Source organism: Cavia porcellus, unplaced genomic scaffold, assembly GCF_034190915.1.
Source record: "Cavia porcellus strain 051 isolate PalLab524CR breed Dunkin Hartley unplaced genomic scaffold, mCavPor4.1 scaffold_5, whole genome shotgun sequence".
In the NCBI taxonomy this organism is placed as follows: Eukaryota; Metazoa; Chordata; class Mammalia; order Rodentia; family Caviidae; genus Cavia; species Cavia porcellus.
In genome coordinates, this window is record NW_026947488.1 from 48,691,003 (window position 1) to 48,762,179 (window position 71,177).

The 71,177-nt window shown below is 48.1% G+C and overlaps 1 protein-coding gene and 2 long non-coding RNA genes across 8 annotated transcripts; 2 read left to right on the forward strand and 1 right to left on the reverse strand.

The window, feature by feature from the left end:
• Positions 1-20,686: 20,686 nt before the first annotated feature.
• On the forward strand, positions 20,687-25,880 carry LOC134476076 (uncharacterized). The gene is made up of 3 exons (XR_010047525.1): positions 20,687-20,777; positions 22,043-22,148; positions 25,797-25,880. It is a non-coding gene; the product is annotated as an uncharacterized LOC134476076 (long non-coding RNA).
• On the reverse strand, positions 23,282-60,207 carry Smox (spermine oxidase). Of its 6 annotated transcripts, XM_063248747.1 has the most exons (8): positions 51,118-51,375; positions 35,751-35,984; positions 32,082-32,308; positions 27,722-27,895; positions 26,820-27,579; positions 25,875-26,035; positions 24,182-24,271; positions 23,282-23,745 (listed from the first exon to the last, which is right to left on the reverse strand). In XM_063248747.1, exons 2-8 carry the CDS (start codon positions 35,956-35,958, stop codon positions 23,608-23,610), a joined length of 1,758 nt encoding a protein of 585 aa, XP_063104817.1. In that variant the 5' UTR covers positions 35,959-35,984; positions 51,118-51,375; the 3' UTR covers positions 23,282-23,607. The 6 variants fall into 6 exon arrangements, with proteins under 6 accessions (XP_063104817.1, XP_063104814.1, XP_063104812.1 ...); XM_063248744.1 differs by lacking the exons at positions 24,182-24,271; positions 51,118-51,375 and adding an exon at positions 60,037-60,207; XM_063248742.1 differs by lacking the exons at positions 24,182-24,271; positions 51,118-51,375 and adding an exon at positions 56,817-56,991.
• On the forward strand, positions 38,246-39,549 carry LOC101789225 (uncharacterized). The gene is made up of 3 exons (XR_001202799.3): positions 38,246-38,534; positions 39,009-39,135; positions 39,238-39,549. It is a non-coding gene; the product is annotated as an uncharacterized LOC101789225 (long non-coding RNA).
• Positions 60,208-71,177: the final 10,970 nt, after the last annotated feature.

A 71,177-nucleotide genomic window follows, 5' to 3' on the forward strand; every position in this document is an offset into this window, starting at 1 on the left:
TATTAACCATTAAAGAAATTAAAGCCATAGTCGAAGAGCTACTCCAAAATAAACTAAAATGAATGAGGCCCAGGCAGTTTTGTAAGTAAATTCTTTAACTCTTTGGGAAGCAGATAATTAATATTTGATATATAACTTTCCCAATCTATGAGAAAAAAGTTATAAAGTTGCCCAAGTTATTTTTATGGCTCAGAAGAAAAAAACTTAACAGCCTACTTATAAACATAGATGTAAAAACCTAAATAAATATTTGAAAAGGAATCCATCAACATTAAAACAATAATATATCATGACTGGTATGAGGGATTATGTTATTGTCAAAACATCTGGCATGTCCTGCTGGGCAGGAGCATATGCCTGCCTTTTCAACACCAGACTTAGTCACAGACTCATTTTGGCCAAGGCAATCTGAACGGAAGTACCACATGCCACTTTGAACAGAAGCATTCAGCTCTTCCATCACCTTCTTTTCCATGTTCCATCCACTTGGGTCCCAGAATTGAGAAAATCTGAAATCAATTCTCAGTGTTCATGTGACATGAGCAAGAAGTAATCTGTTATTAGGACTTAGCCTAAGTTGACTGATACAGTAAGTTAAAGGCCATCCTTAAAGTACAAGGAAATCAAAAGTAATATTACTAATGTAATTAACACATTGAAAGGCCAAAACAGAAAACCCTAATGATCTCACTATATGCAGAAAAATCATATCATAGTGTTTAATATTGATTCATAATAAAACACACATTAGATATAGACAGAAATTGCTTTAAACAAACCTATCAAAAACCCAGAGCAAACAGCACACTTATCAAAAGCCTCAGAAGTATTCTCATGCAAGTCAGAAAGAGAGCTGTGATCTTACGCCAATCTTTACACAACACTGTATACCATAGTTAATGCTATTAGTATATCAGTAAGGACAGCACAATAAGGAAAAGAAGCAATAAAGAAATGTGACTATTAAATTTTGTAGATAAGAACTTCTATCCAGAAAACTGACTGATAAATTACTCAAACTAAAAGCAAGTTTGTGATTTAGCTGAGTGTAAATCAATACCCAAAAACCAAAATTCTTCTGTTCCCCAGCGATGATCATTAGATGACGTTTCAAATTGAGACAGTCGAGGATTTAAAAACTGCTTTTGCTGAAAAGCACTGACTCTAGACTTGGACGTACAGATGCCCAGTGGGTAACTAAACACATCTCAACCTTCATTTTATATCTGCCTCTCTTATTACCCAAAACTTGAAGTCGGATTCCCACTTGGCTCTTTATATAGGCATCAATTACTTTAGATTTGTCTGTCTGAAAACTAAATATTTTAGTAGCCTAAATCTACCTACCCTGTCTCAATTCCCTTCAAGACTGAGGATACCAAGATAGGAGCGACAAAATTGTTCTCAAGATACCAGGGACATTCAACTAACAGCTGTCACGATGTCCTGTCCCAGACCCTGTGGACCCTGAAGCCTCCCGTCACTGCCCCAACCCTGCAGCCACTGTGGTTCCAGCTGAGCCTGCACAGACAGATCACCCATGATGCAATGCTCCTCTGAGCAAAAGTGATCCTTTCATGGGAAGCAGATTGTCTTCTCAAACAATAAGGACTTCTTGGAAACCACCTTCCCTGCAAAACCAGGACAGAGATAATGAGCAACAAGACCCCAGCCCACCACGGCAACTCCAGCTGACTTGAAAACTTGTTAACAGGTCAGCCTGACCTTCTGGACCTATGCTCTGTCTCCTTTATCTCCTCCTCATGCTGAAGTTCCTACTGCATCTTCTCTTCCTTCCCAATTTAAGCTTGTCCCTTCGAGTGTGTGCTCTTTGCCTCAGTGTTAGTTTCTACTATCACTGAAACAGGAGACCCCTTAAATATGGTATCAGGATCCACACAGAAAAGGCAGTTTACACGTCAAGTGACATTTGAGATGACTGCCAATGGTGAGGAATAAGCAGCAACCTAGATCCCTACCTCAGGGGTCACAGAAAATCTCAACAGATGCAGAAAATCTGCAGACCCACTATAAATCAGGGGTCCTGGGACGCCCCTGCTTGGTTTTGATAATTAGCTACAGTGGCTCACAGAACCCAGGGCTTATTATAAAGGGAACAGACAATAGCCAGATGAAGAGATGCATAAGGCAAGATATGGGTGTACACTGAGCGGGCCATGAGATATGGGTGTACACTGAGCGGCCATGAACCGTCCAGGTTCCCCGCCCCCAACACCTGCACACAGCCAGCAGCCCAGGTGACCAGATTCTCTTCAAGGGGGTTTCCGTTGCTTTGTTTCTGGGGATTGATGTTTTGTTTTGTTGTTTCCTTTTGGTTTCGCACTGTTAGAGATGGAACCTAGGGTCACTACCCCTAAGCTACACCGCCAGCTTTTTTTTTTAATTCCATTTTATTCTTGAGATGGGATCTTGTTACATCACTAAGTTACTGAGACAGGTTGTAAACTTGTGATCTTCCTGCTTCGGCCTCCCAATCCAGGCTACCAAGACTTTTAATACAGTTTAATCTCTAGCTGCCTGCCTTTCTTTGAGACTGGTGGGTAGGGCTGAAAATTTCAACCTTCTAATTTTCTGATCACTTGATCTTTCTGTTGACTGGTCCCATCCTGACAGTAGCTAGGGGTCTACCCTAAATCATCATATTAGCACAAAGCAGGTGTGATCAAAAGGGAATCATTATGAATAACAAAACTGGAAATTCTAAAGGTTTTATGAGCTCTGACAAAAGCCAGGCCAAAGACCAAATACAGTCAGTAGTCTCCTTTTACCTGAGATTTCACTTTCCATAGATTCAGTTACCCGGGGTCAACTGCAGTCCAAAAACATTAAAATTCCAGAAATAAATTATTACTGGTTTAAGTTGTGCCCTGTCATGAGTGCTAAAGGAAACTTCCCCTTGTCCTGCTTTGTCCTGTCTGGGACATAAAATCATCCTTTATCCAAGGTGGCCATGCTGCCTGCTCTCCCCGCCTGCTGGTCACTTAGTGGCAGCTCTCAGATTGACTCTGCCAGCAGCAGAACATGTATTCAAGCCATCCTTGTTTTAAGAATGGCCCCAAAGCCCACCATGCAAAGAAGGCATCAGGAATTAATTCTGGTACTCTGCAGCAACAAGGCAAACACATGGGAGAAAATAGTGTGTGCTTCTAGGAACTGAGGGAGAGCTGGGGATGTGGCTCAGTGGTAGAGCTCTGGCCTTGTATGCACAAGGTCCTGGGTTTGAGTCAAAAAAAAAATCACTTGTTACATAGGAAAAGGAGAGTCAAGAAAAATTAAGGAACTCTAAATAAATGATAAGCCTTAGTTAATAATCATTTACCACTGCTGGGCATGGTGGTGCCTTCAATCCCAGAACCTGGCAGGCTGAGACATGAGAACTGCCATGAGTTTGAGGTCAGCCTGGGCTACGTAGTAAGTTCTAGGCCAGCCTGAACTACACGGCAAGACCCTACCTCAAGTAATAATACAAATGACAATAGTAATAAAATGATGTGCCAATATTGGGTCATTAATTGAAATAAATGTATTATACTAAAGTAAGGTTTTAATAATGGGAAAAAATTAAGGGAGGAGAGATGCACTTGCTGCTTACTTGTTCTGTAAGTCTAAAACCATTCTAAGAAAATAGATTGAAATAGTAAGTACACAATCACAGTTTAAAACTTCAGTGCTGTCCCCTCTGGAGTTGATGAACTAGAGAGAAGGTCCTCAAGGGTGTAGAGATGAACACCATTAGCCAACAGTGTTGAATTAACATCTGCAAAATTCTCAACACAATGATTCCTTTCAAGCACTTACGGATCATATAGCAAAATCATATATGAAATTCTGGGTCAGAAAATAAACTTCAATAAATTTAATAAAACTAAAGTCCTATAGAGTATGTTCCCTAGCCACAGTAGAATCAAAATTGAAATCAATAACAGAAAGACAACAGGAAAATCTCCAAAACTATGGTAACTACAAGACATCCTTCAAAAAAAACCAACAAATCACAGAAAAAACTCAAGAAATTTTAAAAATTCAACTCAGTAGAAAATAAAATATGACTCATTAATATTTGTGGGATGCAGTGTAAGCAGTGCTGAGAGGGAAATGTATGCATATGATTCTTATCTTAGAAACATCTCAGATGACCTCTCATCTGTGAAATTAGAAAAAAAAAAGCAAAGTAAACCAAGCAAAAGCCAGGAAATACTAATAAAATAACTGAAGAGTAAAAATCAATGACAAGGAAAATAGTAGAGAAAAATCAGTGAAACCAAAATCTTTTTCCTCAGATAAGTGGATAAGAAAATGGAATATTATTCAGCCATAAAGAAGAAGAAAATCATATCATTTTCAAGAAAATGGGAACTGGAAACTATCAGGTTAAACAAAAAAGTTAAATATTGCAAGTTTTCTCTTGTATGAGGAGTCTAAAGTAAGGAAAGATGACAAGAGGTAGACTTTTGGAGATGAAGAGTGAGTCAGAGAGAGAGAAGGGAAGGGGCGAAGAAGGATGAAAATAAAATATTAGATGCATTAACAATATAACAAGCAAAATCACCTTATTCTACATTATTTATGTCTGCTACTTATTTTTAAAAGCTAGTTCTTTAAAGAGAATCAGTAAAATTGGCAATCCTCTAACAAAAGTAACAAATGAACAAAAAAAAGAAAGAAAAACCACAAATTACCAATGTCAATGAAATGAGATATTACTGCAGACTCTACAGATACTTTAAATTATAGGTTGAAGCCAAAGCCATAATTAAAAGAAAATGTGTAGCTTCCAGTCCACATGTTAGAGAAGAAAAGCTAAAATTAAAATGTCCAGCAGCCATCTCAAAAAAATAAAAAGAACAGCACATTAAGCCTAAAGAAATTAGAAAAAGGAAACAATAAAACAGAAGTTAATAAAATTGTAGCTTAGCATGGTGATATCTTCCTATAATTCCTAGATATCAAGAGGCTGATATCAAGATCACAAGTTCAAATCTAGCCTAGGCAACTTAATGAGATCCTAACTCAAAAAATTAAAACACAGCTTCAGATGTAACGTAATGCAAAGGCCCTGGGTTCACTCTCCAGTAGCATGCCAAAAAAACAAAAAACAAAAAAACCTAGTAAAATGAAAAAAATCCTTTTTAAAAACTATATAAATACCTTCTAAAAATGAAAACATGAATACTCTACAATGAATAAATTAAATCTGCAGTTTCAAACTTTCCAAGAAAGAACAGCTTTACCTATAAGTGCCATCAAAGATTTAAACACATGATCACACCAATCTTAAACTCTTCAAAAGACTAGAGAAGGAAGGAACCCTTCCAAATTCAATTTAGGAAGCCAGAAAACCCTTGATACTAAAAAAAAAAAAAACCTTACAAGAAAGGATGGGGAACGGACGGAAGTCCGGTAACCTGCCAGAGGGTACACTGGTTGATACAACCACCTAAGAAAGCTTGTAAGCATCATCCTTTGATGTTGAAATCACTGTGTGAGGCATTGATTGATCTCACTTCCAGGCATGGATCAATTGACAGCAAAATTGCAATACCCACAAACTAGAAATAACCCAAATGTGGAAATAAAATTCTTTCACAATAGCCTTTCCAAAAAAATGAAATACCTAGGAATCAATCTAACAAAGGAAGTGAAAGAGCTTTTACATTGAAAACTTCAGCACTCTAAAAAAGAGATCAAAAGATCAAAAAGTAAATCAGAAAATGGAAAGATATCACTTGTTCATGGGTAGGAAGAACCAATATAGTGAAAATGGCCATACTTCCAAAATTGGCATGCCCATTTACTACAATACCAATTGAAATTCCAATGTTATATTTCACAGAATTAAAGAAAATAAGCCAAATTTTCATTGGAAACCAGAAGATACCTAGAATATCCAAAGAAATTCTGGCAGTGAAGGCAAGGAATCACAATCCCTGACTTGAAATGATACTATAAAACTACTATGATTAAAAAAATAATAAAAAAGCATGATACTGATTTTTTAAAAACCAGACCTGGAATCAATGGGACAGATTGAAAGAGGCAAAAGCAAATCCAAATATACTCAGCCACCTTCTCTTTGACAAAGGAGCCAAACACCTTCCCTGGAAGGAAGCCTCTTTAATAAATGATGCTGGAAAAATTGGCTCTACACATGCCAAAGATTAAAACTAAACCCATATCTTTCACCATGCAATAAACTAAAATTGAAATGGATCAATGATCTAAATATTAAAACAGAAACATTAAATCTGCTGGAAGATAACATAGTGGAACTCTTGAAAACATTTCTGTAGGCAAGGAATTTATGAACAAGACCCAAAGAATCACCAAGAATCAACTAGGACCTCATCTTATTAAAAAGCTTTCACACAACAAGGGAAATCATCAACATGGCGAAAAGACAACCCACAGAATAAGAAAAAAATTGTCAGCTATACTCTAGACAAAGGACTAATATCTAGAATATATAAAGAACTCAAAAAAATCAACCTCCCCCACATTTAAAGATCCAATCTAAAAATGGGCATCAGAAATGAATAGAAACTTCTCAGATGAAGAAGTACAAACAGCAAATAAATATGTGAAAACATGTCCAACATCACTGGTCATTTGAGAGATGAAAATTAAAACAATGCTGAGATTCCATCCAGAAAAAATGGCTATTATCAAAAAGCCAATGAATACCAAATGCTGGTGGGCTGTGGGGAGAAAGGAACACTTCTCCAGTGTTGGTGGGAGTGTAGACCTTTACAACCACTGTGGAAATTGGTGTAAAGATTCCTCAAAAAACTAAAACAAGAGATCCCATTTGACCCAGCTATGGTATCTCACTGGAAAAATGAAAAGCATCATACCACAACTATATGTGCATACCCATATTTATAGAGGCAGCTTTTAATAACCAAATGTAAACAGCCAATGCCCATTGACAGATGAATGGATAAAGAAGAGATACGGTTTTATACAATGGAATATTATTCTTCCATAAGGAACCACAAGCTTGAGACATCTCAGCTAAATTATATCCCTTGAGGCCATAATCTTGAGTAAAGTAAAGAGGACACGTGTCCAATTATCACATTGTTTCTGAGCTGTGAAAAAAAATGTAAATAAGGACCAATACGTACAACAGGTATTGGAAAATGGGAAGAAAATGTTCAATTGAGAAGGGAGCAGGGGAGAGAGAGTGGAAAAGGAAAGAAGGGACAAGAAAAAAGAATAGAAGGAAAAATTGTAAACAACACTTTTGTGAATAAAGAGGGGAAGAAGGGAGAGGAATGGGGGGGAAACAAAATGCATCATATACAGATACTCCCCATGATGAGTGTCATCATGTCTATCTAAAATATACCGATACAATAAAAGTTAAAAATATGTATAAACTTGTATAAACTACACTAGGAGGAAGAGCGGAGGAGGAGGAGAGAGGGGGAGCAGGAGGAGGAGAGCTTGCCAATGAGCTCAGAAGAATACATTCCTTCCGATCCTGCTTAAAGAGCTGGAGGAGAGAGGCAGGCGTCAGGATCCCCTGGCTGGAGAGGTGAAAGGCCCTGTGGAGTTTTCCAGGCTGGAGCTGCTGCCGACACAGAACATGGCACAGCTGATTCAGACAGACCCTGCCACGGCCCTGGGTGTCTGTGGCTTTTAGAGCCCCTACCTAGGTGATTCCAGTGTACACCCAGCATGGGAACCATAACTCTAGCCAGTAGAGCAGACGGCACATCTGACTTCAGTGTGCAATCAAATCACCATTTGGGGCTTTTGTTAAACCGACAGGTTCTGTCTGAGCAAGTCTGGGGAGAGGCCTTGGATGCTGAATCCTGTCAAGTTCCCAAGTAAGCCCAAAGCTACTGAGCCATTGGCACACTTAGAAAAGCAAATCTCTGGACACACTAAAGAAATCCAAGTCCACCCAGCCCTGGAACACTTGCAGGATTGTTGGGAAGACCTAATGCCTGCAAAGTAACTTACAGACAGCAGCTTCCTGGAAGAAGAAGTGAGCTGGGAATTGTAGGGGCAAATCACCAGGAGGGTGGGGAAAGAGGTGATTAATCCCCATTCTCTGAAAAGCCTGAGATGTGGCCGAGTCTCCTCATCAGCCAGGCCATCTGCACAGGCTGACCCAGATGGACACTCAGATCACCTGCCGATCTTGTCGCTATACAGATTCTGACTCAGGTCAAGGAGGAACCTAAGACTCTGCATGTCTGATGAGTTTTGAGAGTCCTGGAGCTGCTGGTCTGCGGACCACACTCAAAAGACCAAGAAAGGGTACAGGCATTAAAGTAAAATGGTTCCCTGCAACACCACACAAATAATCCTACAAAAGATGGAAACAAAAAAGAAGAGAAAGCAGACTGTTCAGTGTGAACTCCAGTCCCAGCATCATCTGACCCACTATTTGCCAGTGGACGGCCGTGGAGGTCGAGGGTAGAAAATGGAAAGTCCACCCACTGAGATGTGGAGATGGAAATCTCAGCCCTCCCTGGAACATTCCAGGGTCTCAACTTCCTGAGCCTGGCAACTGAGGCCTGGTGCTGGCTGCCTGGTTCCTGTGGTGGCCCCAAACACACTTCAAAGATACTTTGCTCAGGAAAGTTAGTTTATTCGTTTAGTTTGTTGGGGATGGAGGGGTGTTTTTGCAGTGCTGGAACCTGAACCAGGGCCTCAGGCATGCTAAGCAGCGCTGTGCTACTGAGCTACCTCCCCATCTCTTCTAAGGATGTTTTTGCCCTGAACTCCCAAGGCTGAGCCTGCTCACACAGCATGGCATCTCCCAGGCATCCCCCACCAGGAATGCACTTACCTCTCCACCAGAAGACATGCAGCGTGTTCACAGTGTGTTTCTTTTAACGTATTGATCACGTTCATCACAGGGACTTTGCACCCATATGTGCATACATCCTAATTCTCCTCCCCCCCCCACCCCACTTACATAAGTTTGTTTCCATTTTTCCCTTTTCCATTTCTCCCCTCCCCACTTCCGTCTCCTTGTTCCCTTCCCATCTGAACATGTCCTTCCTACTCCTCAGTATCTATCCTCCACTCCACGCCTTAGTTACCCTTCGGTTTCCTCACACAAGGGAAACAGTGCAATATTTAAAATCGTGTGTCCAATTTATTTTACGTAAATTTATGGTCTCAAAGTGCACCCATTTTCCTACAAATACTTTGTTTATTTTTCTTTATGGCAGAATGGTACTCCACAAACCACATTTTCTTTATCCATTCATTTTTTGATGAACATCTGGCTGTTTCCAAGATTTAGCTATCATACACTGTGCTGCTGTAAACATGGGTGTGCATATATGACTGTGGTAGGATGCTTTTAACTCTTTCAGGAACATATCTAGAAGGGGAAGAGCTGGGTCAAATGGAACCTCTAGTTTTAGTTTTCTGCGGAATAGCCATACTGATTTCCACAGTGCTTTTACCCATTCGTGCTCCTACCAACAGTGAAGAAAGGAACCAGGTGTGGTGGTACATGCCTCTAATCCCAGAACTCCAGAGGCTGAGGCAGGAGGATCGCCATGAGTTTGAGCCCAGCCTGTGTTACAAAGTGAGTTCAAGACCACCCTGAACTGCAGAGTGAAATTCTATCTCAAAAAGGAAAAAGAAAAAAAAAGCCTATTATGGAAACCTGCTGTCAATCAACATGAATTAAATTTTTTTAAAAAACAGTGGAGTAGTGTCTTTTTCTCTGCAGATTTGCCAGCATTTGCTATTGATTGGTTTCTTGATGGTAGCCATTCTTTCTGAAGTAGATGGAATCTCAGTGTTAACTTAATTCGTGTTTCTCAAATGCCCAGTAATATTTTTTCATATTTATTTTTTGCTGTGTGTACTTCTTTATCTGAGAAGTGTCTATTCATATCTGATGCCTATTTTTGGATTGGGTCTTTAAATTTGTGGGGGGACCTGATGCCTTTGTCTGAGGAGCAGCTAGAAATTTTTTTCCCATTCTGTGGGTTTCTCTTCACCCTGTTGGTGGTTTCTTTTGCTGAGCTGTTGTTTTTAATAAGCAAGAACGTCAAACAAATCTAATGTCCATCATCAGAGCAGGTACAAAAACCAGAGCATATCAGGCAATGAACATTATCCAACAGTGACAATAACAATATCTTCACACAAACTAAGGCATTAAAAGTCTCAACAACGGTAATGGTTTGGATCTGAAAAATCTCCCTAAGGCCCATAAACTCGATCCTCAGCCTGTGGCTCCACTGGGATGTGGTAGAAATTTAAAGAGATGGAAACTGGGTGTGATGATCCACACCTATAATCCCAGCACTCCTGGAGGCTGAAGCAGGAGGATAACAAGCTCAAATCCCACCTGAGCAATTTAGTGAGACCCTGTCTCAGAACAAAAAATAAAATTAAAAAAGAGGTGGAGGTGGCCCTGGGTTCAATTTCCAGTTTAAAAAAAATATTCATAGACGGAGTCTTGTGGGAGAAAGTTAGGTCACTGGGAGTGTGCCCTCAAAGTAAAGCAGAGGGTGTATACTCAGCCCCTTCCTGTCTGTTTTCTTCCTAGCCACCACTAGGAGGCGCACTATACCACATCTCCTGCCATGATGAGCTGTCTCACCACAGCCCCAAATGCAATGGATCCACCAAACTATGGACTGAAACCTCTAACACGGTGGCCAAGATACCCTTTTTCACTTTGTAAGACAATTGTCTCACGTATTTTGTTACAGCAACAGGAAACTAACACACCCTTGTTGAAGGTAATGACAGAGAGAGGCACAAGACATTTCTGTGTCTTACTCCAGGTGCTGGTTATATGGGGAGGTACAAAATCCATAATCAGGTACTCTCATGATCAGTGTACTGTGATTATGTTCCAATGGGTCAGTTACTTTTTATTATTTTATTATTATTATATTGGGACATTGTTTTGTCACCATGAGGAAACCAGATTTTTTGTGGAAGCAAAATATCTTATTTTTTAAATATTCAGATATATATAATGCCCATATTCATTATAAGGAATTTGTAGCTCTAGATGATATTTCTTAGTTCTTTTTCCCATTCATTTCCCCTCTTTTCAACCCCTCTTCCCCTCTTTGTTTACAAAGCTTTGTATCCATTTATATGTCGGGTCAACTTGGGAAATCTAGAGGCTTAACTGAGTGACTCAGCAGCTCTACATCCTGGTGTAGAGGACACGCCATTACCATTCTAGGATATTGGTCACTGTGTCGCAATGAAGCTCATAGGGATCTTGATTGCCTTTCTCTCCCACATGTATCACACTGTCCATTACACTGATGATGTTATGCTGATTGGGCCTAGTGAGCAGGAGGGAGCAACCACTCTGGATTTGTTGGTACAGCATTTGTGAACCAGAGGATGGGAAATAAATCCAACAAAAATTCAAGGTCCTCCTACCGCAGTGAAATATCTAGGAGCCCAGTGGTGTGGAGCATGTAGAGATATCCCTTCTAAGGCAAAAGATAAGTTGTTGCATCTGGCTCCCCTGCAATCAAAAAAGAGGCTACCTGTGCAGTTATTTGGATTTTGGAGGCAACACATTCCTCACCTAGGCGTCCTGCCCTGGCCCATTAACCATGACTCAGAAAGCTGCTAGTTTTCAGTGGGGTCCAGAACAAGAAAAGGCTCTGCAGCAGATCCAGGCCACTGTGCAGGCCGCTCTGCCTCTGGGGCCATAGGATCCAGCAGATCCAATGGTACTTGAGGTGTTAGTGGCAGGCAGAGATGCTGTTTGGAGTCTCTGGCAGCCCCCATAGGTGAACTGCAGAAGAAGCCTTTAGGATTTTTTGGAGCAAGGCTCTGCCATCATCTACAGATACAGACAACTGCTTTCCCTTTGAAAAACAGCCTGTGGCCTTAGTGGAAACTGAGCACTGGACCATGGGACACCAGGTCACCATGCAACCTGAGTTGTCTATCATGGCCTAGGCATTGCCTGATCCACCAGGTCATAAGGTTGGATGTGCACACCAACAGTCCATCATTAAATGGAAATGGTATAGTCATGATCCAGCCAGAGCAGGTCCAGAAGGTACAAATAAATTACTTGAGGAAGTTGCCCAGATACCTATGGCTTCTAGCCATAAATACTGCCTTCTGTTTCCCAGCATGCACCTATGGCCTTGGGGGGTGTACCACACGATCAGCTGTCAGAGGACAAGAAAGTGAGGGCCTGGTTTATAGATGACCCTGCACACTACGCAGGCACCACCTGCAAGTGGGCAGCTGCAGCATGACAGTCCCTTTCTGGGTCATCTCTAAAGGGCAGCGGTGAAGGGAAATCATCCCAGTGGGCGGAACTTCAGGCAGCGCACTTACTAGTACATTTTGCCTGGCAGGAGAAATGTCTAGATGTGCAACTGTGTACTAATTCATGGGCTGTAGCCAATGCCCTGCTCTATGCTCAGGAACTTAGAAAGAGCACAGCTGGAAAATTAGTGACAAAAATATTTGGAGCAGAAGCATGTGGGTAGACCTCTCCATGTGGGCAGAGGATGTAAAAATATTTGTTCCCCATGTAAATGCTGATGTCACCAAAAGGTGACATCAGCTGGAGGACTTTAGTAATCAAGTAGATAAGATGACTCATTCTGTGGATAGTGGGCAACCTTCTTCAGCCATCCCAGTCATTGCCCAGTGGGTCCTGAACAGTGTGGCCATGTTGGCAGGGATGGAGACGTGCATGGGCTCAGCAGCATGGAGTCCCACTCTCCAAGGCTGATCTGGCTACAGCCACTGCTGAATGCCCAGTATGCAGAGGCCAGCACTGACTCCCTGATATGGCACCATTCCCCGGCTTATCAACCTGTGACCTGGTGGCAGGTTGATTGTATTGGGCCACTTCCATCATGGAAGGGACTGCACTTTGTCCTCACTGGCATAGACATGTATTTTAGATATAGCTTTGCCTTTGCTGCATGTAATGCTTCTGCTGAAACTACCATCCGTGGACCCACAGAATGCTGTATCCACCATCATGGAATTCCATATAGCATTGCCTCTGACCAAGGAACACATTTCACAGACAAAGGAATGAGGCAGAAGGCTCACGCTCACGGGATTCACTGCTCCTACCACGATCCTCACCACCCAGAAGCAGCTGGGTTGATAGAAAGGTGGATGGTCTTTTGAAGTCAAGCTCTTACCATTCTAGGATACTGTTCACAGTGTCAATGTGAGAAGGTCAGAAGCTGACGTGACTCGGCAGGGGCCCACGGGCCTTAGTTGTAACATCCTCCCCTGTGCAAGAGGAGGGCAGGCAGATGGCGTGAGTGCTGCACCCACCCCAGGGGAGCAGCCTGCACACAACCGAGGCAAATGAGGAGGGAAGACTGCTGCTTCTTCAGAGGAGCTCCGGTCTTCACCTTCGCCTTAGAGTCATCTCCCGGCTTCTGGAGCAGATCGTTCAGCTTCTGCCTGGGACTCTTCAGCGTTCCTCACAGACTCTTCAGTCTTCCATAGAAGACTCTTCAGTGTTCTGTGGCAGACCCGTGAGCCTTCTGATAAGGACTTGCATGGGACACTGCAGTGAGCTCCAGCCCTGGGCCGCCCCCGTCAGCCTCCAGCGAGCAGACACCCTCTCACGTTCCCTCATCCGACTCTGTGGCTGACCACTGTAAGCCAATATTGTACTTTCATATACATTTGTATATCTTGTGATACATCTGTTTCTCTGATATCCCCTGACTGATACACATAGGGAAGTACTAAATCCATTAACATGAACTCTCATGATCAGTGTACTATGATTATGTTCCAATGGATAAGTTCCTTCTTATTTATTTATTTACTTTTTTATTTTTGTCTCTTTGAGACCAGGGTCTTGCTATGCAGTTCAGGTTGGCTTTGGGCTCACTTTGTAGCCCAGGCCGGTCTCGAGCTTGCAACAACCCACCTGCCTCAGCCTCCCAGGTGCTGGGATTACAGGCGTGCGCCACCAAGCCCAGCTGTATTAGTATTATTATTAGTATTATTATTAGTATTATTATTATTATTATTGGACCTTGTTTTGTCACTATGAGGAAATCAGATTTTTTGTGAAAGTGAAATATTTTATGTTTTAAACTAAGTTCACTGGTACAATTTAGATACAGGGAATTTGTCCCTCTACATGACAGATCTTAGTTCTTTTTTTCCCATTTGCCTCCCCTTTTCAGCTCCTCTCCCCCGCTTTATTTACAAAGCTTTGTTTCCATTCTATCCTTTTTTCCTGATTTTTTCTTTTCCTTTCCTCTTCCTCACTTCCCTTTCCTTTTGACAGCTACTTCCTATTTCACAATATCTAGTTTACATTTTGGCTCTTCCTCACTTTGTCTCTCACACAGAGAGACAATGCAATATTTACACATGCGTGTCCCATTTATTTCACTTAAAGGTCTCAAGCTTCATCCATTTAGCTATAAATGTCTCTACGCTGTTTTAATTTGCTTCTCTCCAGTGACCAGTGACGTGGAACATTGTTTCATGTATTCACTTGCCATTTCTACTTGTTCTGAAAGTGTCATTCATTTCAGATGCCCATTTTTTATTGGGTCTTTAGATCTGGGGGGACCGGTTGTTTTCAATTCTTTATAGTTCTAGATATCAGTTCTTTGTCTGAAAAACAACTGGCTAAGATTTTTCCCACTTTGTAGGTTGTCTCTTCACTCTGGTGGTGATTTCTTTTGCTGTGAAAAAGCTTGTTAATAAGATGAGGTCCCAGTTGTTGGTTTTTTGTAGTATTTCCCAGACAGTCAGGGTTTTGATCCTGAGGTATTTGCCTAGACCTATGTCTTCAAGAGTTCTACCTATTCTCTCTTCTAGCATATTTGGTGTTTCTGTTATAATATTTAGATCTCTGACCTATTTTGATTTTAGTTTAGTGCATGGTGATAGATATGAGCCTAGTTTTAGTTTTCAGCATGTAGAAAGCCAGCTTTTCCAGCACTATTTACTGAAAAGCATGTCTTTTTCCAGCGAACATGTTTGGCCCTTTTGTCAAAGATAAGGTGGCCAAGTGTGTCTGGAGTTGTTTCTACTTCTTCTAATCTGTTCCATGATCCTCAGGCCTATTTTTTTTTTGCCATGCTGTTTTTGTCACAGTAGTTCTGTGGTGTAGTTTCACATCAGGGATTGTGATGCCCCTGACTTGCCTTTGTCACCCAGAATTGTTTTTACTTTCTAGGTCTCTTCTGTTTCCAAGTGAATTTTATTCTTTAGTTCTGTGAGGAATGCTAATGGTATTTTGATTGAGATTGCATTAAAACTGTATAACATTTTTGGGAACACAGCCATTTTACTATGTGAGTTCTTTCTACCCAACAACAGGTGCTGAATTCCACTTTCTGAGATTCTGTTTGATATTCTTTTTCAGAGTACTGTAGTTTTCAATAGAGGGAGAGATCTTTGCTTCCTTGGTTAAAGTTGATTCCTAAGTACTTCATTTTTTTCAACACTATTATAAAGGTGTGGTTTCCCTAATTTCTCTTCCGTGAGTTCGTTATTTGTGTACAGTAAGGCTATTGGTTTTTGAGTGTCGACTTTGTGTCTAGCTATGCAGGCGACCCTGTTTATCAAATCTAGAAACCTTTTGGTGGAGTCTTTGGGGTCTTCTATGCACAGTATCATGTCATCTGCAATAAAGATAATTTAATTTCTTTCTTTCCTGTCTTTATTCATTTATTGTCTAATTGATCTAGCTAATATTTCCAGAACTATATTTAATAAGAGTTGTGACAGTGACCATCCTTGTCTTGACTTTAGAGAAAAAGCCTTCAATTTTTCACCATTTAGTATGATGTTGGCTGTTGGTATGTCATAGAGAGATTTTATCAGGTTGAGATAAAGATCATCTATTCCAATTTTCTGTAAGTTTTTTTTTATCATGAATAGGTGTCGTACTTTGTGAAACACATTTTCTGCATCTATTGAGATGACCACATGGATTTTGTCCTTTGTTTTGTTAATATGGTATATTACATTTATTGATTTGCATATGTTAAACCTTTCCTGCGTCCCTGGGATGAATCCTCCTTGGACATGGTGCATAATCTTCTTGATGATTTATTGTACTTTGTTTGCCAGTATCTTGTTGAGGATTTGTGCATCTATGTTCATTAGGAAGACTGGCCTGTAGTTCTCTTTTTTAGTTGCATCTTTTCTGGTTTTGGTATCAGGATAATCTTTGCTTCCAAGAATGACTTTGAGAGTATTATTTCCCTTTCAATTTCATTAAAGAGTTTGACAAATAAAAGCATTATAGCATTATCTCTAAATTTCCAGTAGAATTCAGCAGTGAATCCATTAGGACGTGAACTTTTCTTTGTTGGTAAGTTTTTAATTACATTTTTAAAGCCATTGACTGATACTGGGTTATTTAGAAATTTTATATCTTCTAAGCCAAGCATGGTGGCTCATGCCTGTAATCCCAGCACTCGGGAGGTTGAGGCAGGAGGATCGTTGTGAGTTCGAGACCAGCCTGGGCTACAAAGTGAGCTCAAGGCCAGCCTGAACTGCATAGCGAGACCTTGTCTCAAAAAGACAAAAAAGAAAAGAAAAGAAATTTTATATCTTCTGGATTCAACTTTGCTAACTCATATATAGCTAGGAATCTGTCCATTTCTTCTGTGATTTCTATCTTATTAGAATCTCAAAGTAATTATTCATGAGTGTCTGGAGTTCCACAGAATCTGTTGTGATTTCGCCCTTTTCATTCTTAATTGCATGGATTTGAGTCTTTCCTTTCCTTTTTTTTATAAGGTTGGCTAAGAATTTGTTGATCTTATTTGCTCTTTCAAAGAAACAGCTCTTCAATTTATTTACTTTTTGTATTATTTTCTTAGTCTCAGCTGCATTATTCTGTTCTGGTCTTTATAATTTCCTCCCTTATATGAGCTTTGGGCTTGATTTGTTCTTTTTCTAGAAGTTTGAGGTCCAACATTAGATTATTTGACTTGTCCTATTGTCCTCCACGCTATTAATTTTCCTCTTAGGACAGCTTTCCTTGCAGAGGAAGCCAGATTTAACGGGACACAGTGGATATATTTATCCCTAAGATTTATTCCTTGCACCTATATTACTGTTCCCACGCATATAGGTATTACATACACAGCCCACAACTTTGGGGAACAAGACATGATCACATGTCTTTTTATTGTTTTCTTAAACTTCTTTCTTGAAGCATACATAGTTAAACTTTCTCAGCGCAAGAGCCTGGCATATAAAAAGAAAATCACTGAACATCTGACAAGTAAACAAAAAGGATAAATGACAAACCAAATATCTAGTCTTAGGGGTCAACAGGGAAGCCCTGTAGTTTGTTTGCTTGTCTGATTATTTGTTCACTTGTTGGAATTATGAAAAGCACAGACAATCTAGGACACGGGTTCAGCGCAACAAGGGGTTTGTGTTCCCCTATGGCCAGCAGGTGGCGCCAGAGGACATGGTTTCGTGCATACTATGTGGCAGAGATTCAGGTGGGATTTATGCCAGGTCCCTCGAGGTGAGACAATTTGGTCTGTCTGTCTGTCTCTCTCTCTCTCTCTCTCTCTCTCTCTCTCTCTCTCTCTCTCTCTCTCTCTCTCTCTCTCTCTCTCTTTCTACCTCTCCACGTATAGGATCCCCAGCAACAACTACTAAGGCAAGGACAGTCAGAAGACAGAAAGCAGAAGTCTAGAAAATGCTACATGAGGCTGGATTAGCAATGGAAGGTAGTGGTAAGAGTGTGGGTGATGGGAAAGCCAGGAGCATATTGAAATGCACACGGGAAGTCTGGAACAGAAAGATGGAGAGGAGAGTCACGGCAGAGGCACTGCGTTTGGGCATGGAATGCACAGGGCAGGGTCCCTGAAGAGAGGCAGAAGCTCCATCCCACTGCATCAGAAGGAAATCCACAGGAGGGGCGAGAAGGCTGGAGAGTGTGTCAGTTGGTGAGGAAGTGATGTCCAGGTGGCTCGAACGTCGTGTGAGGCAGCAGTTGGGGGCAGTGTCCAAGGTCTAAGGGGAGATGGCAAACAAGGGGGGCCCACAGGCCTGCCAACCAGCCCTGAGGGTGGGTCTCCAGGGTGGCAGCATGTCGTAGTTACTTTTTATTACTGAGACACAATACCCAACACACAATTTGAAAGCGGAGAGGTTTATTTTGGCTCTCAATTCGTAGAAGCTCCAGTCCATAGTCGGCTGGCTCCAAGGCAGGCAGGTAAGGAGGCCTGGAAGAGGAAAAACAGCCCGTGCCATGGCTGTGGGGAAGCAGAGAGAGAGAGACCAAGGGAGGAGGAGGGGCTGGACCCTCCCAGTGACCACCTCCTCTCTCATGCTTCACCTCCCAATGTCACACTTGGATCTAAACCCACGAGTGGACTAATCCAGTGATGAGCATCACACACCCTAGATCCAGACCTCCCAAAAGCCCACCTAGGAACACATGACTTCAGACAGTGGGGATCCACATACAAACTACAGAATCTCAAAGCCGGCATCTTCATCCCCTTGCTCGTTCATTCTGCAAGTGTTGTGCCCACCACTATTTTGTACACACGGGATACACAGCAGGGAGCACAGAACTTCCACTGTAGTGGGAGGAGGGATAGGCAAACACGTAAATAAGCAAATAAACACCAAAAAGGGCTGTGAAAAACTAGGTGGGAGAAGAAACATTAAAATGAGGGTTATAAAAACATGATGCTCAAGGAAGTCCTCCCACGCCTTCAGAAGAGACATCAGAGTAGGGATCAGAAAGAGGAAGGGAAGAGCCTTGCAAACAAGGAGAGTGGGGTTTCAGGACAAAGAAGACAGCCAAGGCCAAGGGGAAGAGAGGGGACAGACCACACAGAGCGCTGGACATCATCTTTGGTCCCTACGCCACTGCTATCAGTAGAAACCAACGAGAGAGCGTGGCTCCACTGACATCTTGAAAAGACCACTCCTGCAAACAGACTAAGGGGCAGGTGCGGAAGACAGGACATCACCTAGGAGTCTGGGCAGCCATCAGGGCAGAGATGCAAGAAGCAGCTCAGAGAGGAGCGAAGTGATCAGATCTAGGCCAGTAAGACTCACTGGTGACAAATCTGATGACCAGATGCAGAATGTGAGTGAGGGGTCATACTGACTCGGGTGCTGCCCCAAGCCCAGGGGTGGCACCACTTACTCCAATGGAGAAGACTAGGGGTACAGGTTAGATCTGGGAAGGAACAGAGGCAAAAGTTCTGCATTGGACACGCTAAGCCCTCAGAAAGACCCTGCAGGCAGTGTCATGCTGTGCAGTTTGCTTCGCTTCATTTTGGCCAGCAGGTTTGGCTGTGTTTTTCTCCTGAGCACCTGGTGGTCTCTCAGCCATAGCTCTGTTTCATCCTTGACTGAGATTATGCTGGTTGGTGTGAAGAGAACAAGGGTCAAGAGAGGTGAAGGTGTAGCAAACAGACCAAGTGAAATGACAAACCAAATATAAAACCCCAGTTCCTGAACCAATTCTAATTAGTCAGGACCAATCCCAAGAACAACTGAATCCAAACTCAATTAAACAAAAGGAGGGAAGCAACAGCTCATGGCTCTGGAAGGGACACGGTGGTAACTCAGAAATGAGAAGAAAGTCCTAAAGTGACCACAAGTTCATGAACTGGGATGGACATGACTGCGTGACCCTCAAGTGCCTAGTGTTGGGGGTGGGGGGTAGCAGATCTAAGACGAGAAGGAAGAGTTGGGTCTGTGGGGAAATGTAGAGGGGGCACCCTACCCAACAGATCAAAGTTTCAGAAACAGAGTTTGCAGAGATAAAATTGTCCCAACATCTTTCCCTTCCTCTGAAAACTCCTGATTTGACAAAACCAGTGTCAAAAAACCACCACTACCTGTGAGCGCAGCTTTAGTATCTATCCAATTTCAGTTAAACGGTATGAAACAGGGCAGTGACCAACTCCTTCCACACCACAACATCCTTTGGATGTTCTGGTCTCCTTAGCAAAGCAACAACTTTTCCTGTGTTCGTGGATTGCCCTATACCACAGCCACAGGGCAACAGCCTATTGGGGTGTGGTGGCACAGGCCTATAATCCCAGGATTTAGGAGGCCGAGGCAGCAGGATCATTGCAAGTTTGAGGCCAGCCTCGGCTACACAGTGAATTCAAAGTCAGCCTGAACTGCACAGTGAGATCCAGTCTCAAGAAAGAAGACAAGAAAAGAAAGAAACAGCCTAGCCAGTCATTATGAGAAAACCAGCCTCTTGTAACTACCATTAACTTGGGCAGACCATTAATTAGACAAGCGATTTTCAACAGCTGAGCCAGCAGCCTGCCTCACTGCATCACAGGGTCACCCCTGAGCGCATCCCAACAGGCCCATGTAAATGCAGGGTGACTACAGTCTGGCTCTGGCAAAACCCAGAGACCCACTTGTAAAGCTTACCTCCCACATGTGACACTATGGGAAACAGAAAGCAGCAGCTCGTGGCTCTGGAAGGGACACTGTAGTAACTCAGAAATGAGAAGAAGGTCGTAAAGTGACCACAAGGTCATGAACTGGGATGGACATGACTGCGTGACTCTCAGGGGTCGCACCTAGTGGAAATAAGATGGATCACTGAGGGTGAGCCCCTGAAGAAGATATTGTGCCTTCAACCTCCTCCCATTTCTCTGCTCACTGCCCTTATGATGTAAACAAACCTCCTCCATCACACACCTCTGCACTGTGCCACCCAACCCAAAAGCAACAGGGCCAAGAAACCATGGACTGAAACTCCTGGAACCGTGAGCCAAAATAAGTCCTTCCTTCTCTGAAGTTAATGGTCTCAGGTATTTTGCCCTAGTAACAGAAAGCCAATGCAGTGACTCCATGCAGAAGTGGTCCACTCTTACTCTTACTATGAGTGGGACAGGCGCTCCAGGTAGCCCTGGGCACATACTACTCACCTGTCACCAAACAGCGAGGGCAGAGACAGACAGTGTGAAGGGCCCCAGGACCCCAGCAGCAGGATTTCTGAGGCTTCCACAAAGCCACTCTGCACACTTTGACCATGGATTCCCTGACACCCACAGCACAGAAAATCACGTAGCCAGTTCCACACCGAATCCCATGCTGGGAAAGTCACTTCTCCGGGTGAGCTCCACCAGCCCAGGGGAACTGCGTGACAGTGTTGGCACAGGTGTGGGCCTGAGCAGCCTGCATTATAAAGAGCCCCTTGGGCTTCCACCAGTGGGTCTGCCCGTCCTGAGAAGGGTCTGCCTCAGAAACTTGGTTGCCCTGTGGCACACATCCTGAGTTCCCAGTACACCCAGGAGCCTTCTGAAGGGGTCTTGCTCTTCCTTGTTCATCTGTATCATCTCTGCTTTTTGGGGTAATACACCACCCACGATACGCAACTCCACGTGGAGGCAGCACCCTGGAGGGGGTGCCGCCTGCGCAAACTCACCAGCACCCCCCCTACACTTGCTCTCCCGTGAGTCCCGAGGGTTCCCCATCTCCCTCCGGGGATTGCTCACTGCAGCCTCTCTAAGCTGTGGGGCCCTGCACAATCACACGTAGGTCCTTCTGGGAACCTGCTGTCATGAACTGCTCACCACCTCCTTGACACGGTTACAACCACAGAGAGGATGACGGAGACAGGAAATGGAGGTGACAAACAGTGACATTCGGTAAAACAGCGAAATCAAGGTCAGGTCTTATCAGCAGGCCACCAGTGGAGGGCAAGTGGGTCCCTGCGGCCTTTATCTGCTCTCAGGATGCATCATCTCTGCTGTAAGGAGCAAGAGATGGAGGCCAACACAGCCACGCTTTGGGGTGGGAGGGTGGGCAGGGTGTCTGTGGGCTCTGAAAGATTCAAACTGAGTCACACACAGAAAGACATAAACCTTTAGCATACAACTTAATGCATTTCTACCATTAATTCTACGTATGCATTAACTGCTATTAATTACCCCCCATCTGCTCCTTGCTAACGCCATAGATGAGTTTTACAGGTCCTTGAGCAAGGACATAGCCTTCTGGCTTCTTCCGTCACACTTCTAGATGAGTCCACGTTGTCACTAAGAGCCATTTCCTTTATTCCTTTGCTGTGTAGTGTTCCCCTGCATGAATGTACTACAGTTCACCCATTCTTCGCCGGTGGACATCTGGGCTGTTTCCAGTTTCCAGCTATTATGAACTCCAGGGCTGTGACCACTTTGGTACGTACTTTGGGTGGGCATCTGCATTCAGATTTCTCTTGGATGGAAACCAGGAGTGGAAGTGCTGGCAGGCACACGGCCAGCCTCAGAACTCACCACGCAGCCTCCTGTGCAGCTGTGCCCAGGCCTGCTTTCTCTGGCAACGGCCTCGGGGGTTTTTTGGTGGTGGTGGTTGTTGTTGTTGTTGTTGTTGTTGTTGTTGTTGTTTTGGTGCTGCCAACCTCTTTTCACCAAGTACAGCACAAAAGAATGTGAGAGCACTGGGGTGTCAGGCAGATCTCGGCACGAGGCTCAGTGCCACCACCACCTTAGGGATGCCGGGCACGCAAGTGAACTCCAAGCCTGCGCTCACCCTGGGGTTTACCACTGTCCTTGGCTGCCGCTGGTGTCACAGCAAATCCAGAGTCCATGTGGCTGGTGATTGCCGGCAGCTGGCACTAAGTGAACCATTCTCTCCCCTTCTTTCCCATTCCTGGGTCCCCTCAATGTCAATCACCCACAAAGGACGCCCGGGCCTCCCCCAGCAGAGTCCTTCACAGTTCCTCTGCCTATGGTCCTGGGAACCCATCTGCTTCCTCCCCACAGATTCATGTCACAGGGCTGCTTCTGTCAGTGCCATTGCCATTGGTGGGGAAACCCAGGTACCAGGGAGCATGGAAGGTGCATTCCTGCGGCACCTCCACTGTGAAAAGAAGCCTGCCCAAAGGCCAGATCCCCCACCCCATGACCAAGGACAGATTAATAATGAGCACCTCAGACTGGCACGGAGCCACTAAGGGCCACCCAGGGAACTCACCCATGGGACTCACCCATAGGACTCACCCTCAGGACTCACCTTCGCTCTGAACAGCTTGTCGTCTGTTCAGAGAACGCTCTTGAGAAGTCAGGCAAAGAGGCCAGTGGCAGACACGGTCTATCCTGAAGGAGTGGGCCTGGGCAGGGAAGGGCCAGTATTCTGGAGCAGTCTCTCCACAGCCACAGAGTGGGGTGAGGAGCCGCCCCCTCCAGTGAACACGGGCACCTTCCCTTCTGGGGGCACAGCTGGACCACGGTTTCCCTGCCATCTTCCACTTGGCAGAGAAGTGATTCAAACACACACAGAGGCCCAGGAAAACCCAGGAGCAAAACAAGGATTGCAAGAAGGATCACCTTTTTTATTATCCCAAAATGTAAAGTATTGAAGGCACTTGCAATAAGAAGGGTGGAGGTGGCAGGAGGACAGGAAAGGGAGGTCAGTGTCCCAGCACAGAGGTAAATCAATCACCCTGTCTGGTCACCGCCTGGCCTGGAGAGGAGGAAAAGCTACAGGAGGGCCAGGTCTGACGCCAGCTAGGGTGTAGCCCTACGAAAGGTCAGGTCGAAATCCATTCTACAGAAGATTAGGAAGCTAGGAACACACAGGGGCCAGGGTAGGGCCTGGCAGTCCTGAGTTAGTGGTTCCAGAAGGGGCGCGAAGCCCTCAAGGCCCCTGCTGGAAGAGCTCTCGGTACATCTCAATAAGACGCGCGGCCTCGCGCTGGCCGGACAACAGAGCACCATGGGTGGTGGAATAGTACTTGCGGTGGGTGGCCTCGCCCGAGAACAGCACCTGCATGGGCTGGGGACAAGGGGAAGAGGAGGTCAGGGTGCGAGCAGCAGAGCCCAAGGGCTCCCTATCTGCCCGGAACACCATCCCTCCTGCAGACCAGGGAGGAGTCAGCCGCAGCTGGATCCAGGCACCGCGGCTTCCACATGCCGAGGAGCTGTCACCCCTGGCCATCTTCCCGGCTCTTCCCCCAGACATCCAGGCCTCAGGCCTTCCTGTCCTGGGGCTGTCACAAGTCTTGGTTCTGCAGTCTCAAAGGCTATGTGTGCCTCTTGATGGTGAGCTTGGGGCAAGTGGATTACCCTCCCTAAACCTTGGTTTTCTCATCTGCCCAATGGGTGGATGCTACCTCCTTCTGCAGCTGGTTGTAGGGATGAAGTGAAATCACACATCTACACACCTGGAAGAACATACCCACTCAGTAATGTTAGGTGGTAATTTAACAAACCTTTATGGAGCCCCTATTAAGGTCCAGGGACTGTTCTGGGCACTTGGATGATAAAAGGTGACCAGCCTGGTGCTTTGTGGTGCTTCTGTGCTGGTGGGGAAGCCAGACACGAAACCCAGTTACTAAACAGTGTCATACAGGATATGATGGGTGTTTGGGTGAGATGCTGAAAGCCTAGAAAAGCAGCCTAGTGCTTGAAGATCCCCCAAAGCTTCCCAGAGGACAGGAACTTTGGACTGCTTCGCAGAGGATGCTGGGTGAAACGGGCAAAGGACACTGGGACTGAGGGAAGAGTGGGGGCAAAAATGCACCCCACAGACAGACAGTGAAAATTCTGTTGCAGTCAAATTCAGCCTCAAGAGATCAGGCTGTGTAGCTGGGGCCCAGCGAAGTTCAAATCCTTGCATCCCAGGCCTATATGTGACCTTCGTCCTGGTGCCTCCACATGCCCATGCCAAGGCCTCACCACAGATCCCGACGGAAGACAGAGGGCTTAACCCAGCAGGTCTGCAGGTGGGCCAAACCCTCCCACAAGGAAGCCACAGAAAGCGGTGCATGGCAGCAAAGTGCCAGCTGCCCACACCCAGGTCCACTACGCTCTCTTTCTCAGTAAGAAAACCTTGGTTTCCAGCTAGATCCAGTGTGGTCCCAGCTAACATGGCATGCATGGCCCAGCCTCTTAGTCCTGTCACTAAGTTCTGGCCAAGGAGCTTCAAGTGCACTGTGGCACAGGGACCGTGTCTCCACTCCAAGGGATCCCCCAGTGACCATTCAGAGTTCCTCCTCCCTCCAGCCTAAGATGCACTTGGAAGAGCCAGAGCCTCTGCAGCCCTCTGGGACCACAAGGTGGCCCTGGGGAAAGAAGCCAGGTGCTATGGATGCCAGGTCCTGACACTGTCCTGCAGATTTCCTTTTGCATGTAGAGTGAACCTCCGTCTGCAGAAGCCAGTTACTCTCATTTGGCTTTGCTTTTTGTTAATGCACAGTCCCAAGGCAGGCGACAAGAGCTTTGCTTTTTATGAAAACGGTGGTGGTGGCAGCAAGGGGACTTCTCTCCTTCTCCCTCTAAGTATAGTCAGGCAGACACAGTGCACCTTGGTTAACAAAATCTGCTTCACCAATTAGTCAAGAATTATTTTAAATATACCTCTGTTGGGATTTTGACATTTATTGTATGTGTACACTTGGTGGGCAAAAATTTTCACTGGAGTAAAAATACACCTTTCTCTCCAATTTACTATTTTTTTAGTGTATAGTTGAGTAATTTTGGGTAGGGCAGTATTCTCAATTTTATTTTCTAAAATACATTGGGAAAACATTTCCATTGAATTGGCGCTGAACATTCTATGACACTGAAGATATTCTTTGCTTTGTAATCCAATATAGCAGCCAACAGGCCCAGGTGGCTACTGAACTTAAAATGTAACTACTGTAACTACTGCCTCCAAGGTGCTCATTTTTAATTCATTTAAATTCCAATTAACTGAATTACATGTGGCTAATGGCTACCATACTGGCCACAGTTTTCAGAACTTCAAAAAAGCACTTAAAGTTTAATTGGGCTTCACTTTTTCTTCCAGATGTTAACTACACGATCTCTTGTTTTGTCTTTCAGGAGCTACTCAATCACTGTTGCCTGCACAGGACTCCCAGACACCCCCAGGCCCTCCTCACTGCACCCCACCCCGCTCACCGCAGTCTTGGAGCTCTCCGTGTAGGGCAGCGGCTTGGCCAGCTTCTCCACGTCTGCCCCGCTGGAGCCCACCTGTGTGTATGAATAGGAACCTCGGAAATAAGGGTTGCTACCCCAGGCTGAGCGCAGGATTCGCCGAGGTTTGGGAATGTTGGGGTTCCCTGTTGGGAAGTCAAAAGAGGACGGAAGTTAAGAAACAGCTGCATGTGGGAGACACCCCAGTATGGACCACTGTACCCCACCTCCAGGACTCCAGGAAGACCAGCCTTAGAGATGGCCATGGAGGAGAGAAGGAGGCCAGGGCTTGAGCTGTGTACCCACTCACTGCCTCCTGGTGAAGGCCACCAAGACTCTCTGACTCTGAGGGCTTTTTCTCTTTCTCAATGTCTGTCTGTCTGTCTCTGTCTGTCTGTCCCTCTCTCTCTCTTTTCCAGGGCTGGGGATGGATTCTGGTCCTTACACATGCTAGGCAAGTGCTCTACCACTGAGCTATAGCTCTGTTCCTGTAATTACTTTTAAGATCGGAAATTTAAGGGGAATGGGCTTGTAGTTCAGTAGTAGAGCCAGCATACACAAGGCCCTGGGTATAATCCCTGGCACTGCAAGAAACAAATAAAAAACCTATCATGTTTATAATTTCAGGAGTTCCTTTAAGTCTCCTAGAATAATGGATAGAAAATGCTCAATTAAGAATAACAGCAAAACACAAATCCAACCCTTAGCAAGGCTATGCGTAGGAAATGGGTGATTGGTGCTGATGCCTGTCTTTATCCTCAGCCTTGAGCAGGAGGAGGGACACCAGGTCAGGAGTGTGGGAGCCAGAGGCCAAGCATGGTGCCTGCAGCGGCTCTCCTGTGGGCACAGTGTGACCTCATCACACTCTGGGCAGGACAAGCTGCCAGGTCTAGCAACATGAAGGTGAGAAAGGGACTGGGCAAAGCGCACCTGTGAACTGACGCAGCATCTCCGTGCAGATCTCCGCCACTGCTTCGTCATCACACCTCTCCATGACAAGGGCCTCCTCCCCGCAGATCCAGCCGCTCAGCACATGGCCATAGCGCTCAGGCGGGTAGAGGACATCAAAGCCACAGATCTTGCGGTACCATTGCTCAGGCGGGTAGGTGAGGGTGCAGCTCTCAGCCTCCTCCTCCCACACAAACTGCAGGCTGTTGCAGTCGGGACCCCAGAAGGGCTCCTCGAATTCCAGGAATATCTTGTCAGTGGTGCCGATGCCCAGGCGGTGGATGGCAGCCACCTTCTCCATGGGCAGGCCCGGCCGGAAGAAGCTGGTGTACTGCCTCTTGAGCACTCCCAGGGACACGGTCACGATCACGTGGTCCGCTGGGATAACCTCGCAGTCCTCACACTCCACCACCACTGGCCATTGCTCATCTTTATCCCATCCGCTGCCCTGGGAACTCTCTCCACTCTGGTTGCCCTCTCCGGTGTCATGATTGTGGTCACCCTCATCCCGAGGCTGGATCTCAGGGCCTCGGGGGCGGGCCGAGGCCTGGTCCCAGTGAATGCAGCGGACGGGTTTCCCCAACTGGATGACGTGGGCTGGGATGCCCTCGGCCAGCAGCTCTACAACCCGAATGAAGCCAGAGGGGATGATGTGGTGGGCGCCGGGGATCTCGGTCCACTCCCCGAAGGCGCTCAAGGACACTTCGTCTATGCTGTGCGAGCTGCTCTCACAGCTCTCCACCTGCGGGAAGACCAGAGAGAAGCCCGATGACACCAGCACCAGCCGGACAAGAAGCAAGACCTCGATGCAGCACAGCCCTCCGCTGACCCAGTCCTCCCCAGAACTGACTTCAACCTTCGCCTGTACTCCACAGCAAAGTTACCTTCAGGTACTGCTGCATCATGGCGAGCTTCAGGCGCTTGGTGGCCTCCGGGTCATCAGGGTCATCCCTGATGCGATTGCGTACCTCCTCCCGGGTGAACACCCCAACGCTGTTCTGACTTTCCGCATTGACTGGTTTACCATGCCGGAAGAACTCCTGGGTCAAGTTATAGACCTGCCAGAGGGACCCAGGACACAGAACACACCACTATGTGGCATCTGCACTACACACAGAAAGTCACCAGCTCCCAGGTGCCTCTGCGAGGTGCTGAGCCTTTGGCCTCTGGGGGAGGCTGCACTCCCTAGGCTCTACAGAGGGAGTCAGCACACCAGAGACTGGAAATGATTTGCAAGCACATTTCAGCAACAACTGCAACCCACACCTCTGGAACAGGGTCCTTCTGCCTCCCCGGCCTCCCAGGATGCAGCCCGCCACACACTTCTCCTGAGAAGGTAAACTGTGCTGAGTTTGTTCAACAAGCACTTGCTGGGTTCCATGCCAGATGTGATTTGTGAGGTGAGAAGAGACAGAGTCTCCAGGCTCAGCTCACACTCAGGCTGGCTGTTTCCACAGGCCCACCAGGACAGGAAGGAACCCAGACTGTGATATCAGCCCAGACCACTTGGAGACTCAGAAGAGGACCAGGTTGGGAGTGACAGTCACAGACGGGGAGGCAAGGGTGACGCACTTGGGAAACTTAAAGTGGGTCAATCTTGCAAGGAGAGAGAAGGCTGCAAGAGATGACTCTGGAAAGGCAGGCAGGAGGCGGGTCATGTTAAGGACACTGGACTCAACCTAAGGTCCTGGCATCCCTGAAAGACTGAGAGCAGGAAGACAGCTGGGTCCCCACCCACTGTCCTTCCCAGGACACTGGCAAATGCGGGTGCCTTGGCCAAACCTCTGTGGCTGAGCTGATTGGTGGTGTAGAGAGCTGGGATTCGGCTGGCACACATTCATGGGAATGAGGTCTGCCCTGTGCCCAAGCCCCAGGACAGGCCCTGGGGACACAGAGTTAAGGAAGGTGGCAGAGCTGGCTGCTGTCACCACCCCCAACCTCACTGTTCCACTCAAGGGTAAGGCCTCCTCCACATGAACCAGAAACAGAAATTAAACATGCCTCTGAAGTATAAATTATACAGAAGAAAATGAGCTAAACTGTTCATCTGTCTTTCCTGTAGTCACAAGATGCTGGGTGTTCAGTCTTAACTGGAGTTCTCAGCAAATTCCTCACCCAGGACCAATGCCAAGGATTCAGGCTCTCAACTTATCTCCTCCCTGCTGGCTTTTTCCTTGAGTGATAAGCAACAGCAGCGAGCCCTTAGCTCTTGCCAAGGAGCGGTCACAGCGCCCAGCTGAGGAGTAACAACACAGGCCGGCTCTGCAATTCTTTGTGGCCACCACCAATGGGGCAGCCTTAGCTGAGCATGGATTTACCACATATACGGCCTGTTCCAGGGTCCCCTAGGTTAACCAATAACTTCCTAATGATAACCAGGTCTGCATGGGACAGGTTTGCAACAGTTCTTAGTAGGCACTTTTCATTAGGGTCTCACTGAGTCCTCATGACACTATGAAGGAAAGAAAGTAAAAATCAGAGAGGCTTCTTCTCCTGCTCAAGATTACACAGCTAATAACAGCCTTAGCTGTGTAATCCTGCACTTGAACTGCAGAACCCATGTTCAAATAAGATAGTACCCTCCAGAGACTAAGTTCTATATGACACTGATGTACACACTCATTTATTTGCTACAAAATACGATACATTCAAACAGGTGGCCCTTCAAAGTCATCACCTGCAGAGGCTGCTTACTGATTACGAAGTCAGCCTCGGGCAGAGCATCCCATGCTGAGACCGTACCTCTGAGGAATGGCCTCCAGTGCTGGTCAAAGGGCCTCATGAAGAAATCCTGACCTCATGGTTACACCTCCTCCTTCAAACCTAAAGCATCACCACCCAGACTGACAACCCACTTTATCCATCCTCTTTTATGTGGCTCACATTCTTGCTTTTCAAAAATCAAACTGACCAGAAGATGATACTGACCTACTCTAAGGTGTAGCTTATATATCCAGCCATAAAAAGGTAGGAAAATGGATGGAATTTTGAAGCCATCATGCTAAGTAAGTGAAGTAAATCAAGACACAGAAAGTTAAATATCACATGGTTTGCCTAGTATGAGACACATAAAATGTAACTAATTTAAAAAGCAAAACAAAAACAAGATAGTAGGAAACAGGGAGGCAGATTTGTGGAGATGGGGAGGATGTGTGGGGAGGCAGGGAGGATAAGAGGGTAAAACTGTTCACAGTGCAATATGTACACATACCAATTCCCCAGGATGCACACAATTATTATGTACTACAAACATATTCTAATACACACTTTTTAAATTTTAATTTTAAGTTGTAGTCCCCAAAAGCCATTCTCATGAAGCATCCAGCCTTGAGGTTCACAACAGCCTGGGAATCAGGGGAGAGACCACAAAGGGCTACTTCAAAGCACACTGGCTCTTCCCTGATCATTAGTGATTTTACCTCTCTGTACATGAGTGAAAACACATAATACTACAACACGTGACACTCCTTGTCACAAAAGACCGACTGGGCTGGTCCTCCACAAAGCTAGGACTAGCCAAAAATGAGAGGTTAGAAAATGTACAGAAGCCAATTCGCCTTCTTGTGAGCCGGCATAAGTCATGAGGGGCCAGGAAGAGAAACAAGAAGCCAATTCACCCTTCCCGTGAGCTGGTGCAAAACATGTGGGACATGGGAAGAGCAACAAGAAGCCAGTTTGCCCTTCCCATGAGCCAAGCGGCATACAAGCTGGGAGACAAGAACACCACTCCCCCGTAAGCAACCGGCTGATTCAGAGGAACACAGGCTGAGTTGATAGCAACTGAGGTACAAAGACAACTTAATGCTCATGTTGTTTGACTGACTTTGCAGGCCTGAGGCCAGTGGTCTGAGCATCTATTTGGAGGATAACGATATGTAATGTAGCAAATATGGGAAATTTCCTTCAGTCTTGTTTATGAAATCCAATACTGTTCTCACTGTTTTTGTTTTATTTTATGTTTTATTCAATGTTCTGCTTTGACTGATTTTATTCTGTTCTGTTTTCTTTGATTTTATGATGTCTTATGGTATGGACAGCAGTTCTGAAGATAACAAGTGGCATTATAGTAGCCACTGTTGATTTCCTATCATCCTGTTTCAAAGTCCTGTATCACTTTCATTATTTTGTTTTGATTGGCTTTATTATTTTATTTTGTTTGGCTTTATTCTCTTTAAAGTAAAATTTTAAAAATGAAAGAAAATGTACAGGAGGTGCCTGCTGGTCTATTCACTGATCTGGAATGGTGGGGGGAGCCGTGTTTCATTACCTCACAAATGATAAGGGATCACAAAACAAAGTCTACATGTTTCATGTCACCTTGCTTGTGCAGTGCAGTTCATGGCACTGCTGAGATAGGAAAAATACTAACTTTTCAAAAACCAGAATAATTCAAGGAGAGAGTTATATGGGTGGGTGCCATCATTACTTCTAACCAACACTGGAATGAAATACCAACCAGTATAATAAGGTAAGAAAAATAAATAGTCTGAAGTTCTGCATCCACTACAATAATCACTGTTACTACTATAGAAATTTCAAATTAAATATTTGGTTTAGTTTTGCTAGTTGCATTTCAAGTGATCAAAAGCCTCATCGGGCTAGTGACTAGGCTACTGGGCAGTACTAGTCGGAGAGTCCCATCGCTATGTCAAGTTCCAACAGACAATGCTGGTCTAAGGGTTACAAAGAAACAAGAATTCTCATTTTTTGTGTAGGAATATATACATAAATACCAGAATATTGGTAGGATATTAATTAATATTAACAGATATATTATTAGAATTAAAATAATAATTCACCAAATCAATACATGAAACCCAATTCCGTTGGATAGGGAATGAGGCTCTGTAATAGAATGCTTGCCAAGCCTGCATGAAGCTCACAAAAAAAGAAAACAGAAAAAAATAAAAAAGCAAATCAGTTCATTGCTGTATACTGGGAACAACTAAAAAATAAAATTTTTAAAAAGATTAGGCAAAAGAGCATCCAAAAATGACCACAGCAACACCAGTCTCCATCCAAGTACTTAGTAATAATTCTAACAAAAGATGTTGGAGGATTTTGGAGAAATACTTAATCCTACAAATTGATAACACCTTCCTACTACCTCTCTGTTCACCATTTTCACTTTATCCTCAAACTCTGAAGCTCAGAGAGTACACAAAGATACAACCAGGATCACAGAAGGCGCCCCCAGCAACACCTCCTACTCCCCCATGCTCCTGTGCCCAGCTACCCCCGTACCTCGTTGTATAAATCGCTGAATTCCTCAACCACGTCCTTGGGGATCCTGCGGCCGTGGTCGGTAAGGTAGCAGGCCACGCCATTCTTGGAGTAAAGGCTGATGCGGCCCACGCTGCGCTCCCCATCGGTTGTCTCTTCCAAGAGGCCGTTGGCTTCTGCTAGATGATAGATGGGATTCCCGTGGGAGCCATGGATCCAGGTGGCTCCCAGCTCAAAGGTGGCGTGTCCTGATGGTGATAACGACAGGCCCTTAGAGGGGCAAGGACTGCTTCAGACAGGGCCAGGACACAGACTCCTGCCCTTGTCCAAGAGCACCTTCCCTGCTCCCACCAGGACAGGAAAGGGCTTAGAGTACCCCCAGAGGACTAACCAAAGGCTTCAGAGCAATGTTCCCAATGAAACCTTCTCCCTAGCTGAGACAGATGTCACGTGAAATGACTGGGATGTGTCCAGAGACAGTGAGAAGGCTCTCCTCTTCCAGTCACGCTGTCTTCCAAGACAACACCAGAAACCAGACCCTTTTGAGTTACCCCAGTACAGCAGACTCAGTGAGGCACTGAGATCCCTGTCCGCCCCTACTCCAACTCCCCATCACCGCCATGGCCCAGAGTCCAACCCTTCTCCTAGCCAAAATACGGTCCCCTCCCAAAGCAGTCTAGGGCTGCAGGGAAAGCGCCAACGTTCTGGTTTGGAAGATTCCTCCCCAGAGCGGCCAAAAACAGATCTCCAGGAAAAATGAAGCTCTCTAATCCTTTGGCACAGGGGACAAAACCCTGAGAGTCTGTGGGCGGAGGCCACTCCAGGGTTCAGGTTAGGACAGGCCTGGGAACCGGTTCCACTTCCCTGGTGCCTCTGCCTCAGTTTCCTCATCCCATGCCGCAGGGACTGTGGCACATGTGTGTCCTTCCCTGCTTAGCTCCCAAGAAGCTGAAACAATGCAAGGAGGACAGACAAACATTTTTGGGTGTTCGGTTTTGTTTTTGCAGGCCTGCTTCAAGATATGTGTGGTAAATTTCCTCCCAGGATGGTCACAGTAATTCCTCCTCCCCCTGTCCCCACGCCCCTTGGCAATGTGACTGTGCCATTCCTCCCACCGGGATGTGGGGTCTGTTTCCCCAGCCTGGAAGCTGGGCTGGCCTTGTGACTTGCTTTGAATGTGGTGAAAATGTTATTTGTGGCTTCAGGGCCAAGGCCTCCGGGGGCCCGTGGCTTCCACTCTCAGCCTCTAGGATGTGACAGCCACGGAAAGAACCCCAGAGGTACCCTGCTGGAGAACATGGCCCATGCCAGCCACAGACCTGTGGGGGAGGTCTTCTCAGACATCTTCACTAACATCAGACTCCCTCTGGGGAAACCCCCATGGGAGAGCCAGCCATAGACCCATGTAGCTGAGTCCTAACCACACTTCTGACCTGCAGAAATCAAGCAAATGAAAGGGTGCTGTGTGAAGGCATTACACCTGGGGAAGTTTGTTATGCAGCAGTATGTGTCCGACACGTTCTAACAGCAGTACCAGCCTTCACCCCTGGAACTGGGCATAGCATTCCTGTTTTTCATGACTTACTTTTCCGGGGCTACTTTTAAGTTACTGCTAAAGTTACTAAAAATATTACCCATAGGCATATATGTGCCACAAAACAATAGAAAACACAACCTCGTGCCCAGCCAGCAAGACAGCAATTCCTGGTGTCTCTGGAAGAAGCAGGAAGGTAAAGGATTCTTTATCCAGGAAAAATGGGCCAACTGGAGGGCACCAAAGGCTGGAGTCTGGGTACTCTGCCTGCAAGGGGCGCCTGGCAGATCGCTAACCCTCCTCTAGCTTGGGGTTCCCTGAAGGGTCTGCTCAGAGCTCTGAAGAGGAGCCTGAACCTGGCACGCCACAGCAGGAGCTCCAAGTCACACAACCACCAGGCAGTCCTGCCGCAGGGTCCCTTCCTGCCTCGGATACTCAGCAAACAGGCAGAGGTGAGCCGTGTGAGGCCAGGAGCCAAGCCAGCATCCTATTTTTACTCCCAGGCTTGGCTAGGAGGCAGGGAGCCCAGAGCAATCCCCCATCCAACTGTGTTTCCTGCCCTCTCCCATGTAGCCAACTCGGTCACCTTTGCCACATCCGAGTATCCCAAGGGCCCCAAGCACCACTTCCACACCGAGCTCATAACCACCTCGGAACTTTGGACTCTCTAGCCCGCGACTCTTGCTTGCTCTTCCCACTGACAAGTTCAGTCATTCTTTCACACTGCAGCAGGTCTAGCCCAAGCTGGACTCTCAGGCCTGTATGTCAGCACACACACCCTTGCCTGGCACACCCTCCCTCTCTGTGCTCTTCCTCACACCTGTCCTTTCAATGAGCTCCCCCTCCTTCTCGCCACCTCCCTGACTCCACTACCACCAACACCCACCTGCACCCACATCTGTCCACCAGCCTCCCCACCCCACAGCCTCCTTCCTGACACCATCACCTCCCCGCCACAGCCAGCACAGCTCAGCTGTCAGCTGCCACTGTAACCAGGTCATCTGTCTTGTTTCCATATCAGACACTGACCAGTCACTGAGACTGGACTCATAAGTGGCATCACCCTTCCCCTAGGCTCCCAGCCAGCCAACCAGGAGTCAGCAAAGAGTCCCAGGGCTTCTGTGGGCTGCCCCAGCATCACAGGCACATTGGATGGCATTCTCCTCCTTACTGCCAGCAGACACTCCGGTGTGTGCCAGGGGAGGAGGACGGACACTCTGGTGTGTGCCAGGGGAGGAGGACGCAACTCTGTGTGTGCCCGCGAGGCGCTGCTCTAGGGAAGATTCTTATGTGATGGATGCTTCCACAAGAGGAGAGGCGGCCCCGTGCATCCTCACCTCCACAGGTCTCAGCCTGACTACTCCCTTCCCTGAGCAATTGAGTGCAAAGCCTCAGCCTGGCCTTGCTGGCTGGGGTGGGGACAGACACACGCACAGTCCTCTAATGAGACCATGTCACCCACACAATCCTGCCCATCTTGTGTTACCTCCTGGGGCCCTCTGTACAGTCTTTACCTGCTCAGCCCCTCACTGGTCATTCTCACTGCTGGCTGGGAAACCATGACCCCTATCTAACTGCAGTTCACATAGTGTCTCCTGGCGCTGCTAGGACCTCTAGCAAAACCTCCCCACCCAGGGGGCAAGTCTCCTACTGGCTGCTTTCTCCAGAGTCCTCACTATCTGCAACCTGGGAAGATATTCATAGACAATCCCAAGACCAATGCATTCACCTTGAGAAGGCTCCAATCTCCTTGCTAATCTAAGCTCCCACTGCCTGAAGGCTAGCTCTCAGCCAGGAGAGTTCACACTCAAATGTTAATGACTAACAGGAACTTGCAGAATTCCCTTTTTTTGACAAAGAAACTGGCCTGCTAAACACCAAGAAAAGGTACTGCTGAGTGTCTGCTGCCTCCTAACCTCTAAACCCTGGTCATGACCAAGTCAGCATTCTCCAAAAAAGGAGGTTAGAGCCCTACCATGTCCTCATCAAACGGCTGCTGAGGGGCTGAGGAACTTTCTGGAAAATGCCCAGAAAGACTGTATTATGGAATGTTTATTCCAAGGCAGAGGCTCAAAATAATGAGATTTCTGGCGAGGCCAGGAGTTCAAGGGGTAAAAGGTGACCCAAGGAGGTGGCATGGCAAGGGTCAAGCTTACCGAGTTTCACACTCTGCACGCGGCCTCCGATGCAGCTGGAAGCCTCAAGCACAGTGACATCTGTGAAGCCCTGCTCCAGAAGCGCTTTGGTAGCAGCCAGGCCAGCCAAGCCAGCACCAATCACCACCACACGAGGCTGTCCCCTTCTCCGCAGGCCACGACTGAGAGGGTCATCCGCACTTTCGCCACTGGATTCACAACTTTGCATACCGTCCGCACTCACCTCCTAGGAACCTGCAGGAGGGGGGTGTCAGGACTCACCTGCTCCACGGTGCCCAGGGACTCGAGTCAGGCACTGGGCCGGGGTGGGGGGAGGGCAGGGAAACCTCCCACTTCCTCCCTGAGGACCTGACCTAAGAGCTACCTCTCAAGCATGCAGAGGAGGAAAGAAGCAAGGGAAAGAGGGAGAGTGGGGGTCAAAAGAATCAAAAATAGGAATATATCTAGGGTCCCGCACCAGCAGGTAGGAGATGCGGTCCATCCCAAGCCCCTTCCATCCATCAATCCCACCCCGAAATCTGTCAGGCATCACCTCTTCCCTGCCCACAGGACCCAAGATCTGGCCGGTCAAGAGATGACCAAGAAAGCCAAAGTCAGGAGACACTGACCCTGACGTGCTGAGCCTGGGCCAGCGGAGCCCAGCATAGCACTGTGGTTCAGGATGAGCCAACCTCACAGTGCTCACACACCAGAGGACACCTACATGAACCCCAAAGTCCTTGCACCAGCTGCAGAGTGCCCACACCAACCGCAGGATACTTGCACACACTGGCCTCTGCGCTGCTTTCCTTCCCTGCCTGCCTGTCTCTGTCTCTGTCTTTCTGCTCTGCCTGTCTGTCTGTCTGTCTCTCCCTCCCTCTTCCTTGCCCCTTCTCTTCTCCTCTGGCTTTATCTTGATCTTTCACAGCCTCAATGAGGCAGCAATTTGATGGGAAGGACTAAGTCCCACCCTCCTCCCAGAAAGTGCCACGAGGCTGCTATCTATCAAGCCTCTGCTATTCTGGGTAGGTTGTTTTCCCCAGTCACCCAGCCCCTCAGTCACCACAAAGCAGTGAGGATCCCAGGAAACAGTGGACTATGAGGACCCGTGGCACCAGAGCCAGACATCAAATTGACAGTTACACTAAGCCAACTTGCTCAGAGACGCCAAATGAGGGGGGCTAATGCCAAGAGGCCAAGGTGGTGCCTGAGTTCAGCCCCAGGGCTAGAAGACACTGCCTTTTTATTCCAGGAATGATTAAGAGGTGTCTGGGGACATCCTGGGCAGCCTCTCAGCTCTAATCCCTTCTCTGTTCTCTCTTCAATCTAAGCAATTTGGATTTCAAGTGCTTCTGCTGAGCTTTGAGTAGCAGAAGCTGCAGCTCAAAGTATCCAAGATCTAGCAGGAGAACAAATGCAAGTGGAGGGAAGTCGTCAGGCAGCAACCTTGGGGCAAAGAAAAACCTGTCACCCACGTCTAAGAGCTGAGCATGATCTTTCCTAGCATACATCAATCCACTACTAAGAGTACACTCAAGGGCATGGTGGTGCAATCTGTATCCCAGTACTTTGGAAGGCTGAAGCAGGAGGATCATAAGTTTGAACCTAGCCTAGGCAACTTAGTGAGTTATCAGGACCTTGGTTCAAAAAATTAAAAGGAGCTGAGGCTCAGTCCCCAGTACCAAAAAGAAAAGTATGTCCCAAAACCCAACCAAACAGACATGTTAAAGAATATCCACAGCAGATTATTCGTAATAATCAAAATGCAGAAACAGTCCAAAGGGCCATCAACAGCAAGATAGATAAAATACAATGTGTTATACGTAGTATCTTCCTATGATGGGATATTCTTGAGCAATAAACAGATCTCAATGACTCCTAACGACACAGATAGACCTTTAGATATGACACTGAGCAAAAGAAATCAGACACAAAAGAGCACTGTATCTCCACAAAGTTCAGTAAGAGGTAAACGGAAGCTGTGAAGACGGAGGTCAGAAGAGAGGCATGGGAGCGCTGACGAGACTCAGAGGGTCAGGAGAAAATGAGTTGCACAGGTGGAAATTGCTATTTTGGTCTCAGGGATGGTTACAGAATATAGATGGAAAGATTCATAGATCTGTACTTTTAAGACCTGTGCGGCCCACTGTATGCATGTATGTCTACCTCAATACAAAATACTTGCTCCTGCGTCTTAATTCAATCATCGATGGGTCACAGGCTGGCACACGGACTTCCTTTTACATCCCGAGATCCGACTACTAAGGTTTCCGTTCTACCTGTAACAGCGTGCTCTAACGACGACTGATCACAGGTTTAGTAAACAGGGAATTTTTCCAAGACACGTTCAGGCCAGCAGGCTGCTCCTGGCATCTCCCACCTACCCCCTGCACCTCCCCCCTGCAACTCCTGGGCCTGGACAGAAAGCCAATCACCTTCCAAACGCCCTGAGACCCGGGGCAGTGTGACTCTAGGCAGAACGTGATCCTCAGATGGCCAGAAGGTGGCGCCCGAGGCCCGGAAGCCCTTCCAGGCAGTCTCCACTCTCAGGAGCAGGGGCTGCCCGCCGCCTCTCCGAGAAAGCCAGTGCCCACGCTTTCCCAGGGGACGAGACCGCTGCGGTCCTCCCCCAAGCACGCCCGAGAGCATGCCAGGGTCGAGCGGGTCAGGGTAGGCGCAGTCCTCCCTCCCATTTTTTCTCCCTTCCCTCCCCCAGGTTCTCCTTCCTGCCGACTAAATTTAGAGGTGAGGATGTCAGCGATGATGCTGCCGGATGTCTGCCAGCCAGCGCGGACGGTGCGTCAGGTTTGTAAACACGCAGCATGCTGCTGTGCAGGGCCCCGTGCCAGCTGCCGTGACGCCACCGCTGCCAGGCACCCCGCGACGACGTGGCGCCGCTGGCGCCCCGCCCCCACGCCCCAGCTCCCCGGGACTCCCCCACCCCACCCTCTTACCCAACATCATTCATACTCCAGAGGCGTGGGTGGCTACAGTGTGCACAGCCTTACTGAAGGGACCGCGTCTAACAAAGCTGCTGTGGAGTCCAGGACGTAACAGGCATTAAAGTGGGGGTGAAAACCAGGGGACTCTATAAGCCTGGACAGGGGAAGGAAGGCTTGCTGCCTGCTACCTGACCTCCCCATGGCCTCCAGGGGTGTGGCCATCAAGGCCAGATTGTCCTGGCTACACTTGTAGCAGGCAAGTAGGGAGGCCCGTGTAGCTATCACAAGATTCTCAGCACTTTTTCAAGGAGCTCACCTAAGAAACTAATGTGTCAAGTCCTCTAGGCACCCACGACGCTGCTGCTGTACCAGGGGGTGATGGAATGGACTGGACCACGGGAAATGTGGACAGGCATTCCTCTTGAGATGACTGCAGATGGCACCCCCTGCTCCCACAACCCCAGGTCTGAGACCTTGAACCCACAGAGACCCCACATGCAGTAGCAGGTGGAAGTGGGCTGCATGGCCAGCCTCTCCATCCTGACCACAGGCCTGTTCCAAAACAGCTCTGTCATGGCCCACCACCCCGAGAAGCCTGAGGAGACCTCCACACAGCCCGCAGAGGGAAGAGATGAGCCTGTCCCATGGCCCCCATCCGATCCCTGGATCAACACCCCCTGGGGTCCAATGATAGCCCTAGAGGACACATGCAGGGGTACCCACTGTGAGCCTCGGGTCAAGCAGACCTTTGTGTGCCCTACTCTGTCCAGCAGCGGAGGGGGCAGAGCAGCGTGTTTCCTGTTGGTATTATCTTTCCTCATTTTTTTTTTAATTTATGAGAAACTGCTTTATTGAGAAGAAAGAATGATTTAAACGGTCCTGTGGTGCCTGCCGGTCCTTTTCTCGCCTGGGGGAAAGAAATAAATAAATAACATCCGCTCTGTGATCTGTATGCACAGGAGAAACAGAACACCCTGTACTTTCCCCCCAGATAAAGGAGAAAAGAAAAAAGTGCTGGCTCAGCCAGGCAGGGAAGGACAGAGGGAGGGAGGGACAGGGCCACAGGCACTTGTCTTCTTGCTCCCACTTGGTGGCAGGAGATGAGAGTCTGCAGCCTTCTATCCAGCACCTGAGGCAGAGATCCACGCTGCAGAGATTGCCTGCAACAGAGATCGGCACAGAGGCCAAGGCCCCGGGATTCAAGAAGTTAGGCCGGCCAGGGCCCAAGTGACCCCCATGGCCTTCCCTCCGTCCCCTGGACAGTGCCACCCTGACTCGGCTGCCTGAGAAGCCAAACTGGAAGGAAAGCAGGCTGGAGGCATGGTCCGGTCCTCATGGTCTGACCAGGGTAATTCACTGATTTGCAAGCACCTACTGTGTGCCAGGTGTGGAGAAAGCCTCAGCAGGTCAGCGATTTGCTCTGGATCCAGCTGCTTTCTGGTTTCAGCCCTCACTCTAGAGGCCATTCCCTTGCCAACACATAAACACCGACCTCTGACTCCACCGAAGTCTTAGGCCTCCCGAGCCCAGCCAGCCTGAGGCCCTAGCACATATCAGATGGGCCACCTCTAGGCACACCCCTTGGTGGGTACTGTAGCTGTGATTGTAGGATTGTGTTGCTCAGGCCAGGTCAGCTCCCCTGTTTCCCCAGGTAGCAATCACCCTGAACTATGAGTCCCTTCCAGTGACCCTAAATGTCAACACCCCTAGCTGGCCCCAGGGCACGGACATTTCACCCAAGAACTCCTGCTACCCAGTCTCTGGAGTAAGGCTAGGCTCCAGGTTGGATTGGGGACCCCTTCCCCAAAGTAAGTCACGGGCAGGAGGCTTGAAGGCCTAGCTGGGTGTGGGCGCCCCTTCCTTGACAGTGGAACATCTCGGCCTGGAGCAATCAGAGCTCCCTGACAGTGGCTACTGCAACGAAACAGTGCCACAGGGGCATAACTTCCTGGGTGCCCACCCCTCCAAAGATGCCCCTCCAGGATACAAAAAGTCCCTACCCACCCTGGACCTCTGCCTGCACCCCATCCTTTTCTCAGTGCCACCTCCAGGTAAACTTCCTGGTCTACTTACGGGAAAGTGAGCCCCTTCAGCCTTCAACCCACCCACTCACCCTACCAGGGCTCAGGATCCCGGGTGTGCCTGTTGAAACACTCCAAAATGGGCCTCCCCCTTCTAACCAGCCCACTCTAGGCTCTGCTAAGACCCTCGGCCACTCAGGGGAGACCTTGGGGACATTACACCTCCCAGTCCAACAGATAGGACCAGTGCCCCTGAGGACAGCAGCTGCCCTAACTCCTAAGAAAAACTCTCTCCCCCTCAGGCTTCTAACAAGAGGGACCCAGGGAAGTTGGCGGGGGCTGGCCCAGGGGACCATCTCTGGACAGCCTGGCAAGCCTCTGGAGGGATTTGGATTCTTGAGGCCCCCCAGACAATGCAATTATTCTTCCAACATAAAAAAAAAAAAAAAATGCCCAGAAATCCCGGGCCAGCTGCTTTGCACAGTGGCACAGACAAAGGGGCTCTGTGTCTGCTGCAGGCTCCTCCCACCCCTCTGCCGAGGGAGGGGCCACCCAGACTCCTCCCAGACAGACCCTTCCCAGCCTGCTCAACCAGGCCCTGAGGAAATGAAAGGGCCAGCCCTGGAGGGGGGAGCAGGTACTGCCTGGGGACAGAGCAAGGGCAGCCTGGGAGGCCAAGAGACAGGAGGAAAAACAGAAGGGAGCCCAAGACCCCGGTTCAGGCACCAGCCAGTCTCCCTTGCTTGCCCAGTGACCGCTAGAGTGTCTGCCCTTCCCTGCACCCTACTTGGCCAACACCTCTGAACTCAACCCCCATTCTCAGCATCTGTCCCCTGCCTCCTAGACTCACCTGTCTTAGCCTCCTCTGACCCTTGAAGCCTGCTTCAGTCTTCAAGCTTTCCCATCTGTAAAATGGGGTGGGTCAGGTTCCCCAGCAGGACTCCTTTGAGGATTAAATGAGACCTCAGGGGTCAAAACTGTGGTCACCTGCCGTGGCCACCTCAGAGAGACAGGAAGGGGGAGGAAGATACCTCAAAAGGCTCTAGAGTCACCAGAGCTCTGTTTCATGAGGGGAGAACCTCAGTCTTGATCTGAGCTCAGAGCCCAGCCTCAGCCTTAGCCCTAACCCTAATATCAGACTGCACCTTGACTGTGACATCAGATACCCACAGGCTGAGTGTGACTGACTCCCAACCTGATGTGGCCTCAGTCCTAACTTCCTCAACCTGACTCAGCCTCGCCATCCCACCCAACACCGAGAACCAGAGAAGAGGACCTCAGCCCACTCCGGGTTTATGAAGCTGAAACTGCTCGAGCTCCGCACCCTACAAACCGTCTGTGGGAAGGGCCCCTCTTCCTGCCTGGCACCCTGACTTCTCTCCATGCACAATGTCCTCGCTAGCCACATCTCTTCCCTAAACAGTGTAAAGTCCCTAAAAGCACAACTTTAAAAGGCTTTGTAAGCCAAATTCAGAAGCAAAGAAGGAAGCCAGGCCAACCCTTGACTGGGTTCATGGCAAGTGGCAGGAGCAAGAGGGGTGCGGGGAGAGGCAAACCCCACTGCTGTTTCCCTCGGGGCCCTGCCAGGCATACTAGATCTACAGAGAGCACAGGTTAGTTATTCCAGACTGCTCACATCTGGGAGAAACAAGGCAATTTTACAGCTCCTGCAGGGAGAGGCCCAGGGGACAAACAACTAGAAGCCCAGCTGCAGGTGAAGGAGGGAAAGAAAGTTCAGAACAAGCCAGAGTAAAGACAGGGTCTTCCACGGGCATAAAAAGCTACTCCAATGACCTCGATGACCTCGATGACCATCACTGAGGCTACGATTCCTCCTCCTACAAGTTCACTCCAAAGCCTGCCCTATAGCTGCCCTTTCAACAAAATTAGTGAGTGGATCATACTCAAACAATATGTTAGCTCAGAGCTGATCCAGTGCTCACCAGCAACTCCCGTAAACCTTTCCGACTCGGAGGCAGCCCACGGCTCAGCTGCACCCACAGCTCAGCTGCACCCCAGCCTGCTTCCCTACCTGTGTGTGTCTGTGTCACAGGCCCTGGCCAGCGAGGTGGATTATAAGCAGGACCCACCTGTTCTCTCAGATCCCCTATCCCAGAGGTAGGCAAGCCTAGGCCTCTCTGCTGCCAGGGGTCTGACGGGATGACCACACTACTCCTGAGTAGTCTCAGAGAACACAAAATTGTCCAGACAGCAGCCTTGGCCACTAACCAGTGTGGCCTCGGGAAAAATCCATTAGCAATGGTGCCTTACTTTTCTATCTGTAAAATGGGGATGGTCACCACCAGTCTAAGAAAGGACCAGCCTGACCCCAGCTGCCTGTGTCCCCAGAAAAATCTATTGCAAATTCTTCTGGCAGCTCTCCAGATACCCTAAAACCTGGATTGCCCCTCTGGCCTGAATTCCCCCTCCAGGAAATGAGCAATCAAAAAGATAAAATAGACCACAAAGTTGATCACTGCCCTCATGAACTACATTGATACACGACTGCCACCCAAGCAGCAGGTAGGGGAGGGCCAGTAGGAGATGCCCACAGCTGCTCGTTCCCCTAGAAAGGTCTTCTGACAGAAAGAAAACTCAAGATAGGAAAAACCAGCCTCGAGGCCAGAGTACCAACTCTTTTCTGAGGTGCCCAAATCACCACGGGCCACAGAAGACCCCAGTGATATCTATCTCTCTTGCACACATGCCATCACAAAAGCACACTTCTGTAGGTTTCACTTGATGACCCAACTGAATAAACAGCCCCTTCCTTTGAGTACATCTATAACACTATGATTTTCATGCAGGTTCCAGGGCTAGATCACTAGCTTCTCAATACCAATGGTTTGAATCTATGCCACTCTCAGAGAGACCTGAGCCTCAGTTTCCTCATCACTAAAACGGGTTGAGTGCAACAGTGCAGACCAAATCCTCAGCTGAGAGGTGTGCAGGAATAATGGTTCCTTATATTTTCCTACAGGTCCCAGCCTGCATACTGGTGGGAGTTACCACATCGAAGCCTGAACCAGGTGAGCAGATGTGGGTGGGCCGAGGGCAATTCCAGCTAGTAGAGAGCTCACAGACTCTCCTGCATGATGACTGTTGAGCAGTACTTTGAGGCCTCAGAGCCACCTCATCCCACAGAGACACTGCTATGGACTATGGTCAAGGGAGAGACAGGATTGTGAGAGAAGAGTCAGCCCACCTGCTGCGAGCCCCTCGGGTCCACCAAGCAAAGGCTGTAAACTTACAGGTGCAGCAGTGAAACCATCTGTGTGGTCACCAGCTTCCAAAACAACCTCTGGGACACCTGGCTGCTAGTATTCATGCCCTAGTGTGTTCCCAAGTTCACCTTTGTAGCTGGCAGGATATTACAGAAGTGATAGACTGTAGCTTCCAAGACTACGTCATCATCAAAAACAGTGAGCTTCCACTTTGCTCCCTTGCAGCCCTTACTAGGGGCGATGCCAGTCACCATAGCATGAGGACACTCAAGCAGCCCCTTGGTAAGGAGCGGAGCCCTCCACCGATAGCCAAACCATCTGCCAAGCAGGAGTGAATCATCCAAGAAGCAGACCCTTCGGCCCCAGCCTTCAGATGACACAGCCCTGGATAGCATGGTGACTGTAGCCTGAGGGGACACCCTGAGCAACAACCACCCAGTCACCTGCCCCCAAATTCCTGACACATAGAAGCAGTGAGGACAATAAATGCTTATCGCTGTTTTAAGCTACTAGTTTGGGAGTAATTTGTTACCCAGCCATAGGTAAGGAATAGCAGTTCTCTCTACACCGTCCAGGTGGAAGTCCCCAGGTGATCTCCTCTCACTAGGTCTCAGCATCTTCTTTTCAGAAAGGCAGGGGGCTGTGTCAGAGTAGGCAGGAAGCCTGGTGCAGAACTCAAAGTTTACAAGAGCCACAAGACAGGAGCTTCCCGGCTTCTGTTAAGGACCTATGTGAGCTAATATACAGCCAAGGCTCTAGAGCAGACACTAAATGCAGAGGCCAGGCCAGAGACATTCACATCTGCCAGTACAGGAAGAGACTGAGAGCGCAGCAGGCCGAGAAGTAGCCACCTGCCACCCCTAGCCAGGCCTCTCCCTCTGCTGTCCTGCAGTCCCTACCCACAATGCACCTCGAACCAGGCAGGTTCCTGGTGAGTCCTTACACACCAGCACACTCGCCCATATCCTCCTCCCCTTCTCTCAGCATCTCCAAGGCCTGCTCAGGAGCTCCAGCAGGAGAGGCCCCGGAATGCAGGCGGGGGTGGAGCTCGGAGCACTCTTGGAAAGACTTCGATCATCTGCAACCCAAGAATCACCACCACACCCACCATGGGGTCCCAGCTCCCCATCGGAAGTCCTCCGAGACAGCTGTATTTGTGTATTTTGTCTCCCCCAAGACCCTACCCTGCCAGGTGCTGAACTCGCCTCTGGAGAGGAAAATGGACTGACGAGACAGGGTCCCCTGCAGCTCACAGTCAGGTAACTCAAAGGTAAACCTGGCAAGGCAGCGCATGCCTCTAATGCCAGCCAGCACTGCAGCAGGCTGAGGCGGGGTCACAAGCGGAGCCCAGCCTAAGCAATTTAGCTACTTAAGGAGGCCCTGTCTCGAAATTAAAATAAATAAAGAAAAGAATTATTAAAAGAAAAAAAAAAGCTGGGAATACAGCTCAGCAGGAAGGCCCTGGACTTCAACAAAAACAAAAAAGATACAGCAAGCAGTGATTAGGATCCTGACAGGGAATCTGAGACAGGATGTAACAAGGCACCTCACCAACTTCCAAGAAAGAGGAGAGAGAGCTCCAGGCAGGGGGAGCACCAGCAGGCGGGCTCGGAGATGCTACTTATAAGATCAGCTCTCAGTGCCTCAATGCTGAAACGAGTGCAGCCCACCTCCCCATCCTGGAACTGACCTGGCCCCCAGCTCCAGGTCCCCATGAGGTCTCACTCACGGGAGACCTGTGTGTAGCTGCAGCAGCTGCCCCAAGAGGGAATCAAGGAGCCAAGGAACTGGGGAGTCTGCATCCCAGCCTCCACAGTGGGGGGCTTCCCCCAGCCACACCCAAGCCCGCCCCTAGGCTGTGGGTGCGCCCCATGCTCCCCTAGAATCAGCCACTCAGGTAAACTGCACTGCAGCACCTGGGGGACAGGGCGGGACAGCCTGGTCTGCTAGAGGGCATGAGATCCCACAGGCAGCATGGTTATCTCAAGTCTGAGAAAGGAAGAGGGGTAGGCAGTCACTCAACAAACAGCACAGGCACTGCAGTCTCCATGAGCTGCCCCAGGATGGGCTCCGGGTCTGGACAGGCATGGCGCATGTGGGTAGAGGAGAGGGTCCGAGCTCCATTTCTAAGAATCTGGGGCCAGGGTGTGATCACTCTCAGAGATGGGACAAGCAAATGGGAGGGGGTGCAGAGGAAGGTAAGAGGGGGCAGATATTTCCTCAGTTCAAAAAGGTTTAGTGAGTACTTTCTCTGTACATTCTGCACTTGGAATAGACCAGTGTCATAGGTCTGCCCCTCCAGGAGCTGACAGGACAGGTGGACAAATGCCACAAAGAAATCAGGGTGCAGGTTGTCTTCTCCATGTGAAGGAAGGTCAGGGGCAGCCCCTCTGCTAAGGTGACACTGGAGAAAGAGAGTACTGTGGTGACCTCCCTGGGACTTGCTGAATAGCAGGATATGGGGGCGAGGAGGAGGGCAGGATGACTGGGTGTCCGGTCCTGACACACTCAGGCCAGCTCTGTCAGCAGGCCACCTCCTCTGCCCTTCCCAGTAGGCCTATGGTGGCAGAAAGAGGGAAACAGGCTAAACCCCTGGGTGCAGACCCTGCAGCCGGCAGGGGGGCTCAGGTGGCCTGACCCTTCTCTGCGGGACCCTCACCAGGCAGGCAAGCTCCTCCCGGCCCCCTCGGCCTCCCAGGCCCCCAAAGTCAGTCCCTAAGCATCAGGCATCACCTGCAGACCCAGCCAGACCCGCCCTAATGTGAGTCAGTGTCCCCAGGGCCCCACGCACAGAGATCCATACAGATCTCGACACTTGACGCTGAGCAGGTGTGAGCTGGCAGGCGAGGGGTGGCTGCTGCAGGCCTTCTGCCCTGCTGCCAAGCAGCCGCGGTGCCCAGTGGAGGAGGACAGCCCAGTCAGCACTTTTCATGGGTTCTTTGAAAACCACTTACAAGAACTGAGGCTGTGAGAGTAGCTTGGCCGGGCACAGTTCCCCTTCAGCGGGCCCTCGTGACTGCACAAAGCCCGACTGTGCCTGACTCCAGCCCTGGGGGGCAGGGGTCTCCCTCAAGCCCCTCATCTCCCCTGTGCTCCCGGCCTGCCAAGGGACCCAGAAGTAGCAACAGCAGGGCTGTCTGAAGCTTTCTGGGTCCAGGAAGCATGTGGAGGGAAGGGGATTCTTCTCCCCATCAATCCTTTTCTATTAAAACCACCTTTCTGGTCACACACGTTGGCCTCAATGCATCCTGGTCAAGGCCACATACATGACCCCAAAACACCAAAAGGAAAGCCTCCTCCAAACGTCAGCCACAGATGAACCCCCACAGCAAAGGGCTACTGACTTTGTGCTCCCCGGCTTCTCCCATCTGTTGCATAATTTCCCAGATGCCTCTGTCACCCATTGCACAGATGCACAAAGGGATTAAGGCCACCTAGAGGCAAAGAAGGGCCACACAGCAGCACTGGTGCCACTCAGTCCACACCAGGTTCTCAGGCCCTGCTCCACCTCCCCGACTGGCAGCCCTGAGGGCTACCCTCAGCTTGGCATTGCCCTCGTGTTGCCCCTCCCCACAGACACTGTACACACTGTGCCAGGCTCACCCCAGTTGCACTGCTAGGATCCAGGGCTGCCACCAAGAAGCGACCTGCCTCTCATCCTGGGTCCTAGCAGGGTGGATGATAAGCCACATTATGTCCCTCCCCACTGGGCCTGGCTTAAGCTTGCCAGGTGCCCCCATGCCAAGCCACAGCCCTTCGCCCTTGGTTTCCTCTACCATAAATAGGGTCAGGGATTTGGTACCACTGTTCTTGCACAAATGAAAGTTAGAGTAACAAACTCATGATTCCTTCTAGTCACCTTCTCTTCCAATTGTCCAAGGCTCTTCCCTCCTTGTGCCTTCAGCTGCCGTGACCGTGCTCAACCAACAATGCCCAGGAAAGGGCTCCCCACAATGTCCAGGCCTGAGCCCAGCCCCCCATACAAGCAAGGCTCACAGGTCTGCCAAGCCCAGGGGTGTTCACAGCATGTTCACACGCATGGGCCCCGCGCCTGTGATTTAATCCATAAAACACCTTCAGAGCTAAGACACTGAGTCTGGACAATAAAACATTCTTCAAGCCCTGCTGTTATGTTCAAAGAGAAACATCATAATTCACCGGCTTTTGAAATCAAAAACTGTCTCCTCTTAACATTCTGACATCACCAGTATTACCACTTCTCACCAAGCGTGTCTGCAGTGCAGAGCGCCTTGCCAAGCACTTTCCCCGGGAAAACCTCATTCCTTGTGTCAGTGACCCCATGCTACAGAGCAGGAATCTGACACAATGCACCCCAAAACATACCCAGTAAACTGCTAAGCCTCTCAGGCCCTACTCTTTTTTTAAAATCAAATAAATTAGTCCAGTTCATTATCGGTCCTTGAGTTACTTTTTAAAAGACCAAACCTTTTCAGATTAGCTCACGAAGTTTTGCATTATGTATGATCTTTTAAAATGAATTTTTCAAAATTAAAGACAGTAAGAGTACTATGTGTTTCACAATGAAGGGCAGCATTTTCAAACCTCTCTGAAGAATGTTTGCCCACTGGCAGTCCTGGGTGTCTCTGGCTGAGTCACCCTAAAACCTAGCTGACTTGGGGTCTGGTTTTTGCCAGCCTGCAAGGAGTACCAAGCCCGGCCCAGGATCAGGACTGTGGACCGATGGACTGCTGGAGCTGGAGCCAGGGGAAGGTTTGGGCAAAGGATGGAAGCGGGCAGCTGAGGGAGGAAAGGGTGTCAGCCAGATGTTCAGAATTCGAGATTGACCTTTACTGTTCCATGTCGGCACTGGAAATGCCGCATCTGTGAAATGGGTGGCAGCGTAGGCCTCCTGGGGCCCTGTGGGAGGACAGGAACACTATTTGCCAGGTCCTGGCACACAGTTCGCAGGCCCTGGCTAGATTCTTTGTTCTGTTTTCTAATAAATTTCAACTCATTTCCAAGGGCTTCTTCTCCTAGTCTTAAATTTCACAAAGCCTTAATACCCCCCACTAAGAAGCAGGAGAGGATAAGGGGCTCTGGGATGGGGGCCAGGGTGCTACTCTCCCGACCCACTAGGCTGCCAGCTCCCCTTCAACCCTCAGGCTTTTCTTCACCCTCCACCCTCCGTCCCAGGGCTTAGAGTCCCAGGCTCTCGCCCGTTCCAGGAGGAAAGACCAGAGGGCAAAGGAGGACACAGAGTGTGTCTGGGGCTGGGCGAGAAAGCCCATGCAGCCTGCTTGACGGTCACCCACACCAGACCGTCAGCAGATGGCATGGCACCATTCTAGTTTCTCCTCCCACACCCTCTGAAATGCCACACCTAGTCCTGCACCTGAGCTGCCAAACAAAGAGTCCTCACACTGTGGGGGAAGCCAGATGTGGCAGGGGCAGGCAGGGTGGCCTCCCCAACTGTCCCCACCAGCCACAGAGCAGGAAGCTAAGGAGACAGAGACACTGGAACTCTCCCCTCCTGCCTCCTGCTGGGCTAATCCCTCCCAGCAAGGTGACAGGGTGAGATTCCTAATATTTTGGGATATAGCTGAGCAACACAACACGGCAAGCACAAGGTCCTGAGTTCAATTCCCGGTACCCACAAAAATATATGTATATTTTGGGACTATAATGAAGCTGAGAATCACATAGGCAACCTGCCCCCTCCCCATGCCTTGAGACACAAAGGGGCACAGCCACTGGGTGGGGCGGGTCCTGCACACCCCCACCATCACTGCACACCTCTGCCGTGCTTCTCACTAAAGCACCCTCTGATCACATCACAAACCTTCAGTGGCTCCTTAGGGCCTGAGCAATGAAGGTGGGTCCCTGATGTCTCTCCCTGCCCCCAGGCTGCCAGTGTCCTCTAGGTACCCACCAGTCCTGCTGCCTTCACTCCAAGTCTTCCTCCTCATTCAAGGACTGCTCCGTCGACTAGCAGTCCAAGTCCAAGTCTGCAGCCACTCTCTCCTGGCTTTTATGCCTCCCCTGTCCACAGTGACCGTCCCCTTCCTGAAGACACCACTGCCATCATTAATCACACTAGCAAGAACAGCCAATCTGGGTTCCAGTGTCTCAACAACCAACAAGGAAGGTGATGTGAGCCCCATGATACAAATGAGGAAACTGAGGTGCTGGGAGGCTTAGCTTCTTGATCACAGGTCACAGCTCCACTCTATTAGCACGGAGATGGAAGACTCCAGGACAAATGGTAGGGTGAGGAAGCGGCAGGGAGGTACGAGCAGGACCCTGAAAACCCAGGCCTAGCTCCCCGGCCCCTGCACCACAGAGGTCCCTCCAGGTCCCTTTGTCACTTGCCTAGCAAAACAGAGCAATAGCTATAAGAACCCAGGGCTGGCTCTGGGCCCAGGTTCCGTCCAGCCCAACCGTCCCTCTCCAATGTCCTTTCCTCCCACTGCCTGTCCTCATGTCCCTGTCCACCTCTCAGAGCAAGCTGTACCTCTTCCTGTCCTCTGCTCGATGCCACTCCTGGTGAGCCATCACCCATGCTGCAGCCCCCGGTGAGCACACCTTTCCCCATCTGCTGTTCCCAGTGCGTGTCCTCCTGCTCAGTGGGGTATTAGTAGGAAGTCAAATAGTTTAGGAAACGTCCGATGGTTTATTTTCTACAGGACTCACTCTCCCGTAGGAGAGGAGCACCTGGATGTTTTGGTGTTTACCCTTATTTATCTCCCTCAACCTTGAGGCTGCTCAAAATGTTCTTTGAGAAATTCTGCTCTTCACCTCCAGACAGCCTGGCACAGGGCAGGGACTAACCAGGGCTGAAAATGGCTTGGCCTTGACCCCCCGTGAAGAGCCAGGTGGGACATGTGGCGAACCCAGCCTGAGAGAATGTCACCCCCCTCCCGCCAGCCACTCTGGGCACTGCCCTCCGGCAGGTGTGGTATTCATGGGGACTTTCACTGTCCACTGCCCTGAGATGCCCATGCAGAGCCTCGGCAGCAGGGCTCTTTGGGAGACACCCAAAACAAACAGCTCATTCTACTCCATGTAAGTGTTAATATTAAACCAAAACTACAGAGTGTTAAGCTGCCACTTCGGGAAGACACAGTGCCCCAAGCAACACACCCTATGCCACCCTTCCTGGCCCCTCAGAAAGATAAGACTGAGCCCCCAGGCCACAGACAGGAAATGAGGAGCTAGGTCCCCAAGGGAGACGGACACTTGCCTGTAGCAGCCCAGCCAGGAGAAAGCAGACAGAGGTATCCAGGCCGTTGGACTCCCAGGAACTGGGGATAAAACCCCAAAGGTGATTCAAGTAACCATTAGTGGCAGCACCAGGGACTCTTGCAGGCCAAGCTGGGGACGGTGCACACACCCCAGGCCCTCTGCTGTGGAGGCCAAGGGCTTTTAGCGATGTCACAGCTAGGGACTGGAGTCAGCTGTTCCCTGATCTCTAGCCTCACCCTGGCTGGAGGAAGGGTGTTCACCCCAGATTGGCTCCCTACAGCACTGGGCTCTGCTGTAAGCAGAGATAAGGTGCCCTGCGTGGTATCTGCATGTCACCCTTCCCAGGAACAGTCACCCCAGACACCCCGTCATGGTCTTGGGAGCTCCTCACAGTCAGAGGCCTAGAAATCAGGTCCATTTCTACCAGAGACCCAACCTCCCCTCCCAGAGGTCCCTGGAGCCAGCCCTGCCTCCCAGCAGGGTGGCCCTGGAGCCTGTACCCTCTGCCTTGCTCTCTGCCTTGCTCTAACTTTACCTGAACCCACGGCCCCAACCCAGGCTGTGCCCCACCGCCACAGGCCCCTGACACAGTCCACAGGGGCTGAGATGGTTCTCCTCCACTGTTCCAGGTCCCACTAGAAGTGCATCTGCCCCTCTGGACTCCAGTTGTAAATCTCACTACATGAAACAGGGCCCGTGGCCAGCAGCACTGCCCCGCCCAGGAGCCTGTTAGAAATGCAGAGTCTTGGGCTTCCCCCAGTCCTGCTGAATCAAGACTAAACCGACCTGAATTGTAACAAGCTGCCCAGGTGATGCGTGTGTGTACAAGTCTGAGAAGCACTTTTATAGACCACTGCTCTAATCAAGTCATAGCAGCCACAACCAATCGCCTTCAATGGCACTCTGGGGTCTAGTTCAAGTCCAGACTCAGCAGCTTGGCAGGAGAAGCTTTCCCAGCCTGGTCTCAACCTTCCCTAGGTCTGGGTTCCCTAACAGCTTGGGAATGCCATTTCTTCCCCTGGGGGGCCACAGCCGTCCATGACTGAAGGACTCTCAAGGTACCACCTCCTCCAGGAAGCTGGTCTGAATGCACCTGGACAGTGGTGACCATGTCCTCTGTTTCCATTGGCTCTGGGCACCAGGTTGGGACATAGGACATGCCAGGTGCTGGTGGAAGCTAACAAGGCCTAGTGTCCAGTTGTCAGGAAGTCTATCCTTAGCTCTAAGCTCTGCCACAGCCTTAGCCTTAACTCAGCAGACAAGCCTTACACACCAGGAACAGGCCTCTTCCAAGCACCTTCCCAAACCATGGGGCCTGGTAAACTTTCAACAATAGTTGGCTTGCTTTGTGCCTCCGTTTCCCCAAATGCAAAAAACCAGTGCCCAATGACTCTGTCGCCCTCTTCTCCTGGGGGACTGATAGGATCTGTCCAGATACAGGAGCAAATCTCCTAAACTCTGACACTCAGGATTTGTAGCAAACTGACCCTATCCCTGCGTAATCAGCAAAACTTTCCTCAGCCAGCCAGGCTCCTGCAGGGGCGGGTTGGCGACGACTCATGGCAAGCAGGAAAGTCTCACAGTGTAGAGCTGCCACCCCCTCCTCCCCATGACGGCCTGAGCTGCCCAGCTCCCGGGACCAGCATCCTTTGGGAGGCCCTCACTCCTCTGCAAGGAGACTGGCACTAGCGGAGTAGCCTCCAGGAGTAACCTGGCCTCCACAATCCAGGGAACAAAGGAAAGAGCTCCTCAAATCCCGTTTTATAGGTGACAGAGAGAGTCAGGACAGACCAAGAGTGAAGGGGCCTATTGTTTCTGGTTCCCCTAGCTCAGCTCCCACATTTGAGTCAGCCCCACCTACACATCCCAGCTGCCTCCAGCTCCACCAGACAGCAGTCTCAAGGCAGTCTCTCACCAGGCCAGCTCACCTTGACTTCCTGGTCCCCTCCAGGGAGGCTGCGATTTTAAGACAATGACGAAGGCAATGCTGAACCCAGAAGGGTGACATTCTAAGAATTGTTGTGCTGGAAATAGCAGACCTCCCAGCACCTTGAAACCACCGTATGTATGATGCTACAGGCCTGTTCTCGAGCTCGTCTTAGAAGAAAGAAGTGGTACTTTTTTAAAATAAACACTGCCTCCCACTCCAGCAAGGATCCTTCTACCTTAGAGAGTGTGACTTCTCTCCTACCTCCCCAGCCCCCAGCCAGGCACCTCCTGGAAGACATAAAAGCACCTTGCTTACTGAGAAGCCCCCACCTAGAACATATCTGAGCGCCATGAGAGAAGTAACAGAATGGACTGGATTAGGATCTCCATTGCAGAGTCAGGATGCTTGGGTCCAGGCCACACACTGTCACTATAAGATATAGGGCTGCGCCTCAGTTTACCTGTCTATACAATGGGAACAAATCTGACCCTTTGGAGCCATTAGATAAAAAGGGTTCATATTTGCAAAATACTGGCCTAGTCTCTAGGCCTTTGCCAGATTTCTCCTACCCGGAATGCCCTCCTTGTTTCCTAATCCAAGCTCCCAGCCTTTCCCAGTTTGGAGAACAAGCCCAACAACTTGTGTTACGACCTCGGTCCTCTCTCAGCTCCCATCCCAAGGGGGCCCAGCTCCCCTCCTTCCCTGATTTGAGGTTCCAGGCTCTCAGTCTTCCAGTTTGAGAGTACCAGCCATGTGACTGCATGCTCAACTGGTTCCTCTGTACAAACAAGATCGCAGTGGGCTCCCAGTTCCCCAGGAGTGGTAGGCATGGAGGCAGGGAAAGGGGGTACAGAGAAACACACACACACAATCCCAGCTGCTTCTTCCTCTTTAAATCTCTGCACCCCAAGGCTAGATACCCCGCAATCCCCAAGGGAATAGGCAGAAATGAACCCCAGATTGCCCCCATGCCCTGCACTAGAGAATCTCCCATCCAATACACACACACACACACACACCCCTGCTGACCTAGTCTGGATTTCTACCACAGAGAGCCAAGGAAATCATGTCCCCCAACCCACAGAGACCCAGGCAGACGGCACGGGCTTGGGCTCCCTGGTCACCCCTCAGCCGTAATGCAGGCCTGTCCTCACACTCGTACCTTCTCCATTTTCCTTTTTCACATCCCTGGCTCTCTCAGATTCTTGCTGAAGTCTACACAATTGACATTCGGCTTTGGTGGAAAAAAGTAAAAAGCCCTCAGGTCACTTGAATGTTAAAGGGACTCCTGTGCCATCTTTTTCTGCCCAGCTCAAACCCCATCCTCCCCACCTAGCTCGAGATTTGTCGAGTATTGGCTACCTGCCTGGCACCGGGTCCAGAAACAGGCCATTCGGTCAAGGTCTTCAGCCTTAAGAACCCAAAATAAACAAAGTCAAGGCAACTGTAACAAACAAAGGTGTTCTAGATGCTCTAGATGCTGTGATGAATTACAGGCACAGTGGGAGCCTCCTACCTACTCTGGGAAGGTATATTTGACACCTGAGAAACAAAGAGCACAGTCAGCACAAGGCAGCACTGGAAAAATCTTCCAAGAAGAGAAAACATCACAAGCAAAGGCCCTGAGGCAGGAAAAAGCTTAGGGTGTTCAAGAGATGGACATAACTTTCCATGTATCTGATTGGGGTTAGGGAAGTCAGCAGTGACCAAACTGTGGAGAGTCTTTGAGGGAAAATCTTTGAAATGTTGCTCAAGTGCCACACTCCTGGGTTTTAGAAGAATGATACAATCTAATCACTTTTTCTGTATTATTCTTGCTGTTCTATTAAAATAGAACAAAGAAGGACATATGCAGACCCAGATTAGGGTGGGGGGTGGTCTGCATCAGAACATTCAGGAAAGACTTAAAAAGTGTTTTAGCGTGGGCCAGGAAGCCTGGGGCAGGAATACCGATGGGTCAGTGCACGGAGAGAAGCCGGGAGGTCTTGTGGAAAGCACCAAAAGCACTTCCTCTTGGACTGGCTGCAGAGAAGGGGGCGGGGATGCGATGCCACCTGGTCACCTGTCTAAAAGATGAGCAGACTCGGGCCACACTGAGCGGACAGGGCCTGGAGAGCGTGATCAGAGTTCTGTGCGGTCCACACGCAGTTGTCATTCAGTACACCATAAATTATCAGGTGGCTGTGGGTAGAGTATCTGGGGCGGAAGATAAAATCTGCTACTTAAAATACGGAGAATGAAAACACTGAAGATTATGTATTTTAATGAGTTAATGCCTGATTTTTAAAATCGTAAGAAAAAAATGAAAACTGGGGGAGAGGCAATGAGGGTCAAGGGAAGGCAGAGCAAGTAACAAGGACAGATCCCTGCCGCCCGCCAACAATTCCAGCTGAGCGAGGTGACCTCAGGACTGGAAGAAGCAAGTCAGGAGAAGCCGAGGAAAGACAGTGGTTCTAGAACGACAGAGCTTTCAAGGGGGCTGAGAGAGATGGGCGAAGAGCTGCTAGCTGAACCTGCAAATCACTGGAGACTCTGGCGGGGCCGTTGGGGGGGGGTGGTAACTGAGCCAGGTCAGCTGTGCTGCAGGACCTCGAGCAGCGCTCTGAAGAAGCCCGCGGAAGCAGCGACTGCTCCCCAGAGAAGCTCCGCCGTGAAGGAAGCGGGCCCTGCCTGTAAGGGGATGAAGAATCCGGGCAAAGTAACGTGACTAGAAAAAGGGACGGGGGGGGGGGTTGTGTTCTTTCACAGTAGGGAATGACTGGGGGGGGATCACCTCTAACACGGGAGAGGCGGTAACTCACACGGGGGCGGTCTTGGAGCAAGAATGGAGTGCTCCCGAAGGGGTCAGGGGCGTGGCAGCAAGCAAACTTGGGGGCCGCCAGCCGGCACACACCGTCACGTGCATGTTCACCTGCCCCTCCATTGCTGCCGGGTCCCTCTGACCCCCAGCACCTGCTGCGTTTGCTCCAGCCCAGCAGAGCCAAGTTGCTCCCACAGATTGGAACAGGATGTGCCACCACCAGCAGGTTCTGCGAACAACTTCACTAGGCGTACCAACCGCCTAGTCTCAACGGGCTGTGTCCCATCCTGGGACTAGCGGGAGGCGGGTCACCTTTTCTGTAAAAGTTTCCGCCCCCAGGCCAGGCAGAGGCTCCCCCAACTCTGCACCCCTACGAAGTGAGCGCCGATGCACACCCTGCCTCGCCTTCCGAGCCTGACCCCTGCGGAGTGCGCGGCAGCCCGTGAGCCCCTCGCTGCAGAGCTGTTCCCGGGCTGTCCAAGGAGATCCCCCTCCCCGGGAGCCTGGAGCCCATATACGGGGCCGTGCGCCTCTCCCCGGAGCGCGGGGGAGCCGGAGCCTCCTTGCTTCTTTCCAGCGTCCACCCTCCGGTCGTCCAGGTTTGGCCGGGCGTCCGTGCCCGGCTTTGTCTGCGCCCGCGGAGCGCGCCCGCGGGGCGCCCCCGGAGCTCCCTTCCCGCACGCAGCCAGCGGGGTCCGGCCTCCCTCTCCCCCGCGCCTGGCCCGCAGCCACCGAGCCGGGATCGCCGCCCCTTCCCCGACACCAGCGCCCCCGCCGCGGCCAGGGGGCGCGGCGCCCCCGCTCCCCGCGAGCCTCCCGCCCAGCGCGTCCCGGCCGAGCCCCCTGCCGGCCGGCCGGCCGGCCGAGCCTTCCGGGGCCGCCGGGTCCCCAGCCCTCCCGCGGCGGCCGCAGCCCTGCCGGCTCCCGAGCAGGCTGGCGCCGCGGCCGGAGAGCGGGCGCGCCGTACCTTTCCCTGCTGGGCCGGGGAAATGCGTCTTGGGCGAGCGCGCGGCCTCCTGCTGCTCCCTCCTCCGCCGGCCGCCTGGCTTCCTCCTCCAGCCGCCGCCGGGACCTAGGGGCCCGAGCCAGCCGCCGCGGCCTGTGTGGGGCCCCGCTCCGCCTCGCGTCCCCGGCCCACCCCGCCCGGCCCGCGCCGGCCGGCCCTCGCTCCGCCTCGGGGCCGGGACGCGCCGTGCTCCGCCCCGCCGGGGGCAGGGAAGCCCGAGGCCACCGGAGCGGGCACGAGAGGTCGCCGCCGTGGAACCCGGTCCCGCGCCCCCACGTGGGAGCGCATCAGTCCTTCAAGCTGGGCTCCAGCTTAGCCCCCCTTCCGCAAAAGAAGCCTACTGGCCGGCGCTGGACACAGCGCAGAGCCCAGGCTGCCTGTGAGGCTCAGAGCCTAGACGCCGGCCTCAGTTTACCCAGGGAGTTGGGAGGGTCCTTTCGAAAGGAAGGGGTGCCTTCCTCCTGGGCCACCTGTGCTGAAGCAGACCTCCACCGGATCTCGGTTAGAGGGTCAGAGGGCTACTTGTGCAGGGCCATCTCCAGTCTAGGCAATTTAGCAACTTATTAAAGCCCCATCTCAAAATAAAAGATAAAAAAGACCCGACGAAGTCCTTGGACTCATACCCTAGTACCAGAAACTGACATGGCCTCTCAGACCTGTAATCCTAGCACTCAGGAGGCTGAGGCAGGAGGATCAGCACGAGTTCAACGCCAGCCTGCGCTACATAGTGAGTTCAAAGCCAATTTGTACTGCATAGTAAGATCCTGATAGGAAGAAAGGAAGAAAAGAAGAGAGGGAGGAAGAGAGGAAGGAAGAAAGAAAGACACACACACACACACACACACACACACACACACACACGGGCAGAGGGAGAGAAAGAGACCTCCTGCCAGACTAAAACAGACCTTGACCCAGATCTGCCAAGTCATCATTTGTGCTACATTGTAAGGCTAACCTAAATCCCAAGTCCATCCCGAATTCAAGAGGAGGGTAAGTCAACTCTACCTCCTGATTGGAAGTGGTGGAAGCGTGCAGTTACATATTTTCTGTGGCTGCCATTACAAGATATCACAGATGGGTTAAACGACAGAGATTATCTCAAAATCCTGGAGGGTAGAAATCGAAAATCAAGGCATCAGTAGGACTGGTACCTCTAAGAAAGAGAATTTTCTACCCCTCTCTCCTGGCTGGTGGGTTACTGGGCAATCTTTGTCTTGAAGATGTGTCATCCACACAGGAGTTCTCCTCCCTGTGGGTGTCTCTGTCTCCCAAGTGTCTGTTTTATTTTTTATTTTTTGCAAGGAAACCTGCCATACTGAACTACAACCCACCCTAATGACATCTGTAAGTATCCTATCTCCAAATAAGGTCAGATACTGTTTTACTGGGGATTAGGACTCCAATGTCATATTGGGAGAAAAGCAGTTCACCCCAAAATAAATGTTTACCCAAGACTGGAAAGATCTTTGGCAGACATCTTTGCAGATAAATACTTCAAAGCAGAGACCTCCAGGAATACCTGGCTTTGATCTTCAACAACAGATTCCTGGGACATCAAAGATCAGACCAGGGCCTGAATTTGGGATGCTAAAACCTTCTTGCAAGTCTCATAGCCTGTTTTTCTTTTTTCAAGGGATCCAGAAGAGGAGCATAGAACAGATACTTCCTCCTGGGCATTTTTCCCCCCTGAGTCAGGGTCTCACTATGTATAGCTCAGACTAATCTCAAACTTGCTTCAATCTTCCTGCCTCAGCCTTGAAAGTGTTGGGGTTACAGCCATGCACCACTACGCCTGGTCCCTCCTAAGTAATTTCACCTTTTTCTTTGGTGTTCAGAGAGGTCCAGAGGCCACAATGCCTGGAAAGTTTCAGGTGACTCCTGGGAGTCCAAGAACTCCCTCAGACAACATGGGTTATACAGGTTTTGTTTTCTCCCTGGTTTTCTAGCTGCCATCTTTGTATAAGGGTTCCTTATGCTCAGAGTTTAGGACTGGGTCCTAGGCAAGGATCTGGAACACAGAGCACCATCTAGGCTCTGACAGCTGGAGGGGCAAATTACCATCAGTGCCACTATCTGTCCTCCCACAGCCCTGCCCACTTCCAACTCAACCACCAAACTCACACTGCTTCCTCAATTTCCAGCCCAACCCTGAGCGGTAGCTACTGCACAGGATTTGGGGAAACCAAGAAAAATAAGGAGTGTGTCCCAAATCACATGAATGAAGAAGAGATTCCATCAGGGAGGTGGAGCAGATAGAGGGTGTGGGACAGGTGCCCAGGCCCCTTGCCTCATCTAGACCTAACTACCTCTTGCAAAACAGAAGCACAGATGAGATGCCTTCTAAGATTACCTTCTCCAGATACTCCTGTCCCTTGACCTCCAAAGAGCTACGCCCCCTCCCACACACACACACACACCAACTTCCCCAGGGAGGTCTCTGCTGACTGAGTCCTTAGCCATATGGGGCATACTGAGCCAGCAAAGTTGCAGCTGAGAGGCAGCCTCAGCTCCTCGGACTGTCCGGGACATGGAAACCACCCCCACCCACCTTGTCTCCCAGGGAGCAGATGGAACCACTCATGGCTAGGTGTGAGTGCTGTGCATATCGGAGTTCTGGTCCCCACCACAGGCTGGGGTGCTGTGGTGGGTAGGCTTGTTGACCACAACCTGCTGTGTCAGTTATAGGAAAACAGGACAGGCTGAGGGGGCCTCCACAAGCCAGTATTGCTCAGCACATAAACAGGAAGGGAAACAGCCGACGAAGGCCTGAAGGCTGCCTCTACCACCCAAGAGGTGGGAGACAAAAGGAAGAATGAGGGGACAGATAGGGAACAAAGACAGGGGGAGAGGCATGGAGGCGAACAAACAAGCCAGGGGTGGCCGGCCCTGCATGTCAGACCTCCTGCCTCCCACTGGTCCCTCTAGCCCCAGCCACTGGCCAGCCTGCCCTGCACCTGACCTCTGCCCCAGCCCTCTCTGCTTCTCTGATGGAGGCCCCTTGCATTCTCCTCCACCCTCTACCAGGCGCTGCTAGACAGAAAGCTATCCCCAGGCTCTCTTCTTTTTTTAAATTTATCTTTACTAGTATATGCTTATTATACATAACAGTTACATTCATTTGGAACAATTGTATACATCGTGCATCTCTGTCGCTTTTACTCCCCTTCGCCCCTCTACTCACTTCTGCACAGAAAAGTTCCAGCGTGTGTCTCTAGCCAGCCTTACTCCCAGAGGGTCGGGGTCTATCTTCACTCCGTTTGGATGGCTACTTATCTACAAACCCCGTAGGTCATCCAGTTTCTCCATCTTCAAGGAGGACACTGAGCCCTTTGTCAGTCTACCCAAAGCCACCAAGAAATGAGGAACAAATTCACCCTCTTGAATCTTAACCTTTCAACACTCATCCTCTTTCCGGGTCCCTTTATTGCAGATCTTTCTTGGCCTGCCTCCCTGGTCTCGGTGGAATCATGTCTTGATAGGAGCGCCTAGGGCCAGTGACTCAGGTAGGGGGAGACTGGGGTTGCCAGCTTCCTGGGAGGAGCTCTTGCCCATTAGCAGACCACCCTCTGAGTCACTGGGAGGACTGGGAGATCCTGGAGGCTGACCAGGCTGAGTCATCCTTGTCTTCATTTCAGCTGAGGAGGAAAAGGCCCCACACGTGGGCAGCCCATCACCGCTCTTTCCCAACAGTAGTGAAATCTGGGATGAAACCTACGCAAAGACAGACCAGGCCTCAGGAAGGTCCCTGGGCTGCCCTGGGAGAAGTGACCTGGGGAGAGAAAACGCATCCAGGCTCCCTTCAGAGCACTGCGGGAGGAGTGAAGACCCCTAAAACACAAAGCTCAGTATTCAAATTCAGACTCAATAGACAGAGATAGAAAAAAAGTGTTGTTTGCCTGGTGAAATACTCTTTCATTAAAAAGACTCAGAGTTCCTTTAGTGACACCATTTTAGCCACTTTCCGGATTTGCTTGTAGAGAAGAGACATGCAGGCCGCCCCACCCCAGCCCCAGCTTCTTCGGCTTCCAGAGTCACTTGGGAAGCATGTGAGAAACTTGGGGAGCTGCACCTCCACATCAGTTCCTGGGGCGGGAAGGCTGAAGTAGAGTCCCACCCATAGTTTGCATTTCTGAGTTCCCAGACGCTGGCAGACTTCAGTTTTCAGAGTCTGCCAGACTCTGAAGCTCCCTTTGAGAACCACAGATGAAGTGAGACCCACCCACCTGGGCCTCCTGCACACGGCCCACACAGTGGACTGGCAAAGGGGTGCAGCCAGGGGAGTCACTCTGTACTCAGGCCACGAGGCTCCCTGGACAGTGCTCTGCCTGGCCACCAAAGGCTCCTGGGTTGCACCTTCTCCTGAGTCCTCGAGTCCTTCACAGCCCATGTGCCCAGCCCGGCTGCTGCCCGGCTTCACATCTCATCAAGGACAAGGGAGCCTCGTCTTCCCACCACCAAGTGTCCAGCCCCACTCATCTTAGGCCCACCGTTTCTCCCGGGAGATGGAAGGGGTGTCTGGCTCCCACCAACGGTCATTCACCCCATTTGTGTCCCTCCTGCAATGCCCCTTCTCTCCTATTTCGTCATCACTCACTCTCCTGTCAGCTCAAAGCATCTTCCAGTCTCTCTCATTCAGAAAAGTCAAGGGCCATGGATGTAATCATGGCTTGCCTCGCTCGCACGAGGCCTGGGTTCAATCCCCAGCACCACAAAAATTGAATAAACAAATAAGTAAATAAACAGCCAATAAAGACTACCTGAAACCTCCTTATCAGCCTCAGCCCTCACCCACTCCACTGTTAACAGTCACAACAAAACTCCTTCGAAGAGCTGTGGGCAGTTGTCATCATCACCCCTTCTTCCCGCCCTCCTGCTCAGAGCTGGCTTCCTGCACAGTGCTTTGCTGGGACTTCAACTCCCACGCTGCAAAGGCAGTGGTCCTCACCTCCTCGGCTCACACACTGACCACTGCCTCCAACTGGGCAGGCTTCTGCTTCAGCTTGTGTCACTCTACACTCTCCTGGTTCCCCTCCTCCTTCTCCCTGGACACCCCTCCTCCGAATGGGGGAGCCCGGCATGGATCCTGAGCACCTCCTCTCCGGACACTTTTTCTTATTCTTTTTTTTTCTTTTTTTTGTAGCCCAGGCTGGTCTCGAACTCGCAACGATCGTCCTGCCTCAGCCTCTCAAGTGCTGGGATTACAAGCATGCACCATCACGCCCAGGTTATCTGACGCTTTTTCTAGCCTTGTGCCTGCACCATGGCATCTGCTAAATTTGCATCACTATCTTGATCTATTTCCTAAGCATCTCAGGCTTGACATGCCCAGAATCATACTCTTAATTTCCCTTGCCCAACAAATGTGCTATAATTTACATAAAATGTACTATCTTAACCATTTTAAGTGCACAATTCAGTGTCATTAACTATCATCTCAATATGTCCAACCCTTTTCACTGTTCACTTCTAGAGCTTTTAATTATACCAAAGTAAAACGCCTTTACAGTAACACTCTACTGCTTCCTAACCCCCGGCCCTGGTAGCCACAATTTTGCTGTTTCCACGTATGTGGCTGTTGTAAGCACCTGGTGTAAGTGGAATCATGGGATATTTGTGCTATTACATCCACCTGCTTGTTCCCGCCCTCAAGTTCCATCACCTCCAGATTGTCTAGGCATAGCTACCTAGCAAATACAATCGGCAGTTGCAAATCTGCCTCAAGAAAGTTTCTGAGCTGCTGTTATGCTGTTGTATTTTTTTTTCAGGCATTTCTGTTTGTTGTATAAAATCTTGAAATATAGAAAATAACATAAAATTACCAAGCACCACAATGCCATTCCTTGGATTTGGTCATTGCTAACATTTTAGGTCTTTGCTCTGTTATTTTTAAATACAACAGATAAAACAGTCTAAGTCAAATCATAATCCCTTCTGGGTCCCTACTGCCACAGGCAACAATACATAGATCAAATATGCATCTGTTTAACCTATTTTTGTAGTTAAACTCATACCATATTTAGCCAAACTGATCAGTTTCATTAATTGTATGATACACTATTAATAAAGCCCTAGTTAAAAACGAAAACTATTGTAAATTACACTATGACACAGTTTCCTGTGCTTAGATTTTTGTTTTATACTCTTTGAAAGAACATGCCATCCGATTTCAGGGATTGTTTTAAATTGCATTTTAAACCAGTGAATTATAGCTTATTACTCTTATGCATACAAAAGAGAAAATTTAAGCTAAATAAAATTCGTTAAGTATCAAAAGTTCAACTCTTCTGTGTGACTTTTTTATTAGTAGACTTTCAATATTTTGAGTTATACAAAAAAGCTGAGTGAGAATTACACAGTTCTTGCCCCCCATCTTCCCTCCTTTTCCACATTTTTCACTAGTGTGGTGTATTTGTTACAACTAATGAGCCCACATTGACATGTTCTTATTAATTAAAATCCATAGTTTATATTATCACTCATTGTTGGTGTACATTTTATGGTTTGTAACAAGTATGTAACAACTTTTACCCCCTATTGTAATACACTGAACAATCATTTCACTGCCTAGAAATCCCCGGGCTGCGGGCTGCGGGCTGCGGGCATTCCTTCCTCCCTCCTCCTGAGCCCTGGGCAACCACTGATCTTTTATTGTCACCACGGTTTTGACTTTTCCAGAGTACAAACAGTTGGAGTCATATAACGCGTAACATTTTCAGTGTGACTCCAGTGCCTAAAAACTGCTCAGCTGCTCCTGAAACCTCAGTGCGAAATCATCCTGCTGCTTGACTGCCATACTTTCGGTGAGCTTACTACATTATTTACTCATCTTTAAATTTGTTTTCTGAAGGAAAATGCAAATGTCCTGAGGTGCTCAGAGGTCATCTAGTATCTGTATGAATAAGGAGAGGAAATCTGAGATGGAGGAGGGAAAGGTCGCGTTTGTTTATCTGACCCAGGTCTTCTTAGGTGGAAAATCCATCTTCGAAGAAAGGGAGCCAGCTGGGGGGATGGTTCTGGGAGTCAGCTCAGCACCTCCAGTGTGTTTCCTGTGCGAAGGGGGTGCAGGGTGTGTGGGGGGGGTCTAATGGACAACATTTACTTCCATGCCAAGGAGTGAGGCTAAAAAACACTGAAAATTTCTTCTTCCATTTTTTAATGATGCAATTTATATATAATAATGCTTATCCTTTACAGAGCATAGTTCTATAGGGTTTTGTTTTGGCTTGATTTTGGGGCGCTCATTCTTTAGTTTTTGACGTAGGGTCTGCTGTGTAGTCCAGATTGTCCTTGAACTCGCTGTGTGCTCAAACTTGCCTCAAACTCAAGATCCCCCTGCCTCACCCTCCTAAGAGAAAGGATTACAGGTGTGCACAACCTTGCTCAGATTGGTTTTGCAAGCCTTGACATACTCCTTTTGAACAGTTTTTTCTCCTTTCACAAAATCTATTGGGTTTTATTTACTCTTTCAGCTTTCTACACTGAGACAATATCATGTTTAGACATGTGAGTCTGATTTACCTCATTTATGAATATGGCCTCAAGTTACATCTGATCTGTTTACCTATAAAAGCTTCAAGTTTATCATTCTTTGTAGCTGAGTAGTACTCCATTGTATAAAGAGATCACATCCTTTTTACCCATTCCTTGGTTAATAGGCATTGGGGTTGTTTCCAAGACTTAGCTATTATAAATTGTGATGCTGTAAACATGGGTGCACAGATATTGATATGGTATGATATTTTCAATCTTTCTGAGAAAATACAAGCAGGAGAATAGCAAGATCCAATAGGACTTCCAAACCTAGTTTTCTGAGGAATGTCCAATTATTTCCACAGTTATTGCACCAGTTTATACTCCCACCAACAATGGAGAAGTGTTCCTTTTCCCCCACACCCCTGCCGGTATTTGTTATTAGTTGATTTCTTTTTTTTTTTAATTTTAAAGAAAATAAAACCAAAGCGTAAATAAATAAACAGAATAAAGCAAATCAAAACAAAACTATGAAAGTGATACAGGACTTCAATATAAAGTAATAGAAAATCAACAATGGTTACCACATTATATCTTGTTATCCTCAAAATAGCTTCCCATACCGTCACGTATAATAAAATCAAACAAAACAGAACAGAATAAAACAAAACAAAACAAAACACTGAAAATGATACAAAACTTTAAAACAAGATAACAGGGCTGCCATGTTCAGAAGGAAATTCCCCATAGTTGCTATATTAAATGATTGTTATCATCTAAATAGATGCTCAGACTACCGGCTTTAGGGCTGCCAAGTTAAACAATACAGGCATTAAGTTGTTTTTTTTTACTTCAGTGGCTATCATCTCAGGCTGTGCTTGTCCGAATCAGCAGGTTCCTTAAGGAGGTGGACTGGAGCTGGGCACTTCTTGTCTCCCGCCCTGAGCACCAGCTGGCTCACTAGAAGGGATTGGCCCAGCCCACTGGCTCACAGGAAGGGGTTAGCTTCTTCTTGGTTGTCTTCCCAGGATGCATGGCCTCTGGCTCATGGCCTCAGGCAGGAGTTGGTCTGGCTCACAACTGCCACTGGCTCACAGGAAAGAGTTGATCTGGCCCACAACCACCACATGGTTACAGGAAGGGCTTAGCATCTTCGTTCCTTTCCTGGGATGCATGGCTGCTGCCATGTCACAGGAAAGGGTGGGCCCAGGCCACCGCCTAGCTCTAGTTGATTTCTTGATGTTAGGCATTCTTTCTGGGGTAAGATGGAATCTCAGCATTGTTTTAATTTGCATTTCTCAACTAACTAATGATGTTGCACATTTTTTAATATATTCATTTGCCATTTGTATTTCTTCATTTGAGAAGTGTATATTCATCTCAGGTGCCCATTTTCAATGGCACTTTTGAATTGGGGGATCTAATTTTTTAAATTATTATATGCTCTATACAGATGTCTTTTTTCTGAAGGACAGTTGGCTAAAATCTTTTCCTATTCTGTAGGTTGTCTTTTTACTCTGTTGGTGATCTTTCTGATGTGCAAAACCATTATAATAAGATAATATCTCAGTAGTTTATTCGTTGAAGTATTTCCCATGCAGTTTGGCTTTTGTTTGTGAACTCTGTCTACTCCAATATCCTTAAGATTTCTACCCACCCTTTGTTCCAGTACATTTAATGTTTCTGTTTTAATATTTAGATCTTTGTTCTATTTTGACTTTATTTTAATGCATAGAGACAGATGTGTCTAATTTTAGTCTTTGGCATGTGGAAGGCCAATTTTTCCAGCACCATTTATTAAACAGGTTATCTTTCTTGCAGTGAGTGTGTTTGGCTCCTTTGTCAAAGATCAAGTGGCTGAGTGTCTTTGTAGTTAGGTCTGCATCTTCTAATCTGTTCCATTGATCCTCAGGTCTGTTTCTTTGCCAGTACCATGCTGATTTTATCACAGTAGCTTTGTAGTATAATTTCAAGTAAGGGATTGTGATGCCTCCAGCTTTGTCTTTGTCACCTAGGAGTGGCTTTGCTATTCCAGGTCTATTCTGTTTCCAAGTGAATTTTAAGAATGTTTTCTCTAGATCTGTGAGGTATGCTTAAGGCATTTTGATTGGAATTGCATTAAATCTGTATAAAAGTTTTGGGAATATAGTCATTTTCACAATATTGGTTCTTCCTATCCGTGAATAAGAGATATCTTTTCATTTCTCTAATTATCTTCTTCAATCTCTTTTTTTAGAGTACTGTCATTTTCAATGTATAGATCTTTTACATCCTTTGTAAGCCTGATTCCTAAGTATTTTATTTATTTATTTTTATTGGATGCTATTGGGAAGGGTGTAATTTCCCTAATAGCTCTTTCAGAGAACTTGTTTGTATACAGAAATGCTATTGATTTCTGAGTATTGACTTTGTATCCAGCTATGCTATTGAATTTGTTTATTAATTCTACAAATATTTTGGTGGAGTTTTAGGGGTCTTCTATGTAGAATATCATGTCAGCTGTGAATAACAATAGTTTAACTTTTTCCTTTAGCTTTTATTTCTTTCTCTTTTGTTCTGCTAATGTTTCCAAAACTATATTGAATAGGAATGGTGATAGTGGCATCCTTGTCTTTTTTTTGTTGTTGTTGTTGGGGATCGAACTCACAACCTTGTACTTGCCAGGCAAGCAATTATGCTGCTGAGCTAAATCCCCAGCTCCTCCTTGTCTTATTTCTGATTTTAGATTGAAAGGTTTCAGTTTTTGTCCATTTAGTATGATGTTGGGTGTTGGTTTATCATTGGTGGCTTTTATCAGATTGAGGTAAAGACCATCCATTCTGATTTTCTGTAAGGTCTTTATCATGAATGAATGTTGAACTTTATTAAAAGCTTTTCTTGAATCTATTGAGATGATCATATAATTTTGTCTTTGGCTCTTTTGATATAGTGTACTACACTTACTCATTTGTATATGTTGAACCATTCCTGGGATGAATCTCACTTGGTCAGGGTGTATAACCTTCTTGATGATTTGCTGCTTTCTGTTTGTTAGTATCTTATTGAGGATTTTTGCCTCTATGTTCATTAGGGAGACTGGCTTGTAGTTCTCTTTTTTTGGTTCAGTCTTTGTCTGGTTTTGGTATTGGTGTTATATTCGCCTCTAGGAATGAGTTAGGGAGATTTGTTTCTCTTTTACTTCCATTAAAGAATTTGAGGAGTATTGGCATTAAATCTTCTCTAAATTTCTTATAGAATTTAGTTGTGAATCCATCAGGACCTGGGGTTTTCTTTGTTGGTAAGTTTTTAATTACATGTTTTATTTCATTAACTGATATTGGGTTATTAAATTTTTTTAATCTTCTTGATTCAGGATTGGTAATTCATACATTTCTAAGAATCTGTCCATTTCTTTTATCTGATGCCAGTAAAGATTATCAAAGTAGGTATTGGATCTTCTGAATTTCCACAGGATCTGAAGTGATTTTACCCATTTCATTCCTTGTTGCATGAATTCAACTTTTTTCTTTCCTTTTTTTTGATAAGGCTGGCTAGGAGTTTATGAATCTTGTTATTCTTTCAAAGAACCAACTTTTGATTCACTTATTCTTTGTGTTGTTTTCTTAGTTTCAGTTGTGTTCATTTCTCTTTTTTTAATTTTACTTAAGGAGAAAAAGGAAAAAAACAGAAAAAGGGTTTAAGTTATACAGAATTTCAAAAAAATAAACAGTAGGAAATCACTAGTTAATAGATTATATATTGTCATCTTAGAAATAGTTGTACAAGTTACAAAATTAAAGCATACAAAGTGGACATTCAAACAGTGAGACTGCAAACAGTTCTGTTCAATGATCCAACAAAAACTCAGTAATATGGTTATCTATCTTATATGCTTAAATATACATGCAGTTACATCCTTTAGAGCACTTTCTTTTCCTCTATTTTGTACAATGACAATTACACATTTTGGGTTTTATTACTCCCACAGTTCTTATTACTTTTTTTTGAAGAGAATAAAACCAAATGTGACATAACAAAACAGAGTCAGTCAAATCAAAAGGATGGACATAGAACATGATGTAGAAACAGAATACAAGGTAATCAACAATGGTTACCATAATGCCTCTTGCTACCTTAAAAAGAATTGCCTATATCATCAGGTATAATAAAATTGAACAAAACAGTAAAGAACAAAACCAATAAAACCAAAACATTGGAGACATTACAGGACTTCAAAAGAAGATAATAGTCAACCAGAATGGGCATCACAGTGAATCTTACTGTCTTCACAGTTGTTGCCTATACTCTCAAATTTGGTACTGTAAGCAAAACAGAATAGAGTAAAATCAGTCAAAACAAGATGGTGAGAGCAATACAGGGTTTCAAATCAAGTTAACAGGAAATCAAAGTGGGTTACTATAATATATCCTGCTATTTTTTATTTATTTTTCCCTTAATTAAAAAGATAAAAATAAATAATAAAAAAGGAGATTGAGATAAAAGAGGACATAACAACAAAACAGCACAGGTCAGAACATAACCATTTAAGCAAAATAGTGTTTCACCACAAGATATCCTGACATAAAAGTAGTTACCATAGTGTCTCTTTCCTTGAAATCTTTGAGTATAACTTCATATACTGTAGCATCAAACATATCAAGACAATGTAAAACCATTCAAGAGAATGACAGTATCACCGGATATTTAGAATCAATTAACAGAAAATGAGCAATGGTTTCTGTATCATTTCCTTGTCTATAAAAGTTTTTGTTTATATTATCACATATAATAAAATCCAATAAGATACAACATGTTAAGACCGATGGAGACAGGAAACCAAAAGCTTGATGGGACGTCAAAACAAGATGATATTAAATCAGCACCACTATTACGATGTCTTGTTTTCTCCAAAATAGCTGTTCATACCATCCAACCTTCTCTGCCTCATTTCTGTTGAGCTCTTTTTCTGTCATTAGTTGTCAGTTTGTCTTCTTCATTTCACTTTCTGCTCCATTCATTGTGGCCTCTCTGCCACTGTTTCTGGAATCTTGGTATTTTTCTCTTTTAGAATATCCTGCAGTATTCTCTGTGGAGTTGAATTGGTGGTTGCAAATTCCCCTAGTTCCTCTTTATCCTGGAAGCACCTTGTTTCTCCATTAATTTCTAGGGACAGTTGTGCAGGATATATCAATCTTGGCTGGAGGTTATTGTCTTTCAAAGCTTGAATTATTTCACCCCCATGCTCTTCGTGATTTCATGGTTTGTACCGAGAAGTCTGCTGTAATTCTGATGGGTGTTCCCTTGTAAGTGATCTGTTTCATGTCTCTGACAGCTTTTAATATTCTGTTCTTATGTTGGATTTCTGGAATTTTGATTATTATATGCCTGGGTGTAGTTCTGTTTGGGTTGTAGGTGGCTGGTGTCTTGTATGCCTCATACATCTGAGTATCTTTACCTTTTCCCATATTAGGGAAGTTCTCCTTGATGTGAATAGCCTTTGCAGTTCATTTGTTTGTATCTCTGCTTCTTCTTTTACATTCTTAATTCTTAAGTTATAGATCCTCTTATCATCTTCTAGCCTTTGTATTGTTACTGCTTGTTTCCTTGTTATTTTTAAGAAGTTTTTCCTTTCATGCTCCCACATTACAAATCTGTCCTCCAGTTCAGATAATCTATCCTTAGTTTCTTTCAAGCTGTTATGGCAGCTTTCAATAGAATTTTTAGTTTCCTGGTAATCTCTTTGAACCTGCTTCATGTATTCTACATTTTCTCTATTTTCTCCAGCAAACAATTCTCCCCTTTTTTTCTGTTCTTCCATTCCACCATTTGTTTTTTTCATGGGCAGTGCTTAGCATTTCTCTAACTATTCTACTTATATCTTGCTTTATTTCATTAAATACTTCATTTTTAAACTCGTCTATGAGGCTCTGGAGATAGCGCTTTATGTCTATTGGTGCCGGGTCTGATATTGCATGTTTTCTGTTTTCCTTTGCATTTCCCTTTCCTGGATCAGTGTTCTCAGGATTAGGGACTGAGGACCCTTTCTTGTTGCTCCCTCTTCCCATATTTTTTGTTCCTGCTATACAAGCGTATATAGGAGGCCCAGTTTTGTTCTTTGTCAGTTACAGTTTGTTTGAATTGCACCAGCTAGGTGTTCCCACCCACTGCAGTGTACTAGGGAGACATGAGCCTGGGCAGCCTATGCTGGGCCCGCCCCTCCAGGTCAGTCAACCTGCTGAAGGCTTCACCGCATTAGGGTGCACTGCCAGGCACAGGGACCTGGTTTGGGCTAGCCTACTGGGTCTTAGTCCGCAGCGTTGCCCAGGTTAAGCGCTCCCCATCAATCCTGCTTGAGAGGGGAATATGTGACTGACGTCACTACAGGAGCTTGTTCCAGCTAGTCTATCCAGTCCCAGAATGTCCTCTGTTGGAGCCTCCTCATTTATGGAAGGGTTCCTGTTCCTCTCACTCACCACAGGTGGATGCAGGGCTCCCCACCAGCTCTGCTCTCAATTCAGTTCACTGGTTCCTGCTCTCAGAGCTTTTGCATCTCTGTCCCTGCTGTGTTGATTCAGATGCAGCAGCGGTGGCAGGAAATTCAAGCCATGGTTTCCAGAGGCATGAATTCCAGCTTTGGCACTGAGACTTTAGCTGTTCCAGTCGTAGCACCAGGACTGCATTTCTAGTTGGTTTCTCTCAGCTTAGTTCTTTCCTGGGTTGGCAGGGTATATCTCCCCCTGCTTAGGACTCCCCACACTGCACCATTCCTGTAATCTAAGCTGGCTACCTCAGAGAGCCTCCATAGATGCTGTTATCAATCCACCATGTTTTCCCGGAAGTCAGTTGTGTTCATTTCTGTTCTGATCTTTATAA

Excerpts from the sequence above, each read along its gene's own strand:
- Smox (XM_063248747.1), bottom strand. The coding sequence starts at position 35,958 with ATGCAAAGTTGTGAATCCAGTGGCGAAAGTGCGGATGACCCTCTCAGT. Across the intron at positions 32,309-35,750 it reads CGTGCAGAGTGTGAAACTCG|GACACGCCACCTTTGAGCTG; the intron begins GTAAGCTTGACC and ends TATCACCATCAG. Across the intron at positions 24,272-25,874 it reads CGGAGAGCTCCAAGACTGCG|CACAGAAGCACCACAAAGCA; the intron begins GTGAGCGGGGTG and ends CTTCCCCACCAG.